Genomic DNA, 72,089 nt, shown 5'->3' with positions numbered 1-72,089 from the left:
GCTGTTCGCAGAAAAGACAAACACAGAATAGCACATCCAGAGAACAGAGTAGCACTTCTACCATAAAGTTTAGCACATCGCACATATATTGTAGCACGTACAGTTTGTTCTGTAGCGCATCAAAAACAAAAAATAAAATAAAAATTATTGTAACCGAATTAAAATTTTAGACTTATAGAAGTCCTCCAGAATCACCTGACATTTTATCTTTTTGTTTGTTTGCAGGGTTTTAACGGTTTCTTGCAGGTAGAGTGAGGAATTTTATTTTTACAAACAACAACAAAAAAAAAACAAAAAAAAAAATGATTTCTTTTGTTGACCTCCAAAACGAAAAATTTGCTTTGTTGACCATTTCCATTTTTCTAGATCAGCAAATCTTTCTTTAAAATTAAAAAGAACATCATGTTTTTGTGGAGCAACATCTCTACATAGGTTAGCAAATCACTGAATTGGAGGTTTAAAAAAAAGAACAATTGATTGCTCTGTCTCGAAAGTGGTAGGAATATGCTCTCCCCTTAACTGGGTGATCAAAAATCTAGACCACTCTTACTGCTTTCAGTTATTTCAAAGTATATACATCTTTTAGTAGGCCTGCCTTCCCGAGGAGTTGCAATCAACTCTTAAAGCCGTTTATGGCCAGTGTGAAGGGAACGACCTAAGTGGGGAACGAATTTGACGCCAAGAATTCCAATCCACTATAATCAAATGTGGAAAGTGATGAAAGTCCTTTTCAACGGTTGCGCGCAGTGATTAGCCTTCCCCCAGTATCCTCGAGATACGTAAAGCCTTTGTTCTAAAGGTTGGGAAGCCTCCTGAGGGAGTTTATCACTGACGGTCGAACGGGAAGCCTGATTACGAACCATAGAATTAGAAACTTTGAGCCGAGTCAGTAACCAAACATTGTAACATCATAGTGCAAGGGTGGGGAAGAATCCGCCCCCAAGATTACTCACCATATATCTCCCAAGATAACTACTCAATTGTGAAGCAATTCACTTTGGGTTAACTTCTGGCAAAAGGCAAAAAAATGGGCGCCCCCTAGGGGGTGACATGGCTGTTTGAGCTGACGGAGTATCGAGACTAGTGGGCTATGATGTTATTGATGACCCTTGAATAAAGAGTCTTTCTGAAGTGTCTTACTTGTATCCAAACTTGTTAAAACATTGGGGATTTGAACACATCCTCGCAAGAATATACACTTTCTGTTAGATTAAGCAAAATGATTGTACTTTGTGTGCCGTGCTTACATTTGTTATTTCAGAAAATCATCTATCACACTTGAAAATTTCTCAATAAAATTCAAAATCCACAAAACAATCTCCTAAACGGAAAAATCAGGGCAGTCTAGCGCATAAGAGCAACATCTTAGCGTGTAGAACACATCTATTAGCGCATCCAAACATCAAATTAGCGCGTACAGTTAAAACAGTAGCATTTCAATCCTGAGGTAAACCAGTCTACAATCATTTAGCGCATGCACAACACAGTCTAGCGCATCTCAGCTACTTCTTAGCGCGTGGGAATCAAAGATTATCGCATAAAACAAAACAGTTAGCGCGTCGCAAACCCAGTGTAGCACATAATTTTTCAAAAATTTGCAAACAGCAATTTTCAACAGTCCTATTTTAGCGCGTAGCAACCACATCCTAGCGCGTAGCATACATACATTAGCACATCTACTCAAACAACTAGCGCGTGTCAGGCCCAGTGTAGCGCGTAACTTTTTCAAAAAATTCAACAACAACTTTCAACAGACCTAACTTTAGCACGTGAAAGAAATAGCTTAGCGCTTAGAAATCATATTATAGCGCATATTCTCCAACAGTTAGCGCATTTGAAGCCCAGTCTAGCGCGTATATTTTTTACAGTCAAAACAAAATTTTTCCAAAAATCTAAATTTTAGCGCGTATCTTGGGTCAGATTGGCGCGTGTGGTCTTTCCTTTAGCGCATCAAAGCAATTAAGTAGCGCATCCAATCTCTGTTTTAGCGCGTGATCAAAAGCCGAAAAATAGAAAGTTGAAACTGAGAATTTTTGAAAATTTCAAAAACATTTTAAAAGACTTTTTCATCAAAAATTCATCTTTTTTCAAACCAGAGTGACAAAAACAAACCTTTGACAACTTTTCTCAAGTTAAATTTGTGTCAAACAAAGTTGTCAGAATCTGAAACGAATCGCACAATAGAGGACGTCTCTCCTATCATAATCCGGAAAATTTTCATCATCAGTCTCAATCAAATCCTTTAACATCTTACGGATTTTTATCTCACAAACACTTGTCTAGAAATTCTCCAATCGTCAAATCTAGTTTCCAGATCGGGAAGCTTTTATCCATATCATTTGACACGCTTTATCATGAAGGGATAGCCTTCATTCTGATAAAGTAAGATTTGAAATTTCCAAAACAAGAATCAACTAAATCCAAACCAATCAAAAGAAATCATTGATCACTCTTGTATGACTAATCCCCTTATTCTGAGAAGAAAGAACCTCTATCATAACATCACGTTGAAGAAACAACAACCTAGCTTTTCCAAATTCATCAAGCGAAATAAGTTTTTATATATCAATCGTCAACTCTTCAAATCTCATCGGGTATTTCTTCATCACGTCAAATGTTATATCCAAAAAAAATCTAGCGAATTTGACAAAGAACCCCTGAAAACAAGAGCATACTGTCAAAATTCTGCTTTTAATCAAAAGATAAACCGAGGTGGGAAAATCAATCCAGCATTCTTACCCGACGAGTGCATCACATATAACACATCTCGACCAGAACCACCAACACTTGAAACGACACATCGAAGAGGCTTTTGTTCCTTTCATCACTGAAAGCTTCTACTAAAATGCCTGTTACTCGCTCTCAACGAGACAAACAAAGCGAGGCACACGCAGAATCAAGTATGAATCGAAGATTATCAAATCCTTTTGAAGTTCCACCCGTAGAAGAACTTGAAATTACCGAAACCCTTCTTAGAGAATGTCAAGTAAATCCCGCCTTCCAAAAACTTGTCGAAAAGCTCATAGAAAATGACAAAGAAAAATATTTGTTGATGCTCACAAGCAAGGGCGTTAAACTTCCGGAAGATTTCGACCCAAATATTTTTCAAACCGAATCCCGGCAATATGCATCTCAAGAACAAAACCGAGAAGAAAAAACTCACATACCTGAACAACATAACTTTGAACAACACATTCCAGAACAATGCATACCAGAAATGCGTATACCTGAACTAGAAACACCAGAGCAACATATACCATTTACCACTCCCTTTCAGCTGAGAACCAATACAAGGCAAGAACTTTTTCCTCGGCAAGACAATGCACCCTTGATTGCTCTTACTCAACAAATGCAAATGTTACAAAGGCAAATACAGGATATGCAACAAGGGACAACAGTGCGGTACTCTTTAAACAAAATCTGTCCTTATCCATTTGACAGAAGCTTGAACATGGTGCCTTTTCCTCCAAACTCAGACGTTCCCAAATTTGATAAATATGATGGGAAAGGTGATCCTTGGGATCATGTTCAAGAATTTTGCACCATGAGTCTTGAATTTGCTCATGATGACACTTATCTAATGAGGTTGTTCCCAAGAAGCCTGGGAGGACAAACAATGGAATGGTTATCCAAGATTACACCACCTGTCAGATTATTTGACGAATTGGTTAACAAATTCATCACCCACTATTCTTACAACATCCAACATGCCATAACCATGCTAGATGTTTGCAACACCAAACAAAAGAACAATGAAACATTCATGTTGTTCCTTCAGTGTTGGCGACGCATGGTATCCAGATATCCTTGCGATATTCCTGAAAAGGAGAAAATGGAAATCTTCATTGATAACTTAAATGGCAAAATGAGTTACAGACTCAAACTTCAATGCATACCATCCTTTGCCAAATTGATTGAAAATGGCATTCAAGTAGAGGAAGCTTGTGTCAAAAAGGGAACACTCAAATTCTACAAGGAAGGAACAAATTCATCAAACTACAATAACCAAAACAACACCAACTTTGACAAATCTAGATTTTGGACTCGAAACAAAAATGAAAGCAACAATGAACCACATGATCCTAAATCGAAACAACCAGTGCTTGCATTATCTGGAAATCCTCAGAACACGAAAAATGCTAAAAATGCTACTCTGAGTGCTAATACGTATGCGCAAAACACTAATCAAGGACAAATCAACACCAACAACACCAACGATAATCGAGGCAAAAACATGAATCCAGGACCTAACAACAATCCACGCAACAATACAAACAATTTCCAAAAGTGTATCTTCACACCACTGGGACAATCACTAGAATCCACATTCAGAGAACTTTTGGCAAACAAGGTTCTTTCTTTACCACCACTCAACAATTATGAACCCCCAGTCAAACCACCTTGGTGGAATGATTCACACTATTGTGATTTCCATCGCAACAAGGGTCATAGAACAAACGAGTGCATGAGATTGAAACACATAATCCAGGACATGATTGATTGAGGTGACTTAACGGTAGATGGTCTCAAAACAAATAATGATCACGACACCTTCAAAAATCCTCTCCCAAATTACAACAAAGATGAAGCATCAACTTCAAATGATACACGCGGAGCTCGTATTAATCACATTTACTATAACACTATCAATCATATATCAGCTGAAGATCATCAAGTAAATGTCATCACCATCCGAGATCAGCGTGATCATGAATCTGTCAATGTAACAACCCGCACTCAGAAATATGTCTTGAAGGGACATACTGCACCTGCAACTACCACACCTAAAATCCAATATGACTTGGTTAACCAACTACGCAAGACTCCAGCTCAGATATCTATCCTGGAATTATTAAAACTATCACCCAAGCACAAAGACATATTGGAGCAAGCATTATTGGAAACAAATGTACCTCAAAATCTGGATACAGACAGATTTCAAGCCATGGTCGCCCATATGACAGAATCTCATATCCTCACCTTCTCAAAGCATGACAATACCTCATTGAGTCATCTGCATAATACCCCTCTCCATATTGAAGTCATTGTTTGCAAACACCGAGTCAAGAGAGTCCTAATAGATGGAGGAGCCGGCCTTAATATCTATACTTTAAAGCTTATCCATGCATTAGGCTTCTCAGAAGAATCTATTGATCCTTGCAAAAAGATTACCATAAAATCATATGATGATGAGGAACGGTCCTCTAAAGGTACAGTCATATTACCTATTCAAGTAGGCCCAGTACAAAAGGATACTATTTGTCAAGTCTTAGATATTGATCTAACCTACAATATTTTGTTAGGACGACCCTGGATACATGAAATGCAAGCAGTCCCTTCTACATATCACCAGTGTGTCAAGTTTCCTTATGATGGACAAGAAATCTCCATATCTACTGATCATAATCCATTTCAACATTGCAATGCAATGGGGGCAGCCCAAGACAGTTTGGTTCCTCATACTAGAGAAAAGCAGCAATCTTCAACATCAGATCCATATACAGCAAAATCCAACTCCTTAAGGGGAGACTTCAAGCAGAAAATGCAAATCAAAGACCAAGGCATGGGAGAATACTCTTTGGAGCCTTTATGTTTGGTAAAATTGCCCACCTCACCTAGATCGCATGGTTTGCCTACTACATCAACACAACTGGCTACTCAGCCCATCACTAAATTTGATGGTACTTTCATCTAATTGGGTACTCTAGCACATGAATCAAAAGACAAAGATATTCTTAGCTGGTTATACAAAGATGAAGAAGAAAATCATAGAGCAGCTGCTCTGGACATTGTGCTACCAACACACATGTATGGAAAAGGCTACTTAATCATGAAGCAAATGGGATATGATGGTAAAGGACCTATTGGCAAACGCAAAGAGGGAGTTACTAAACCTATCAATCTTCCTTCACAACCTAGCAGAAACAAACCAGGATTGGGCTCTAAACTCATGTTCCTATTAAAGCGACTGCCTCACCTACCTATCAAACCTCAATGGAAGGAAAAGAAGAAGTACAAAGAAGAATCTTGGCAGGAAGCACTTTTTGAATCAGCAGAAACTCTGCAAGGCACGGGAATGTCAAGATCAGAAGTTACATTAGGAAAAACTTCTAAGTCATAAGAAGGCCCTATCTGCAGCAGTAGCTCATATTCAAACACCAATATCTCAAGAACAAATCAGGACATCTTCAAATACTGTTATTCCTCCCCGAAGAAGCACAGTCTATGAACAAATCTAGCAAGTAGAAGATGGATCTGATACAGAATCAACACAAAATATCAAAATAGTATCTATCATCAAAGATTTGTTTTCACCGTACAACACACCTGTTTACAGCACAGATAGAATCTGGGATGATGCCTATGAGATAGATTCCAATGAATATGAATGGGGTACCTGCTCCAATGCTACTACTGATATCCTGGATGATACTGATTCTATATCCCTTTCTTAGGAAGAACATAACGCAGAGGATAGACCTCTTGAATTTGGACCACAACATATCTATGACACTCCGGAAAGTGAACAGAAACATTATGACCAAATCTATGTGGAAGACGATACCATCGAGGACCTCGACGCAATCCTAAATTTTTTTAAACCAAAAACCCAGCACGATGCAAATTCTATCCTAACACTTATGGTAGCCGAACTTGATCCACCCAACGATTCCTTACCACTTGTCTTTTCTGACCTCATCGACTGGGACGAACCTGAAACAAGTGATATACCTATTTTCCCAGATGATGCATCTATTGTCCATTACCTATGTACCGTAAATCCGGAAACAGGCTCTACCAGCGAACGAAATAATGATATCTGTCAATCAGGGAGTGCCAAGTCTCTCAGTCGCAAAAATGCATCAAATAACGAATCTAATGCTGAAAACCAGTCAATGGCAGCTCTAGATCATAAAAAAGTAAAAATAAAGGATGCATCAGAGGGTGAAAACCTTTTTAAGGCACCTAACGATGAGAGACTTGACACCCTTCCTGAGCACTTTCATGAGCGATTGCCCATATTGATTGAGCCTACTCAATCAATCAACATTGGTACCATAGAAGCAGCTAGAAATATACATCTTGCAGAATCTCTGACAGAGGCAGAAAGATCGGCATTCATCATCTTCTTTAAAGAACAGCAAATCAACTTTGCTTGGTCATATGCTGATATGCCTAGAGTAGATCCACACTTAATCATGCATCACTTGTCCATCTCTACCGGAGTTAAGCCAATCAAGCAAAAGCTACGAAAGATGAATCCACAGGTGGCACTCATGGTCAAAACTGAACTAAAAAAATTATTAGACGTCGGATTCATCCGACCCATTGACTATGCAGAGTGGATATCCAATATCGTTCCAGTATCAAAACTGGATGGTAGTATCAGAATATGCACTGACTTCAGAGACGTCAACAAAGCTTGTCCCAAAGATGACTTTCCTTTGCCAAGTATCGACCTAATTGTAGATCTCACAGCAGGCCATGCAATGCTCTCACTAATGGATGGTTTCTCAGGCTATAACCAAATCAAGATAGCTCCTGAAGATCAAGATAAAACAGCATTCACCTTTCCTTGAGGGACGTACTGTTGGAATGTCATGCCTTTTGGCTTAAAAAATGCGAGAGCCACTTATCAAAGAGCAATGACCACAATATTCCATGATATGATGCACACATTTATGGAAGACTATGTGGATGATTTACTAGCAAAATCCTTCACCAGAGCTGAACATCTCGGCATCCTAACAAAGATCTTTGATCGATTGCAAAAATTTCAAGTCCGACTCAACCCTAAGAAGTGTGTCTTCGGGGTTACATCAGGCAAGTTACTAGGCTACATAGTATCAGCTAAAGGTATTGAAGTTGATCCAGCAAAGGTACAAGCCATCATGGACATACCACCACCAAAGAATATTAGTCAACTTAGATCTCTACAAGGACAACTTCAATCAATCAGGCGATTCATCGCTCAACTAGCAGATAAAAGTCTACCATTTAACCACTTGCTACACAAAAATGTACCGTTCCGATGGGAGACTAAGTGTGCAAAATCTTTTTACCAAATTAAACAGTACCTGATGAATCCACCGGTTCTAGTACCACCAGTTGCCGGAAAGCCTCTTATACTATATATCTCAACAACAGATATTTCATTGGGGGCACTATTGGCACAAGAAGATCAACAGGGAAAGGAATGTGCCATATACTACATCAGTAGAACATTGAATGGCTATGAGCTCAACTATACATTCATTGAAAAAGCTTGCCTAACAGTAGTCTTTGCATCTCAGAAATTCCGACATTACATGCTAGCACACACCATAAAGCTAGTGGCAAAAATTGATCCTCTCAAATATCTACTCAGCAAAGCTGCTCTTACAGGCCGATTGGCTAAATGGGTCATGATTCTCAGTGAATTCGACATCCAATACACAGAAAGATGAGCCATCAAAGGACAAGCAATTGCAGATTAGTTGGCCGAAGCACCGCTACCAGGCAAACAAACCATGGAGGTTGAATTTCCAGACAGGGATGTACTCGCTCTTTCTAGTAAACACTGGACCCTATACTTTGACGGATCCTATACTCAACATGGTTCAGGTGCCGGCATTCTGTTCATCACTCCTGAAGGACACACTATGCCAAAATCATACAGACTTATGTTTCCATGCACAAATAATGTGGCTGAATATGAAGCACTGGTCATAGGCATCAAAATGGTCGTAGAATGGAAAATCACAGAGTTAAAAGTTTATGGAGACTCACAACTGGTCATTAATCAAATTAATAACAACTATCAGACAAAGGACGACAAGCTACTACCTTATAAACGAATGGTGGATGACTTCAAACAGTATTTTGTGCACATCACCTTCGAGCAAATACCAAGGTTGAACAACAAAGCAGCCGATGCAATGGCTACAATCGCTTCGCTACTACAAATTCTTGAGCAACAGAGTCGTTATGAGTTCCTGGTAGAGCAACTGTTCTCCCCCGCCTATGACCACTCCGAATCCCATGATATCTATGCCTTGACTGGTTCCGATTCTCCGCTATATGGACCGATATACGACTACCTTAAGCATAATATCTTACCCATTGACCAATCCCGTAACCAAAAACGTAACTTTATCCGACAAGCTGCCCATTACACCCTTACCGCTGATACTCTATATCGTCGAGGTCTCGATGGTACTCTTCTTCATTGTCTTGATCGTAATGATTTCGATTTGGCTTTACACAAGCTTCATGAAGGTATTTGTGGCACACATTCAAGTGGTCTCATCAAGTCTTTAATGCTTTGACCATGATTATCTCTTAATCATTTGCACAAAGGTTTATCCTTGGATTAACTCTTAATCCAGTGGGTAATCCTAATTTAGACTTGACCCTAGGCCTTTAGATAACCATGAGGTCTTCTCAGGCCTTTAATGCCTCCAACCTCTTCTTTCAACCTAATCCTATGTTGACACTTGTCACCATTTCATTGGTAAAAATTCTGCACATGGATCCCCAACTTTCAAACCTGGCCCTTGATTAAACCTTTCAATCCTGACCATCCATTGCCCTGTTTGTGCTATAAATAGAGCCCTCATTCCTCCATTCTTAACAATCATCTTTCAAATTTGAAGCATTACACTTATGCTCAAATTCTTTCAAGCTCTCATTTCATATATGCTCATCATTTAGCCTCTTTCAGAATAGAAATTAGTCTAAATATGCATGCTAGAGTACTTTATTTATCATCTTAGCTCAATCATAGACTAAATATAGTATGCTAGGATAGTATCCATACTAATCTTGTCATCTTATCATTTAGATTATTGCATTTTAGCATCATACATAGCTTCATATCTATTTCATACTAAATCAATCAAAAGCATCTCTCGTTCTCATATTTGCCATCCCTAAACCATTTTGCTCAGTGATCTGAGAGCAAAAACATTGGTTTGAGGGACATTGTGAGATAGGAAACCATGGGACCCTCTTTGGGAAGCTGAGTAACACTACGTTACTCCATAGCTTGCATCAAGAAGTCCTGTGTGTGTTTGTGGACTAGTATCATAACATAATTTTCATATATTTAGTTTTACTTGACCACTTTTCCCGCATACATTTCTGGCGCCCACCGTGGGGCTTTACCCCAAATAACAAATCATTTTTTCAAATTGATCACTTTTGCAGGTCTGCGGGAAACAGGAATCAGCGCGTCAAAAACATACAGTAGTGCATCCGCCTAACAGTCTAGCGCTTCTAGCCTACTATTTAGCGCGTGGGCTCTTTGTTTTAGCACGTGAAGTCCATCTCTTAGCGCATGAGTCTGTTTAACAAATTTTTCCTGTAGGTCTCGACGCGGGCAAAACATAGAGTAGCGCATCGAGCTGACAGATTAGCGCATCCAAACTCCATTTTAGCGCTTGTAATACATAATCCAGCGCTTTGAACTTAAACATTAGCGCATCAGATTTAAAATTTCCTTGTAAAGTTGTTCGCAGAAAAGACAAACACAGAATAGCGCATCCAGAGAACAGAGTAGCGCTTCTACCATAAAGTTTAGCGCATCGCACATATATTGTAGCGCGTACAGTTTGTTCTGTAGCGCATCAAAAAAAAAAAAAAAAAAAAAAAATTATTGTAACCGAATTAAAATTTTAGACTTATAGAAGTCCTCCAGAATCACCTGACATTTTATCTTTTTGTTTGTTTGCAGGGTTTTAATGGTTTCTTGCAGGTAGAGCGAGGAATTTTATTTTTACAAACAACAACAACAACAACGAAAAAAAGAAAAAAAAAAAAAAAAAAACAATTTCTTTTGTTGACCTCCAAAACGAAAAATTTATTTTGTTGACCATTTCCATTTTTCTAGATCAGCAAATCTTTCTTTAAAATTAAAAAGAACATCATGTTTTTGTGGAGCAACATCTCTACATAGGTTAGCAAATCACTGAATTGGAGGTTTAAAAAAAAGAACAATTGATTACTCTGTCTCGAAAGTGGTAGGAATATGCACCAGCACAGGAACTGGAGCCCTTTACAACATCATGGCCCTTTTGTCAGTGGGGACTAGACCTAGTTGGCAAAATTCATCCGTCCTCTTCAAATGGACACAAGTTCATTATAACAGCAACAGAATACTTTACAAAATGGATCGAAGCAGTTCCCATGACCACAGTGACCGGGAAACAAATTGCCTCTTTTATCCTAAATTATTTGATCTGCAGATATGGTATTCCAAGATCAATCGTCACAAATAATGGACGACCCTTCAAAAATCAAGATGTCCAAGAACTATGTGAAAAATTCAAAATCCAACATCAGTTTTCTACACCATACTACCCACAGGGAAATGGTCAAGAAGAAGCATCTAACAAGACAATCCTAAAAATCCTCAAGAAAACAGTGAATGATGCAGGCAAAGATTGGCATGTACAACTCAATCCAGCACTTTGGGCATACAGGACTAGCATTCGCACACCTACAGGAGCAACACTATATTCATTGGTATATGGATTAGAGGCTATTTTACCCTTAGAGGTAGAAATTCCATCTCTTAGAGTCTCTTTGAAAGGTTTAATCCCTGATGAAGAGTATCGAGTTAACTGACTGCAAGAACTGGAACTATTAGATGAAAGATGCCAACATGCTTATACTCATCTCAAAGCATATCAGCAATGCATGTGCAAGAGCTACAATCACAAGGTCATTCCTCGCAACTTCAAGGTTGGTGATCTAGTCCTCAAAGAAAATCCAAGAAATCAGCAAGATCAAGAAAAGAAAGGGAAATTTGAACCTAACTGGTTGGGTCCCTATGTCATCATATCAGTCTATGGATCAGGTGCCTATCAGCTAACAAATTCTGAAGGAGATGTGCTCGATGATCCAATTAACAGCATTCATCTAAAGAAGTACTATACTTAAGGTAGCCTAGTGCACGGAAAAAGCCAAAAACAAACAAAAAAATAAAAAAATCTAGAAAAAGCAAAAATACAAAGTACAATAAAAACAAACGGTGAAAACCTGGTAAACAAGTGCCCTTATGAAAGACTGGCTTCTCTATCTATATCCATGCCATTTTATCCATCAAAACACTATCGGCCATCGCTTGACACTTAGCATATCTCCATTCAGGACATACTTAGCGTAGTCACTATCCTGGGTTATCCATCTGTATCTATTCTCTTATCGCATACCACCGTGACTTGGAATCACTATATATATTCACAATCAAGAGGCACACTCAGCTAGGGGCATGTAAATCATATCAATCTTGCAAACATTCAAAGACATCAAGACTAGATGCAAAATTCGACAGCATGACATCCAACAAGCACACCTACGCTTCATCACAACAACCAAAACACAAACAATACACAAGAATCTCAAGGATGGATGATTTTCTGAAGTACTAAATGTTGCATTATAGCATCAATATCTTGATTATTTTATATTTTGAACTTTTTAAATTATTGGAATCTTCTCCTTATCTCATAAAAAGCTTCAAAGCTAGAGATCATGAGGAACTTCCAATATTTTCTTAGTCTTCTGTCTGGGAGGCGATCACTTGTACTGTGTGAATACATGCCTCGTGACGTGATCCATCGAATATCACTGAAGGCTTGATTCCACTTCACACATACAAAAGATCAAATCTTGTTTGTTTACGCAATAAGCACTCAGGTCGTCCTGGTTCAATTATACCTTGACGCTTGTGCTATCTTGCAAAATCAAATATCATGTAAATTTTTCTCAGGTCATTATGGTTCAATTATACCATTATGCTTGTATAAATTTTCAACATATCCAAAAATCAATAAAAGCTCCATGATGATATTTACAAAGAAAGCAAAAAAATGGTTATATCGGATGGCAAATACAGAATGAGAGATGCTCCAAAGATAATTAGTTGCATATCATTTTACAATTAGTGGCCTATCATTTTACAATTAGTTACATATCATTCTTATCTCATTCATTACATATCATTTTGCATCATTATTACATCATTTTTTTTTACATCATATCATATTACAATTAGTCGCATATTAAATCATACATCTCATTTTCAAGATACATCTCACAGCATATCAAAGCATACATCCTGCATCATACATTACATCATCTATGTAAACATTACATCATCATATGACAAAGAACTAGCACACATAAACATGCATCCATCTACACATCACATGATCAAAAATGGTGCCATCCATATATCTCAAAAATGATCCAAAATGTACAAAATATGTCAAAACTGTGTCCAGTACAAAGAGTACAATGCTAAAAAAAAAACAACAACAGAGACCATGTCTCTCAAGTATGACTATCTTCTAACGGAGATGGTCTAGCTCTAGATGCACCCGCCCCTGGATCTCCAGGAGGGTCCTGTCTCGCCAGCCCCGTCACTCCTCGGCTCTCAGATCGTGTACCAGTAGTTCAAGATCAACTCGATCTCGACTGTGCAAAGATCTCCACTCGTCGATCTTGAGGTACGGCTGCCTCATAATGCCGCCTATAATACTCAACCTCCTGTACTCTCCGTGTCAGCTCTCTCAGGGTGTCTCTCAATGGACCACCCGCCGCTGCTCTCTGTACACTCGCCAAGGCCTCCTTCGCTCGTCCTCGCTGCTTTATCTCAGTATCTCTCTCTGCGGTCAACTGCGAGATCTGTCGCTGATAGGTCAAAATCTGTGCCTGTAGCTGCTGAACGGTAATCTGTAGGGTCCGGATCTGTGCATCCTCCACATGACCTGGCACTCAAACCCACAGTGGTCCCTATGCTGGAGGAACCCCTCCCACTTGCCCTGTCCTCGGTACTGGAGGTGGGAGTATATCTACCCTCCTCCTCTGAGCTGGTCTCACCATCTCCTCCTCACCCCCCACTGCTGCCAAAACCTCCATCACTCTCCCCTCTCTCCCGGCTCTGATAGCCAATCCTCCTCTCCCCCTCTCAATCCTCCCCTGCCGTACCACTCTCTCCACACCTCTACCTCCCCGCCTCCCTCTAGCTCCTCTACCTCCTCCATCCTCTCCATCATCTCCATCATCCCCCCCGTCTCCCTCCTCCCCATCTGAATCAAACACTGGCCTCATTTCCTCTGGATCTGAGATCCTCGCCACTGCCCACGCAGTAAACAAACGGGCGAACTCCTCTGTCATCTCGGCATCCTGTATCTCTGGGGCATAGTCCCAGACCTACCCAGCTAACCTTGTAAACTCCTCTATTGCCACTGCACTGTTAATAGTCAGCCCCCAATCAGCCACATCCTGCTGCCTCCGTGCATAAAGGCAGGCTCCCTGAGGAATCCCCTACTGGCGCCCGAACTGCCGCAAAACTCGGGTCACCAAAAACTGCTCAATGATGAACTGGGTCCTCCCAATCAGATACCTCGTCATGAATACAAAAGGCATCTCTATCCCATCCTCTGCCCATACCTCGCAATCTGTATACGGTCTCCAGGTGACCATATCAATATCATCAAAAACCCTCCTCCAATGCTCTAGTTTGCCCAGCTTACGCTGGACAACTAGACCTCTATATCCATAGGCGTATGCTGCACCTACAGGCCTGTCTCTATCCGCCAATGGCCTCGCTGCTGGAATGTGCTCCCAGCACCATACCTGTAATAGGGTCACGCCAGCTGATAAACTGCCCTAACCTAGGTATACTATCTCATGAAGGCTCCTATAAAGATGGGCCAGCATCGCTGACCTCCATGAAAATCTCCGCCCCTGCGTCACCATCTGCTCCAAAACCAGCGCCCATCCCACTGAAAATCCCTTTGACCTGCGATCAGGACAAAGGAATCCCCCAATGAATCCTGCCAATACCGATGGTAGCGGTGCATAATCCAGATCCAAAAACTCCTGCCAGGGGATCTCATATCCACAGACAGTCTCATCATGAAATATGCGGCGCAGTGCCTCTGTGCCACCCTCCTCTGACTGCTTGTAGGGTAGCAGTGCCCCTACCACAGGAATGCGCAAAATCTGGTAGCAATCCTCTGGTGTCACTGTCATCTCTCCAGTGGCAAAATGAAAAGTGTTCGTGTCGCTATGCCACCTCTCTGCCAATGCTGTCAAAAGTCCCCGGTTCACAGTGAACCGAGGCATATCTAGAAGAGAGGACAATCCATATCTCTCTATAATGTCCAAGTCTACCTGTGACAATCTCGGTATCAGTGTCCATGGTCTCGGGAATCTCTCCCTCGACTGCACAATACCCAATCGCTCCTATCGACAAACAAAAACAAATCCAATATCAGTTTCCACATCAACACAAAGATATCAAAAATCAAACTTACATCAACAACATGAAACAATTTGCTCATCTACAATCAAAGTTCAAAATCATATCATTTCATATCAACTTGTAACACAACTCAAGTTCTTCAAAAACCATATCAAAACTTGTAAAACAACTCAAGTACCAAAATCACATAAACTTGTAAAACAACTCAAGTTTCCCACCCATATCAAAACTTGTAAAACAACTCAAGTTTCCAACCCATATCGGCTTGTAAAACAACTCAGGCTTTCCCACACATTGAACTTGAAACAGACTAACGCAAATACATCATATTTTGATCAAAACAATAGCTTGATATCTATACATAACTTGAAAAATTGCACATCAAAACAAGTTATACAAATACTCATCTTGGGTAAATTCATCAAAAACACGACAGGCACACAAAACACATTTTCAACTCAGCCAAAACTGCAAAAATTTTCTGATGCGCTAAAACAGATCTTCAATGCGCTAAAACACCCCCACGTGCTAGGCTATTTCTCCTACACGCTAATCTATCTATCCTATGCGCTAGACTCTATCTACGCGCTACTCTTTTCCTCCACTGCACTACCTAACCTGTCATATGCGCTAGACTCTGTCTACGCGCTAATATATCTCTCCTAAGCGCTACCCGTTTAGCCCTATGCGCTAGGTTATCCCTACGCGCTAAATCCCCTTCCCTAAGTGCTACCATTTTAGCCCTATGCGCTAGGTTATTCCTATGCGCTAAATCCCCTTTCCTATGCGAACCTCGGCGGCTCCTATGCGCTAGGTTACTCCTACGCGCTAATCTGTAAATGCGACGCGCTACCTGACACTGTACATGCGCTATTCTACGTGCACGCGCTAACCTAAAAATCCTATACGCTAACCAACATTTTCGGACGCGACCCCTAAAATTTAAGTTGATGCGCTGTTCTGCACTGCGTATGCGCTATAACAGACTTTAAACGCGCTAAAACGAAATATCCGAACTTTGAAAATTAAAAAACGCCTAAAAACAACAAAACAAAAAGTCAAAAAGAGGTCAAAAATGTTGACTTACTAGTGGTCCATGCACTACAAGCCTCCGGTACCTCCGAACGCGCTCGAAACGGTGTCTATGATAGGGAATCGACATTTTCTCTCCAGAGCAAATTCTCTTTCTTCACAATCAACAAAGCACAAATGAACCTAAATCAACCCCTAAATCCCTTTTATAGGAGGAAAATGAAATTAGGGTTAGCCAACTGACCCTGTAATAATGGTCGCGGTCTCCCCTATACCAAAACAGCTATAACTTATCAGGAGATGAATCAATTTACACACTTTTTACATACACGAAATCCTACACATCATACGAACTTCATCAAAATAAATCAAAAATTTTCAAAATTGATTCATCTCCCGAGGGGGCATCACACGTCAAATATCAAATCTGGGGCATCACACATCGAATCTGGGGCACGACTTGCAAATCATAAGAGCGACACAACAAAAATTGCATTTGATCATAAAATCACAAAAACACATCATTTTCTTTGAAATAACATGTGCACACACGTCACTTCAAAGAGGGGCAAAATGTAGACGTATAAAAATGACCATATTCCTAAATGAATATTTTATGTTCATTTCTCTATTTAATTAAATCCAATTTAATTAAATTATCCACATTCTTCTATTTTATTAAATAAATTACTCAATTTATTTAAATAAAATTCACTATATCCATTTAATGAATAAATCATTTTATTCAATTAAATCCCCCTATCCACTTTTAATTAAATTCAAATTTAATTAAATAGTTATCCCAAATTGAATAAATCTAATTTATTTAATTTTCCAAACTTCAACCAAATTGAATGAAATTATTTAATTCAATTAAATCCTATTATCCCTCCATCCACTTGCAAAATCCCAAACCCCTTCCTAATCCCTTCTAGAATCTTCTAAACGCTTCTAATTAACCTAACCCTCCCCTAAACTTTGTCACATCCCTAAGCAAAGGGAAGTCACTTCTCAAAAACCTTAAAGTCTTTGATAACCATTGAAGGTTTTCAACCTTTAACCACTAAAACCCTTAAAGTCTTTGAAAACCATTAAAGGCTTCCAATCTTCAACCACTTAATCCCCAAAGTCTCCAATAACCATTAATGGTTAATTCAAACCTTCCCACATGGTTAAAACATTTGTTTTGACTCAACCTCTATCCAACCCAAGGGTCTCATCAGGCCTTTAATGTTTTGACCATGATTATCTCTTAATCATTTGCACAAAGGTTTATTCTTGGATTAACTCTTAATCCAGTGGGTAATCCTAATTTAGACTTGACCCTTAGCCTTCAGATAACCATGAGGTCTTCTCAGGCCTTTAATGCCTCCAACCTCTTCTTTCAACCCAATCCTATGTTGACACTTGTCACCATTTCATTGGTACAAATTGTGCACATGGATCCCCAACTTTCAAACCTAGCCCTTGATTAAACCTTTCAATCCTGACCATCCATTGCCCTGTTTGTGCTATAAATAGAGCCCTCATTCCTCCATTCTTAACAATCATCTTTCAAATTTGAAGCATTACACTTATGCTCAAATTCTTTCAAGCTCTCATTTCATATATGCTCATCATTTAGCCTCTTTTAGAATAGAAATTAGTCTAAATATGCATGCTAGAGTACTTTATTTATCATCTTAGCTCAATCATAGACTAAATATAGTATGCTAGGATAGTATCCATACTAATCTTGTCATCTTATCATTTAGATTATTGCATTTTACCATCATACATAGCTTCATATCTATTTCATACTAAATCAATCAAAAGCATCTCTCATTCTCATATTTGCCATCCCTAAACCATTTTGCTCAGTGATCTGAGAGCAAAAACGTTGGTTTGAGGGACATTGTGAGATAGAGAACCATGGGACCCTCCTTGGGAAGCTGAGTAACACTACATTACTCCATAGCTTGCATCAAGAAGTCCTCTGTGTGTGTGTGGACTAGTATCATAACATAATTTTCATATATTTATTTTTACTTGACCACTTTTCCCGCATACAAGTCTCACTTTGTATTTTTCTAACCAATCGAAAATGACTGAAAGGATGTCTAATGATCTTCCCAAGAGGTCATCAACATAATATTCTATTGTTATGTGCATAATATCATGGAAAATAGTAGTCATGGATCATTGGTATGTAGCACCTGCATTCTTGAGCCCGAAGGGCATGACATTCCAATAGAAAGTTCCCCAGGGACAAGTAAACACTATTTTGTGCTGGTTCTCAAGTGCAATTTTTATTTGGTTATAGCCAAAAAATCCTTCCATCAAAGATAGCATCGCATGACCTATTGTGAGATCCACTATCAGGTTTATGTTTGGCAATGGAAAGTCATCCTTAAGAAAATCTTTCTTGATGTCTTTGAAATCTATACATACTAGCTTGCTGATTGAGATCCATTTAGGATAATCAATTGGTCATATGAATCCGACATCCAACAATTTTTCAAGCTCCACCTTTGCTAATAATGCCACTTGTGGATGCATCTTTCTTAATTTTTGTTTCACTGGCTTTGCTTCTGGCCTATCTATCAAATGATACATTACTAAATCCAAATTCAGTCCAGGCATATTAGCATATGACCATGCAAAAATTTGTCGCTCTGTGAAGAAACTTATGAACTTCGGTCTTTCTCTCTCTGTTAGAGATTGTACTAGGAATATGTTATGTGGAATCTCTTCTATACCGATGTTGGTTTTGACAGTATCCTCTACTAACATGGATGATTTTTCTTCGTATGATGTCGGGAGAATATTGAGACTTCCATCTTCGGGCACCTCAGAGAGGTTTTTACCCTCAGATACGTCCTTTGTTTTTACTTTTTTAGAGTCAGACAGTGCCACAATGTGGTTTTCATCGTAAAACCCATGATTTATTTTTATTTTTACATTTTTGCAACTGGAAGGCCAAACACCCTCACCAAAATATGCCACGTTGTTGAGTTCTATAGTGTATCTCGCCTTATGGTCCCCAAGTGGAATATCATCTCATATGCCTAAATAATCGATGAAGGCCTCAGCATTTTGGAATGTCAAATTGTACAGGTCCTTCATTGTGTCAATCAATGAGTTGGTGGTGAACAAGGGGAAGGCCTTCAATATTTTCAAAGTCAGCGGGAGTAAGGGTGAAGATACAGTTATATTCAAGTATATCAAGATAATTGTCGAGGTCATCGCTAGCACTCTCCTTATCTGTCTCGATCGTGAACGAGTCCAAATTATCATCACTAAAAGCACATTTAGGAATGGGTGTCCTCATTCTTCATGATTTTGACCTAGAACCTAGAAACAAAGACTGTGTGGGATCCTCAGGGGTTGTTTCTTGACCAACTCTAAATTTTCCATAAAATTCCTCTTCTTTTGTGGGTTTACCTAGTTCTCTGAATGTCTCGGTGAGTTCATAATCACTAGATGATTTTTCCAAACCCCATTCCCATTCATTAGAGTATGTGGAATAGTGGCTCTCTTGTTGATCTTTGGAAATCTTGATTTGCAATGCTTCTTCTGATTTTCAAGTGTTTACCCTAGAAGATGTCAAACCCAGCCCTTTCAAGCCCTAATTTTTTAATGTCAATTCTGGTTGTAAAGGTTGAGTGATACCTTCTTTTCTTAAGCCAAGAGGACTTTTACCATCATACCTAAACTTTTGTAGGATCTTGAATCCTTTGCCATATTTTTCACATGGTATCTTGATGTGATCTTGTGTATCATCTTCAGGGTCTCTGTAAAGCATTTTGTATAAGTCTTCTTCTTCCATTTCACCCCACTTTTGGAATATAGTAGGGTCCCATTTTAGCGTAATGATAGATACCCATTTAGAAGGATGTGGTCATCCATATTCTTTTGGTGAATTTATAACTTTCTGCAAGCACATGGTTTGTTTAAGAGTGTATTACCCCATGCCTTTATCCTGATATTTCCCTTTAAGCTCACCTTGCTTTGATGTTGAAGGTTTTAATAATTTAGGGTCAATATATGTTGATGATGGGATAGCCTCTCTATAAATTGGAATTATTGTCTCAACTTTTGGCCTCAAATTATTGCATTATATAAATGGATTAGGATCACCATTAAATGTTACTTCAACTCCATTATGAGGAAACTTAATGCATTAATGGTAAGGAGATGGGACTGCTCTCATCTCATGAATCCATGGACATCCTAGTAATATTTTGTATGTGAGATTGATGTCTAGGACATGACAAACCACATCCTTTGTAACCAGCCCTACTCTAAGAGGTAAAGTGAATGTGCCCTTGGATGAACGCTCTTCATCATCATATGCCTTGATGGTAATTTTGTTTGTAGCATTCTCAACTTTATCTGAATATCCCAATTGTATTATTGTGTTGAAAGTACATATATTGAGACCATCTCCTCCACCTATCAGGACTATTTTTATTCGATGTTTGTGTAGAAAGGCTTCAATGTGTAAAGGTGCATTATGCGGTTGGCTTACAGATGCGTCATCAGCTTCAGTGAATGTAAGATAATGTGGAACGAAAAGGTATCCCACCATGGTTTGAAACTGGTCCATGTTCAAATCAATGGGGATAAAGGTTACTCTCAAAGTTTTATCAAGGATGGCTTTATGTGCGGCGGATATGCGTAAAAGCTTAAGGATAGAGATAAGCATGGGTGTCTTCCCTAACTTTTCTACTAGGTCGTACTTAGGTTTGGTTGCTGAGGAAGTGTTATTTTTTGCTGGAGCACCTTGCAAGGTGATCTTACCTCGATGAGTTGTGACATTACATTCAGAGGTAGATTCAGAAGAAGTTCTAATGCCTTTAAGGACAACTATGGCTCTTTGAGTAGAACTTTCAGGCATTTTGTCCTTTATGATAATAGTAGAAACATAGTTGTCCATCGAAATGTGATTAACGATTGAATCATAGTTATGGGACACTTTGGTATAGTTGGCTTGCTCATTTGTGGGTTTGGATTTTCCCTTGTCATGTTTAGGCAATGGTTCCTTAAACATCTCATGTTCTTGATTGGATGTATGTCCTTCGATCTCAATATCACCTCTATCAATAAGATCTTGTATAATGTTCTTCAAGCGGTGAGAATTTCCTATTTTATGTCCCTTGCTCTTGTGATATTCACAGTACTCATCATCATTCCACCAATTTGGTTTAACTTTTGGTTCATATGGAGGATTGTCTGGAATTGTTATTACCTTGTTTGCCACTAGCTTCCTAAAAGCTGACTCATGTGGTTCTCCCAATGGGGTGTATTTCCTTTGTGGTTTTGAAGTTACTTGAATATTTACTTGATTGTTTGTAGAAGAACTTGATCTTGAAAGAATGATTTTTGGTCTCACTATGTTAGCATCAACAACACCATCATTTACTGTGTTCTTGTTCTTGTTCCAAAATCATGGCTTGTCCTTTCCTTTAAAATCTTCTTTATTTTCTTTGAATATCTTGATGATTACTTTCTCAATTAAGACCTTCTTTGTTGCTAAGCCTTTCTCAATGACATCCTTGAAAGTGGACAAACAAGCTTTTCTCAAGTCATAACCAAATTCTCTATTGACATTCTATGTAAATATCTCTACCATTTGTTTTTGTTTAATTTCACAAGAGCATCTGCTGGCTAAATTCCTCCATCTTTGTAAGAATGATGAAAATGACTCCCTATCCTTCTGTTTGGTATTGCACAAAGTGGTAAATGATATATCTATCTCTATGTTATATGAGAAATGTTGTATGAATACCTCTGCTAGATCACCCCATGACTTAATTCTAGGTGGAAGTTGGGAGAGCCATTCCATAGCTTGTTCACCTAAGATTTGTGAAAATAATCTCATCAAGTATGTTTCTTCTATTGCTACCTCAATCCAAGCTATGAAAAACTATCTTATATGTTCCTTAGGGTCCCCTTTGCCTCTGTATTTATCAAACTTTGGTGTTACGAAATGTGTAGGAAATGGAGGCATTGGAATGTTTCTATCAAATGGATAGGGACATATATCTCTCATTGTGTAAGCTGGTTTTGGTGTATTAATGTCCCCCATCTTCTTGTGTAAGTCCTTTATCTATTGTTCCAATTTTTTTTTGGGTGGAGACTGACTTCTTGAACCATATCCCATTCCTGAGCCACCGGGTGGAGGAGGAGGATACTGCATATATGGATGGTATTGATCGTAAACATTTTCATATGGAGGAGGTCTATAATGATATTATGTGTAGGGAGCACTTGATATAGGGTCATAAGGCATGTCATGAGTTTTATCTTGTGTATTGCCCCCAAATTTTGAGTATGCCTCTAGGTATCCAATTGTTTTTGAGGTTGGTCCTTAGCATTGGTATGCAATTGACTGTATTTATCCAGATAAGATTTCCATAAAGGTCTGCATAGACGGAGTTGTTTATGAGATGTTCTTTCATGAGTATCATAAGCTTGACCATGTGTATTGGGGTTCTCAGGTTTTTGAAACAAGGATGATGGTGACTCAGGCATGAAACGTGGTCCTCTGGTACCTCCACTATTAGGTCTCCTTTGATCCATGTTGAGTTGACTTTCTTAAGTAGATAGATTTTCCACTATTTGAGACATGTCAAAATAATAAGCTATTTTAGCTCCACTTTGTGCCATCACTTACAGGAAATATTGTATATCTCTCCTCATGATCTCTTCAACCAATCTATTAAAATGGGGATCCATGATAGTCTTACACTTCTGCCGAGTGTACTAAAATGTTGTCCACATTGTCATTTTATGCATCATTGTTGTTTGTATTATCCAGGTTCTCAACATTCTGGATGTTTCTATAGATATCCATGTGAGGCAATGTGGTATGATCAGAATTGAAAAAGATATCATTGTCATACTCATAGCCACTCATGTTTGTGTAGCGTCCTAAAATTGCGACACTTGCAATTTCGACCGCATTTGGGTCTTCACGATGGTGACGCAACACTGAACTTGAATGGAGACCCCGAAACTTGCTCACGACATCAAAAACTGCATTTTTCCAGCACCCTGGCCTGATCCTCCTTGCACCTTGCTGTCCCGGGAGGTGGGACCAGAGCGTCCAGCGCCCTGGTCCTTCAGGACCAGGGCGCCCAGTGCCCTGGTCCCTGGCCCTATTTTGGGCCTGGTCTCCTATGGGACTTCGGGTCTTTTTGTTTGCAATTTGGAAAATAACATTTCCTGGTCGGCCTAAGGTCGGGAAAATCAGTCTTTTAACCCTAATTGGCAAGTATATAAACTACTTTTCCTCTCTCATTTTGGGGAGGATAAAAAAAGGTGAAAACGATATTCAAACATTCAAGCATTCAAGCATTCAAGCATTTCTTCAAGCAATTGATCATTCTAAGCCTCCATTCAAGGCTAAGTGTTGCATTCAAGACAAGGATTCAACCATTGAAGAGGAGATCACTTACAACACATTACATGCTACAACATGCAAACATACAACATACAACAACATCTATACCTTCGCATATAAGGATACAAACATCCTTACAACAAGGTATTAGTACTTGTTTTACATTACATTTACAGCATTTCTCATTTCTTGGTTAATTCCAAAACTGGGGTTTGACCTAAGGGAAAACCCCTAATCCCTAACCCCCCAATCATCTTCGCTTTTCTGTGTGTAGGTTGCAGGTACGCGACTGAAATTGAAGATCTGGAATCCTTGTGCGGAGACGAACAAATCCCCCTTCGTTTCGCAGATTTTTCAGAGGACCGTGTGCACGCCGGGCGCCATCGTCCTGTCAACTTTTGCTCAAATTTGCAGGACAGCGCCGTATCAACATTTTACAGCTAATTCCAGGTCCGCAGCTTCATCCTATATCCCTAACTCAGTTTATAAGCGAATCTTTCTCACTTTTTATGCATTCCTAGCTTAATTCTTCTATCAACATTCTTTACAAAAGAGGGTAGCCTTGCTGTCTTAACCCTTGAAACTCATTTAGAATCCAATCTCGCATTGTGTGGGATTGGATCTTGTGGGTTTCAACCCCTCTTTTGAATGTAAAGTCTCCTAAGTGAAAACTATCAACCCTAGTGACTCTCCCTTCTCTCTCCTTGGAGTTGGGGAGGGGAGGACGACTAGGGTTCGATTTTTCCGCTTTACATTTTGGTGAACCCGACGTGAACATCCTTTCTGATTATTCATAATTAGATCTGAAAATTGGATTCTTTGATTACATTTCCATGTTTGATCTTTGGCAAAATTTTAGAGGTTAATTGCATAAAAACCCTAAATTTTCTTTTTAAGTAATTAAACTTGTGAAATGTTTAATTGTTGATGCTTGTTTCAGATCTGCCCTTCTATTACAAATTATCAATTCATATTTGTGCTTTAATTTTGAAAATTAAGTGGTTAAGTGTCAAAACCCTAATTTTTGAAACCCTCTTGATTCAACCTTTGTCCGACAATTTCACTGATCAAAACATTTCCAAATCAGCTGTAACTTTGGATTCCGCAATAAAATCATAATATCTTTCATCCCTGAAAATTTGGAAAAAAGTTGCGAGGACCGTGTGCACTCCGAGCGCCATCGTCCCCGACATTTTTTCTGAAATTTCGGGAGCTAGATCTTACTGTATTTTCCTACTAAAATCCAGAATTTTGGCTGATTTTATCAATTATAACATCTTCAAAATTACAGTCAAAGTTGGTCTAGCGATTGCTTGGATTGTGGCTTCTAATCATTCAAAAATTGTTGAAATTGAAATTTGTGTCAAAATTGTGTTTTCTACAGTCCTAAAATCTGAAAAGTGTGTTATCATTCATTCGAAATTTCAATGCTTTATTCAAATTTTTGCAATTTGTGACTTTTGAAATTAAGTGCTTAATTACAACAACTTTGATTTCCGCTTTCAAAATTGAATTTTGCGTGAAATTGAGTCAACTTTCAAATTTCAAAACTTGCATTGCTTTTGGTATTCCCTCTAAAATCATAAAATTCAAAATTTCAGTTTCCCTCTCTTTTTCAAAATTCAAATTTTGCATTTTTTGACAATCTTGGTAGGGTTCAATTTTGAGATTGCAACTTTAATTTGGCCTATCTACAGATCGTAAAATCACTCAATTTTTTCATGTTAGCTGTAAAATCATCATAACTTTCATCCCTGCAAATTTCGAAAAAAGTTGCGAGGACCGTGTGCACCCCAAGCGCCACGGTCCCGAACATTTTTTCTGAAATTTCGGGAGATTGTCCTGATTGTATTTAACAGCTTAAATCTGGAAGATTGGCTGGCTTTACTAAAATTTGCTACCTCTAAAATTCAAAATCTTCTCTCTCTCTCTAGTGCATGAGTTTTACAACAATAAGCCCTACTTATACTATTCCCGTTAGACGAAGCCGTAGAATTAAGTCCTTCCGAGGTTTAATTACTGAGGAGATGGAACCTAATTTGAATGGCCTTTTTAACAAGGACATGGGTAATTCCTCTAATCCTCTTAATGATGAAGAAGCTCTCCATGAGGTTTCTGTAGAACAACTTTCAAAATTGGATAACCAATTTGATGATTTTTGACAATGGATGTCTCAAGAATACCCTGATAGTCAAGCTCTTCCTTTAATTGAGGGTCTAAAACGTATGCTTCAAAGTGATAAGAATGGAATTGATATTTTGCGTGGTATTGCACACATTGTGGATTCAAATGTGATGCCTATGAAAAGTTGTGCCAAAACTTTAGGTTATACACAACCTCCTACTCAAGACAATCATTCTATTCCTTTGACAACTCCTATTGGTAATATACCTACTTTTACATCAAACATAATGACTACTTCAACACAAGACATTCCCCCTATGATCACCAGTCATGGGGGCAATCCCTCTTCTTCAATTAACCCTCTTCCTTCATTCAATCCAACTTCTTCATTCATTCCTTCAATGAGTGTTCCTATTATATCACCACAAATGAACATGACACAAGGGGGCAATTCATTTAACCCTTCCATTCCTCCTTGTAGTATTCCTCCTGTCCAATCATCTCCTATGACTAACTATCATAGTGTCCCACCACCATACTCTCTACCTTCTTTCAATAACATAACACATCCATCACAATCTAACATGTCTAATATGAACTCTTCAACTGAAGCGACCATTAACAATCTTGCACAAACTGTCTCTTCTTTACAGCAACAAATTGCCTCTATGAATCAATCTAAGTTTAGTGTGCCCACATTTGATGTTGTGAGCCCACTTTCTCTTGATATTGTTCGAGCTATTCCCCCTAAAGATGTTGAAATTCCGCATTTGGAGCTTTATAATGGTAAGGGTGATCCTCTAACACATGTTAAGACCTTTCAAACAATATGTACTGATTTTGCTTATGACCAAAGGTTGCTTGCAAAACTGTTTACTAGAACATTAAGAGACAAAGCCCTACAATGGTATTGCTCGTTGCCTTCCTATTCTATTACTTCTTTCGAACAACTTGCAAATGCTTTCATTCAACAATTTCAAAACAATATAAGTCCTAAAGTTACTTTGATTGATTTAATGCATTGTAAACAATGTGTTAAAGAAAAAGTGACTGATTTCATTGGTAGATATAAGCATTTGTATGCTCAAATTTCTTTTCCAATGCCTGACAATGATATTCAAAGAATCTTTATTTCTAATTTACAAAAAGACATTAGAGAAAAACTCCTATTTTCTGAGTTTACTTCTTTCCAACAGTTGTGCGCAACTCTTCACAATTATCAACTGACTGTGAGTCAAATGGAACAATCACATCCTATGACTCCGAGTGATAAGGGTGATAGTAGTCAACAACCATTTGGGAAGTTTAAACCAAACAGAGAGTCCATTAAATTCAATGAAAACATCATCAACAACAATGTGAATGCAGCATCAGGTGTGTCTCCTATTTCTAAGTTTTTCAAGAAAGAAAGAAAGTTTACTCCCTTGAATGAATCATTGCATAGTATTATGAATAAGTTATTGGAACAAAATGTGCTTACTCTTCCTCCTATAAGGCAAATTGATCCTGCAAAGATTAATTCACCCTATTTTGATAATAAATCTTTTTGTCAATTTCATCGTCAACCTGGGCATGATACTGAAAAATGTTTTTCTTTAAAGGGTAAAATTCAAGATTTGATTGATAATAATACTATCTCTATTTCTGGTGTGAATGATAAAGGCAACAAATCTGTAGCTCTTCCTAACCAAAATCTTCAGATTTTTACTGATCCATTGCCTTCTCATACCTCTAATGCGATTGATACTACTGATTCCTCTGTCTCACCTGATGATCTCATGTCTATGACTCTGAATGTGATTAACTTTGTGGAGCAACAGAAAATCCCTAAAGAACCTTCCATCACATTTGATTCCAGTGAAACTATCAGGGCACCTGATGGTCCTTTATATATAGTTGCAAAAGTCAAGAACACACCTTGCCGTGGAGTGCTTATTGATCCTTCTTGTATGGTTAATGTCATTACTGAAGAATTTCTTTTTACTTTGCAATTGAATCAAGTGATCTATGATGAAACAAATGTGGTTGTGAAACTATTTGATGCATTTTCTTCTCCTGCAATTGGTTCTATTACATTACCTATTGAAGTTCATAACAAATCCCTTGATGTGGACTTTGCTATTATTCCATCATCCGAACAATTTCGTGTGAAGCTTGGCTATCCTTGGCTATCTTCCATCAAAGCTATTGCTTCTCCTATTCAGAAGTGTTTGAAATTTCCCCATAATGGTGAAGTTGTTACTGTCAATCATAGTCTCTTTAAACCGGCTGAAAGAACTTCTAGCGTTCCTATTGATTACTTTTGGCCTAAACAATTCCAATCTCTTCCACCGCGAAGTGATCATCTTTTCAAATCTTATCAAAAGTGGAAAAAAGATATGATCCTATCTCTAAGTGAACCTAGAACACCCAGACTTGATATTCCTATCGTTCTTGAGAAGGAAGTTCTTCCTTTGAAAGATAAAACTAATGTCTTTCCTCAAGAAGATTCCCAACCCATCCCTATGGATGTGACTATGTCTATGTCTGATAAACTTTCTAAGAGTAGACCTATACCTCCTCATCATGATGGACTTGGTCTCCTTCCTAAACAAAATATTCCTCCCTTATATGGAGCAGTTCCTCCTCCTTCCTCTTATGGAGAGAAGAGACCTTCCTCTTCTCCTATTGTTCAACCTAAGAGACCACAACCTAAACACCCAAGTGATAAGGATGAGAACATTCCTCCTCCTCAATCTTCGCAACTTCCTACTAAGACTAGACGAAATCATTCTGCACGTGAACGCCGACGAAAGCGTCGTCTTAGAGCTCAGGCAGCTGCTTTTCAAACTTTGCAATCCCCAAAAACACGTTTAACAAGCATTATTCCATTTTCTCCTCAGCCGACGATTGAGCCGAAATCTCCTAAACATAAGATGCATGATGGTCTTGATCCTGTGCGAGTTAAAGATCCTATTTTTATAAATCTTGATGATGATATAGATGAAAATGTTATTCATGATGAAAATGCTACTTCTCCTCTTCATTCTGATAGTGAATATGAACTTGTTGATGTTGATAACCATTTATCTAACGAATTTTCTAAAGCACTTATCCTAGCTCCTAGACAAGAACACCGTGGCTTGGGATATGAACATAGCCCTTGTTTGGATCTTGTGATAGCTCCATCTGCTGTGTTGGATGTTCCTCCTCTAGCGTGTTCCCTACCTTCCCGAAACATTGATCAGCAAGATCGGGGGGTAGATGACGTGCTAGACTAGTTTCATTAGCATAGCAGATTCTCTCCCCCTCTCTTTTGTTACTTCTTCTATATGTTATTCTCATTCTTCTATTTGTTGTCCTTAGTGTTGTCTACTTGAGGACGATGCAAAGCATTGGGATCTCTCGATCTCTCTCATGTTGACTCAAAAGACACATGTGTTCCCTTCTTCTAGGTGACCTTCCTTGATTGGGGAATGAAGAACAATTATGCGTATATACATATGATATACATGAATTATCATATAGCATACTGACCCCAAGGAAAGCGAAGTCACCTCGTGCTTTGTGTTTTGTGTCTATTATCCTTGGGCTTATCTCACACTTGGGGGCTAAATCCTTGTGATAACGTGCTCCTCTCCTTTCTCACCTCTTATATGTATCACTACCTTAAAGCAATCACCCCCGGTGAGGCGTGTGCGATCGCTTTAACGTAGGGGGGCATACATCCCGTTCATATCTTTTCAAGATACTTGAAAATTTTTTGACAAATTTAGCTTTGCCTTGAAAATTTTGGATATCTTTCTTGCATGACTCATAGTGAGGGAATCTTACTACTGACAGTCATGGTTCTCCCTCGTGATCTTCCCTTTTACTTTGTCAATCGAAGTTGTAAGATCTTTAGTCCACTGGGGGCTTGGTGTATCTTGCCTCCTTGACGTGGTGAAAGTTTTTCAATGTTGTTTCCTTGTACTTTACCGGAAGTATGAGCGTACGCTTATACTCCCGCTAAAGTGGGGGCTAAATGTAGCGTCCTAAAATTGCAACACTTGCAATTTTGACCGCATTTGGGTCTTCACGATGGCGATGCAACACTGAACCTGAATGAAGACCCCGAAACTTGCTCACAACATCAAAAACTGCATTTTTCCAGCACCCTGGCCTGATCCTCCTTGCACCCTGCTGTCCTGGGAGGTGGGACCAGAGCGCCCAGCACCCTGGTCCTTCAGGACCAGGGCGCCCAGTGCCCTGGTCCCCCAGGACCATGGCGCCCAGCGCCCTGGTCCCTGGCCCTATTTTGGGCCCGGTCTCCTATGGGACTTCGGGTCTTTTTGTTTGCAATTTGGAAAATAACATTTCCTGGTCGGCCTAAGGTTGGGAAAATCAGTCTTTTAACCCTAATTGGCAAATATATAAACTACTTTTCCTCTCTCATTTTGGGGAGGATAAAAAAAGGTGAAAACGATATTCAAACATTCAAGCATTCAAGCATTCAAGCATTCCTTCAAGCAATTGATCATTCTAAGTCTCCATTCAAGGCTAAGTGTTGCATTCAAGACAAGGATTCAACCATTGAAGAGGAGATCACTTACAACACATTACATGCTACAACATACAAACATACAACATACAACAACATCTATACCTTCGCATATAAGGATACAAACATCCTTACAACAAGGTATTAGTACTTGTTTTACATTACATTTACAGCATTTCTCATTTCTTGGTTAATTCCAAAACCGGGGTTTGACCTAAGGGCAAACCCCTAATCCCTAACCCCCCAATCGTCTTCGCTTTTCTGTGTGTAGGTTGCAGGTACGCAGCTGAAATTGAAGATGTGGAATCCTTGTGCGGAGACGAACAGATCCCCCTTCGTTTCGCATATTTTTTGGAGGACCGTGTGCACGCCGGGCGCCATCGTCCCATCAACTTTTGCTCAAATTTGCAGGACAGCGCCGTATCGACATTTTACAGCTAATTCCAGGTCCGCAGCTTCATCCTATATCCCTAACTCAGTTTATAAGCAAATCTTTCTCACTTTTTATGCATTCCTAGCTTAATTCTTCTATCAACATTCTTTACAAAAGAGGGTAGCCTTGTTGTCTTAACCCTTGAAACTCATTTAGAATCCAATCTCGCATTGTGTGGGATTGGATCTTGTGGGTTTCAACCCCTCTTTTGAATGTAAAGTCTCCTAAGTGAAAACTATCAACCCTAGTGACTCTCCCTTCTCTCTCCTTGGAGTTGGGGAGGGGAGGATGACTAGGGTTCGATTTTTCCGCTTTACAGTTTGCAGACTCTTGAGCCTCTTTAGCTTCTCTCCTAGATTTTTGGGAATGAGTTTCAACCATGAACTAGGTCTTGACCAAGATGTGTGAGACTAGATGAAAATGGAAATAGTATGGAAGACCAAGAGTTGGATGGAATGTAAATGAATCTGAGGTGTACTTGCAATGTCCAAAGTGTTAGGATGACCGGTGAACAACTGAGAGGGGGGGGGTGAATTAGTTGTTAACAGGTTATATCAATTAATCCACTTAATAACCTTTAACCTGATCACATAAACATTAAGTACCAGAATAGAAGAAACAAATATTGGTAAACAATACAACTTAACAATAAAACAAATAATAAACACAATGCAACCATACCACATAACACCATGATTTGTACATGGAAAACCTGGAAAGGGAAAAACCATGGTGGGAAGCCTACCCATAGTCAGATGATACTTCTGCAGAAAGTATGTGATACAATGAGGGGCATGCACATGCAGGAAGACACACTGCTTAGAGCATACTACTCATTACAAAAGAGTCTCACTAACTATAGAGAGGTAATAATCATCTCAAGATAAATGGACAACAATCTAGAATAATGAACTGCCAGAGATAGCATCTACCATGCCTGATTATAGTCCCGGTTAAGCTCAATACCGGATGCCTTTGACCTCTTCCTCAATCCCAATTCTATCACCTATGATCGACCAAATCTCCTTCACATATGATATTACATTTCAAGACCACGACACTTATTCTTCAATGAGATTTTACATCATTTATACCAACCCTAAGGCCTAAACCAATTAGGTCGGCCACCTAAAAGACATTACAATAAGATAATTACATACATCCATATTACAATGATATGCCATGTCGGCTTGAGACCAAAACAACAATAACCAATCCATAAATCATCTTGATAAAGTGTAGAGAACATGTTAGCATGATATCAGTCCATAACCTAGATAGGTACTGGACCTAATATGGGTCCACCACACCAAAGCAATGTCTTCAATTAGTTGAGGAACAATCAAAGAATATCTTAAGCATCCCAAAATTCATCTACCCTGTCAAGATTTCTTAGTAAAAGCTATGTTGGTTAAACCTTAAACCCATGCCGGTAAGGGTTTATAAGAGTGTATTATAGCATCTGATTACCAAGTCAATACCAACTGACCAAAACATACTCCAGAAGCATGTAACACATAAAATCAATCATACTCCATAGATCCAAACATGCCTAAAGTGTCCAACATTTAGTCTCTTTTGTCGGTAACCAAAACCTGTCTACTGATAACCAACCATAACAGCTAGTGTTGACATCAATGACAAAACATCAATGCAACAAATAATCAATTCATCTATATTGCCAACACAAAGTGTAAGACCAAGTATGTATGTAGTAGAGTAGGTGTGACTTCCAAAGAGATGATAGATCTCTTGATGAGGTAAGTTGACCTAGACTCCAAGTAAGACCAAATGAGACCCAAAGGTGATAGACCTTGATGAGGGACCACTTAGAAAAATGTTGTTGTATGTATTGTGTTGACAAAAAAAGATGAGGACAAGCAAGTGACCTTTTGACTCAAGTTTAGACAAATGTGAATGTAATGCAAGATGTAAAGCAATGATGAACTTTGTGAGACCCAAAAATAGGCTGAATGCTAGATGAAAACCCAGAGAAATAACATAGGAAGCTCAAGAATTCTGAAACTGATTGCTCTTGTTTGCTGGACTGTAAAAAAAAAAATTCAATACTGAACACAGACATGTCTGTATACTTCACAAATACGGTTACCCAACACAGATGTGATTAAGCACTGCATAGACGTAATTATGAGATTTTGTGAATGCAGTTTGCTTATGATAACACAAACGCATTTCTAAGATTTTGTGAATGTGGTTTGCTTATGATAACACAAATGTGTTTCTATCCTACACAGACATGGTTAAAGCACACAGAAGTGTTTCTATTAGACACAGACACATTTCTAGAATCTGAGTGCAATTTTTCAATTTGTGAAGTTTTTTGTTGTGACCAAATCTGAATTTTTGACTATTTTTCATGACAAGAGGACACAATGTTGATGAGGACTCTATGTTTGCAAGTGTTTGGACTCAAAATGACTCAAAAGAAAGTGTGTTGTTTGATGTTAAAAAAAATTGCATACACTTGAAAACACAAAAGACACAATGTTTTTATGTTTGGTCTTGAATGCTTGAATGTTTAAAAGAAGACAAGCACAATTCCTATGGTTGGCCAGGACAATAGTTGTTGATCCCACATGGTTTCCCCCGAGGCTACGCTATTCAAAGTGGATACTTAGATGCTTGACCCCATTGGCTCCACCCTCAGAACTCACTTCTCTGGGGCAGCCAAGCACCAGTCCCAATGAAAAATCCTCGTGGCAAACTTTGTATCTCTACTAAGAATCATATGTGTGTGGGTCGCTCCAGAGGTCTGACCTCCTGTCCCAACAACTAGAAGGATTTTGGATTTCTAAAATAAAAATGTGCTATTAAGGGTATCCACTCATGTGGCCATATATGCGACACTTTTAGCTCTGTAAATATAGAAGGCTCTCAGCTGGAAGGGGTTACGCCCTACTATTGATCAAATAAATTTGATCAAACAAGTTTATGGGGAGACATAGTGTTGGTATGAACTAATCAACACACGTTACCCATGGCTTTCACTATGGATACAATTATTTATAGTAGTTCAGAAGAGGTGGTTTTTCCTCGCTACCACTTGGGTTGTTCCCTCCTTACTAGTAGTCCTAATGACCACACAAGGAGGCAGGCCCTCTAAAGATAAACACAAAAGAGCCTATTTTCCAGGACACAAAAGACAGAGGTTCAATTTTTGTGCACCAATTGAAGTGTTTTCTAATCGATTAAAACAAGGCACATAATGAAAATCAAAAGAAAACCCTTGCCAAGATCCTGCAACAAATATTTGTTAGTAATTTGGGTTGTTTCAAATTATTACCCCTTCATGCAAGCAACAAGTTAGGTAAATTTTATATCCAAAAGACTTTGTGAAATAGGGGCCTTCGACATTGTGATTCACTTCAAAGACAAGTTGCAGCAATTTGTTAGCTAGATCAAAAGATAATAGCTCGAATAAACCAGATCTGAAATAAAAAATGATGAAATGAAACCTCGAATGACGGAAAAAAAATCAAAACTACAAAACCAAACACAGATGCAAATATATTCTACATAGACATGTCTCAGCCACATAGATGTGACTATAAACCCCATAGACGTTGTCCTCGAACAAAGGTGCGATTAGGAGACACAGAAGTGGTTAAAATTATCAAAAACATGGTTCGGCAACACAAACACAATGGAAAAACAAAAATGTCGTTCTAGAAGATGCAAACATGAAATGTCGAAATGTTATCAGAAAATGTTAGATCTGCAACTTCAAAAACACAAAATCTGCAACAAAAGATGTTAAATGCAAAAGGGACAAGGGTCCCACCAAGTGTGCCAAAATGTTTATGGTGAAAAGTGGAAACAACAATATTGAAAGACTAAAATAGATTCAACCACAAAACCCAAGCCTAACAACAACAAAGATCCACCATAACATATAAAGATTACCTAAGACAAATCAAAATCAACAAAATCACAAAGATTATACCATCATATGTCCACTAGGGTTTGAATCTTCTAGATGGAAGCCGAGTCCAGTTTTATCATTTGTAGACTTAGTTTGTAACTTGATAGGTTCAATGATTCATTCTTGGCACTTTCCCAAAGGACCGGTATCTGAATATCCCATACGTTGAATCATCTTATAACCTGGACCATATTGGTCAGGGGAAATATCACTGTGTTGCCCTTCTTTAGTTTCACTCTCTTCTTTGAAAAGCCATTTGAGAATTGTCGCCTCTTCTATTTCATCTGCAAGGGAAGTAGAGGACTGTACAAAAATACCATCATAGATGATGTTTGTATTTAAAGTTTGTGGCTTCATAGCTTCTGACGGTTTTCCACACTATTTTGGTTATGATGGAAGAGACATCAATGAGAGTATAGGTTCAGTCTTGTATCCATCCATACTAGTACCTGGGATTTTTCAATTTTTGTTCTAATTATTTCATCAAAGTTTCTAAACTTTCAGTTATAGAGGCTGCTCTATTATGAGGAACAAGGGTATCAGCACAGTACTTTAAAGCATTATAGGTTTAGGTTGTATCCGTAAGAACACTGACTTCAACCCCATTGTAGGGAAATTTCAAACATTGATGATAAGTAGACGACATTGCTTGCATTTTGTGAATCCACGGTCTACCTAACAAGATGTTGTAGGAGAGAGGAAGATAAAGCACCTGACAAATAACATCTTGTTCTATAGGTCCCACCCTGATCAGCAATAGTAGCAGACCCTTAGATCTTCTTTCTTCTTCATCATAAGCTTTGATTGTTATTTTTTGTGTTGGGTCAATGATATTATCAGAAAATTCCAACTGTATTAGTAAATTATAGGTACAAATATTCAACCCAGTGCCTCCATCTATCAAAACGTGCTTGACTCGGTGCTTATGGATCATAGCTTCAATATGGAATGGCTGGTTATGCGGATAATTCAGTGAATTGTCATCTTCTTTAGAAAAAGACACGTAGTGAGGTGAAGTAAGGTGACCCACCATAGATTGAAACTGACCCAAATCTAAGTCTTTAGGGATGTTAGTAGAAAGTAAATATTTTTCTAGAATCTCTCTATGAGAAGAAGAGATTTTAAGTAGTTCAAGAATGGAGATTTGAGCAGTAGTTCACTTTAATTTTTCAACAATGCTAATATAACCAAAAGAAGATGATGAAGCCAACTGTTTTGATTTAGCAGTGATCGTATCTGGTTGTTTGTTTGAAGAAGTTGGTAGGTTTGATGTTGTCAATGTATTTGATGATGTTTGATCAGGAGAGGAAGACCTAGCTTCTTTGAGAGTAACCTTCTTTTGAGCACGGGTTACGACAATTGTAGTTTGCATTTTATTTTGTTTATCTTTGACTATGATCACATTGCAATATTCAGATTGGGAAGATTCAATCATGTTGATCACATTGTCATTGTTGGCATAGGTGTAATTGACTTTGGCACCTCCCTTGGATTTTGAGGAATCACCCTATTCATAAGTAGGTAAAGGATCTTTGAAGGCTTTGAGATCAGCATTAGTCATATGGTTTCCACCAACAACTTTTCCAGCATCGATGAGGTCTTGAATCTTGTGTTTGAGTTTCATGAAGTTATTTGTTGTAAGACCCTTGTTTTGATGGTATTCACATTACTCGTTTTCCCTCCACCGTTTAGGTTTGACCTCAAGATCATATGGCTTAGAGTTATCAAGCAATGTGATCAGTTTGTTTGCTAGTAGATTTTTAAAAGCTAACTCATAGGATTCACCCAAAGGAGTAAAATCACGCTTAGGTTTTGAAACCCAAGGTTTCTCTTTAAACCACTCTTTCAATTTCTTAGGTGGGTTTTCAGTAGCACTTTTAGCTACTTTGAGGGCTTGTGTTCCACTAGTCAGGTTCAATACTACAGGTTTTGATTTTGTCTTGACATTATCAACCACTCCATCATTAACAACATTTCTATTATTATCTTTCTCGTACTTCCAGTATTTGTTCTTTTCTTTGAACTAAAGCCTTGATGTGTTTCTTTATAAAGTGATATATCTCCTTTCCTTACAAGCACGTCTTCCATCTTGAGAGAACTATCCACCATTTTGTTGAATGAAGGGTATACTTGCATTTAAATATTATATTTCAACTTAGGAGTCAGATTATTGACAAAGATGTCCATTTTCTCAGAATCGGGAATGGGTCGTGAATACCTAGAGAACCTCTTTCTCCAATGCTGAAGGAAAGTAAGAAAAGGTTCTCCCATCTTCTGTTTGGTATTAAAAATCTCAATCATTGTGACCAGATGGTGAATGTTATAGGAGTATTATTGTAGAAACAATTCAACCAATTCTTCAAAATACTTAATTCCTATAGGCAAGCTTGAAAACCATTCTATAGTTTGTCCTCCTAAACGTCTTGGAAAGAGGCGCATGAGATAAGTTTGTTCATGCATGAACTCCATACATAGGGCACAAAATTCTTGGACATGGTCCTAGGGATCTGAGTTTCCATCATATTTATCGAACTTAGGAATTTTAGTATTGGAAGGAAACAGAGGCATGTAAAGACTCTTGTCAAATGGAAACGGACAAATCATATCCAAGGAATATTTCATAAGACTTGTCTTTGTCTTTCATTTCCTTAATCTTAGTTTGTATTTCTTGTAATTGTTTTGTCACCAATGCTAGTGGAGTATCGTCTTCTTTAGTGATAAGACTTTCAACATTGTAATCAGGGGGGAGTTTAGCTCCTTGCCTGCCCAATTCTAGAAAGTATTCTTCTTTGTCTCAGGCCATGATATTCTTCATCATCTTTTTGAAGTCTTTATCTTTTTGACATTTTTCTATTGTTTCTTCTCTGGGTTTGGAAACTTCAAAATCACTGGAAGAGGAATCACTGTCATTAGCCTGGACACTAAGGTCATCACGAGCTTTATGTTTATTAGCCTCTTTTTCTTGTCTTCCTTTAGACATATTGGAAGATAAGGATTGATCCAAAAATTGTTTGTTTGAAGATGAAGGTTTGTCTGAATTTTGTTGTTCAAAAGATTCGTCAAAAATTGGTTGCTCTTGGTAAAAAGGATTAGTTTGCAATGTTACTTTCTCTTCCTTTTTCTTGTTCTTGTTCTTAGAAGAGCTCTTGGTTTGAACAGGCATTTACAACCAACGTGACCATGTCAAGATTAATGATAGTCCCAAAGATATTGAGAGGGGGGGGTGAATCAGTATCTAACTGGTTAACAAAATATTTAACCTTATTAAGTATTTTGCATTCCAAAATAGTGTACCGGTAAATAAGATTTAATGCAGTAAACAGGAACAACAAAGACAACATAGAAAACACATCATAACACAAGATGTTTAATGAGGAAACCCAGTGTGGGAAAAACCTCAGTGGGATTTGTGACCCACAATATTCACTCACTGGCCAATGAATAAATATTACTTACAATGAGGGGCCTGCACATGTAGGAAGGCCAACTGCCTAGAGCTCACTGCTCAAACTAGAAAATAGAAGTCTCACTGACTTACAAAATGGATTATAAAAATCCAATACAATGTACTTCTTCAAATCATCATCAACTATTCCAAGTTTAGTACCAGTTTAAGTTCATACTATAACCATAAACCTTATACAAAATCTGTCCTTATTATTCGCTCATTCCTATCTCATCTCCTATTCCTTCTCTTCTCTTCTCTACATCAAAATAATTTACAAGATCTCATACATATATGAGTCTATTACAATACGCCATGTTGGCTTTACAAAAATATATTTACAATTAAATAAACAAAAGTTTATTCCTATCTATTGGAGTGCCAGTATGCATTGTTGTCGTTGTCGGTGAAGTGTCTATTGATGTCGATGCCTTCCAGTGGTTTACTAGATGAATGTCACAAGGTTACCTGAAGGTTTCCAAAAGGTTTCCTGAAGGTTTCCACAAGGTTACCTGAAGGTTTCCACAAGGTTTCCATCAATGAAAACACCTTCAATTCTCATTAGAGTGTATAATGCCAACAGACTGAGAGTCAGATGTGATGCAGATGTCAAGATTAAATCAAAGCTAGTTACACGTTTTAGTGTAGTGATTAAGAAAGGTGAATAAGACCCAATTTGGTTTCAGGAATGATCTATCTTGTGTAAGACATGATCTAAGGTACCTAAGTTGATTAAGTTTGATAAGCGATTGATTGAACTAGTTGGGAGACGATCAACAAAGTCGTCCAACACAATGGAAGGGGTACACTTTCAAGGTTGTTTATGCTCAAGATTATGATGACCAAATTTATGCTCACTGTAGACTGATTAGACAAGTATGACAGATCTGCAAAGGATGTAAAAAGATAGACTTTTGGACTGATAGAATCAGAGGATTGTATGACCAAATATGACAACCCGAATGACAGTTTAGTGAGTCCTAGATGACAAAAATAGTTTCTCGTACGAGTTGTTGTTAAAACTCACATGATAGTTTAATGCTTAACAGAAGACAAATTTTCACAGACCAAGATGACTCATACAATAGATTTCATAAGCTCAGACAACAATATTTAGAGATTAGAACGACAATTTAAATAAGCCAGAATGACAAACTAGAAGACTCAGATGGTAATGCAGATAACTCGTATGATGAATTAGGAAGATCATACGACAATTATGCTTAGAGACAAATTTTTGACAAGGAGACTGAGTTTTTCGACCACTGGATTTTGATTTTTTTGGTGTTTTTGAGTTTTTTTTTTTTAGATTTTTAGTTTTAGCCTTGGACAAAAAACATAGCAAACATGTAAGGTTCAAAGTGATGTCAAACACATCACACCAATTCTAAGGAAGTTGGCTGAGAGAGAAAACATTTGCTTGCAGACTCAAGTACACACCCAATAGCTAATCAAAATATGATCGTTGAGTCTCACACAATGGATTCTCAATACCGTATTAGCCGACTCCAAATGCTAATGGGGGCACAAAATGACAAGTATCTTGGGACAGTTACTATCTCTCTTGCACAAAGATTATCCCCCTTTCGGAGGTGAATTGGGTAGCTGCTATTTTAAAGTTTGTAGTAAGGATTTCCATTCAAAATTACCCCTTGAAGTCGGGCAAGCGCGATTAAGGCCTATAGCCCGACAAGGTACTGAAACAAGTTGTAGTCATGCAAGTGTGATTGACACTACAAGGCCCTACAAAATGCCTGATATGAGAGATCTCAAAAGAGAAATCTCAAATAATCCTGTCCTTAGAGACTTTAATCCCAAAAGGCCTATTTATTATAGTGAGTTGGAATGCTTGGGTTTAGTTGTACTCACTTGGGTCAGTCTCACAAGGTGATTGCTTTTTTCCCACTATGATAGGCCTGCTAAAAGGTACACAAATCTCAAACTTAGAAAAAGATTCAAGGGTTTGGATTTCTAATTGTCTTTGTAGACAAGAGCATACTTTCCTACCTCTTAGATTCTTCTTCAAACACAAAAGATAGATTTTGTTCATTAACCAAATAGCAATTTAAGTGCCTAAAAATGAATTAAAGAATACATGATATTTGGTCGATTCTCCTTAGGCAACCTAAAAAACCAACATATCAGTAGTCATGTTGTTTTCGATTCTTTGACATGCGTGAGTTTGATTTGATAAATTCTTCGACAAGCGCTCTACAAAAAATGAGTTAGGCTGTGAAAATCTCAGGCACACAGAAGACAATTCAAGGTTAGCATTAGTGAAATTCAAATCCAAGTCAAGAAAACACTAAAAAGATATTGTTTATAGAATGAGCAACTCAAAAATTCGTACAACAATTCTTATAGAATAGAACAAGTACTCTCATAGAGACAAATGAGTACACCCCAAAAGAAGAGAACAAAGCAGAAACTTGTACAATGGTTCCCACAGAGCCAAACGAGTATTCTGAGAACTCGTCCTGTAATGCACAAAAACTCGTATGACCTTTTGTAGAGGTTGTCTAAAAAAAATAAGGATTTTGCAAGGCCTAAAATTGAATTCTTGTGCCCCATGGTGGGTGCCAAAAATGTGTGTGTGAAAAGTTGACTTGTATCTGTATCTGTATCTGAAAAACACAACACTTCAATTAAGTCATTAGATGCATGGTTAGTAAATCAATAATCAACAATGAATAATAAAAACCATTACAAAGCAACCTATTGCCTTCCAGTAGATGTGAGTTTAGTTTTTCTCTCAGATTTCTATATGCAACACCAATGACTAGACGACACCTAAATGAAGGATTTAATCTATATGTGTATAAAATTGAGCTAAATGGATGCAAGATTAAGCTAGACATGCATGATTAATCTAACATGATTTTAAGCAATATGAATGAACATTAAATATGCAATAACTAATATGTAATATATTCAATGCACAAATCTCAATAAGCCTAGAGCAAAAACAACATAGTAACAATAATTTCCAGGTTCTTTTTATGAGAGATGAGGGCCTAAATTTATAGAAAATCCAAAGAGAGACCAATGGTCAAGATCTATCAATAATGAGCGACAGAGATTCTCCAAGAGGAAGCACAATCCAGGTGAATTGATGTATTGATTGGCTCCTTTTCTCATCTTTAAAGGAAATTGAACTAATTTTAAGATAAAATCAGAAAACTGACTTATTTCATATTTTATTCAATTTTGATATTTAATTGATTTAATTCATTTTATTGCTTTTCTGAGATTTTTCAATTTAATTCCATTTTGATTTATTTTCTCAATTTTATTTTTTTTTCAAATTAATTATTTTTTTCCAAATTAATTCCATTTTGATGATTTAATGGCAAATTGATTTATTAATTAAATATACTAGGATATTTAATTAAATAAATAGGATAATTGATTAAAATAGTTTACCTGGAATAATTAACTAATTAAATGATTATTTAATTAATATTGAGTGATTTATTTGCCATGTGACATTGATGACTAAGAATTAATTAATTAGGTGCTCATGATTGATTTAATTTGCCTTTGGTTAGGATCTTGGTGATGTAGTCAAGATTAGGGGCCTATGGTTTAGATGATAATTTTTAGGGTATTACAAAAGGAACATTTTAAAAAGTAGGAACATTTTTCTATTTGATAGTTGAAGGTTTTAGTTGAGGTCTTTTAGGTTTAACAAGAGGAGAAGTGTGCCTCTTTTCTCCATAAGAGGAAGGAGGTGGAACTGCACCATATAAAGGAGGAATGTTAGGTGTAGGAAGAAGACCAGGTCCATCATGAGGAGGACGTACAAGTCTAACCTTAGGAGGAATATTGTTGTTCTTTTTAGGAGAAGGCATAGTCACATCCATAGGGATAGATTGAAGATCTTCCTTGGGAGGGATATTAGTTCTATCCGTGAGGGGAAGAACTTCATCTTCAAGTATGAAAGGAATGTCAAGTGTTGGGGGTCTAGGTTGACTTAAGAATAAGATCATATCTTTCTTCCATTTTTGATAAGATTGAAAAAGAGAATCACTCCTTGATGGAAGAGATTGAAATTTCTTAGGCCAAAAGAAATCAATAGGAATGCCAAGGCTTCTTTCAGATGGTCTAAATTATTGGTATTTTGGTATGGTTTTGTCATTGATGTCAACACCTACTGAAACACTAGCACTTTGGAGATCCAGTAGCATTCACCGGCAAGCAAGTAACTATTGCATAGTTACTGGTATATGGTTCACCAGTAGGATAAAATGATCACTGGCACTTGGAATGATATGGAAGACACTTGGTAATGTCAAAGACATTGTGTGGACACTTTATTTTGAAGAATTAATCATTGGTATATTCATATTTGCATATTTGCTTTTATCTGCAAATAGGTCCAGGGTTACCTAGGGTTACACCGATAGGTTTATCTTTTCTAGATCAGCATGGCACACTATGGAGATGATTTATTATTGTTGTAAATGCATTAAGCCGACATGTTTAATCGGTTATTGCATCGGATATTATATTGTTTGTAAAATATTTTTATTGTAATATCTTGTAGAGCCAACCTACTAAATTGGTCTTAGGTTATGGTATAAATGTAAGATCTTATTTATAAGATCGAATGTGGAATGCGAAAAAGAATTGTGAGAAGGTATATGCGAGATTAAGCAGAGCTATACATGAAGACATCATTTGAAGGTGAAGCTAGGTTTTTGTAAAAGCATATCAGCATTACACCGATACTGAGTCTAGCATATAAAGATTCTATTTTGTGCAGTACATTCTTATTGGATTTAACCATCCAACTGTAGTCAGTGTGACTCCCTTTTGTGATTGAGCAGTGAGCTCTAGGCTATTGGCCTTTCTGCATGTGTAGACCCCATTTATGTATACTTACTATCTGTAGTAGTATCATCTGATTGTGGGTAAGGTTTCCCACTATGCTTTTTCCCTTTTCAGGGTTTCCACGTACAAAAATTGGTGTTATGTGTTGTGGATGACTTTATGTTTATGTTTCATGCATTAATCTTTACCGGTATAGCAATTAACTGTTAACACTATCTACCGGCATACTTAACTAGTTTTTCGGTATTAAGCATTAAGTTGGTTAAGTTGTTTTTGGTTTGAATTTATTTGACAACTGATTCACCCCCCCCCCCTCTCAGTTGTCTCTGGGACCAAACAATTGGTATCAGAGCCTAGTCCTCTTTTGCAGAAGTTTAACAACTTGAGGAGATCCAATATCTACTAATTATTTCAGGAAGGACAGTCCTAAACTTGATGGAACCAACTATGGGATATGGAAGATCAAGATGGAGGCACATCTGAATTGCATTGGTAAAGACATCTAGGAAGTTACAAAGAATGGCTATACTATTGTTGTAGCTGGTCAGACCGCTCCAACTACCTTAGCTAAAGATGAGGAGAATGATTGCAAAGCAAGAGAAGCACTTTTGAGTGCTTTATCAGATCAACAAATCATGGGATTATCAGATAGGTCTACTGCTAAAGCTATTTGGGATCATTTGGAAACACTGAATGAAGGAGATTCTACAGTCAAGATTGCAAAACTTAAAAGCTTCCGAGTCAGGTATGAACATCTGAAAATGGAAGAAGATGAAAGGATTTCTGATTTTATGGAAAGTGTAAATAAAATTGTTTTGGGTATTAAATGTTGTGGCGGAACCTTAAGTGAGGATGAAATTGTTTCAAAAATCTTAAGAGGATTGCCACCAGCATATAAAATGAAGGTTTCTGCTATAAATGAGTTGAGAACAATGCCTAATACATCAATAACTAGGGATACATTGATTGGAAAACTTTCAGCTTTTGAAATTGAGGAATTTGGTCTTGTTGCTACTATAAAGACAGATTTGGCCTTTAGAGCATCAACATCATCTACTCCAGCATTTGATAAATCAGATTGGAAAGCCTTTTATGCAAGAGAACTTGAAGAAACTAGGAAGGAGATTGAAGAACTTGAAGTACTATTTGCAAGGAAAATGCCAAAAGGTCTAGTTGGAAGTAAGTATGAAGGTAAAGCACCCTTTAAATGTTTTAACTACAATAAGATTGGTCATATGGCTTCGAGATGCCCTGATAGACATGCTAGACTAAGAGAAGAAGCTAGAAGAACATACAAGCCTAATCCTGAATATCAGAGATACAGATTTAAGAAGAACAAAGACAAATCTTGTTACATTGTTAATGAAGGTGTAACTGATGATTCTGATGAGGATCCAACAGACAATGGATGGGTTTTTGTTGCTATAACAGAAGATCAACCGACACCTACTGCTCAACCAGTAGAACAAGCCCTAGCAGCTAAAGTTGAAGTAAAGGATGAATGGATCACTGACTCAGGATGCTCACACAATATGACAGGAGACAAAGGTAAATTCTTGAACTTTCAAGAATAAAATGGAGGTTCAGTAAGATTTGGAGATGACAAAGCCTGTTCAATCAAAGGTAAGGGTTCAATATCTCTTGATGGTAAGCATAACACTAACAATGTTTACTATGTTGAAGGATTAAAGCATAATCTTTTGAGTGTTGGTCAATTGGTTGAGAAAGGATTTTAGTTACAATTTAAAAATGGAAAATGCAAAATCGTGAACAAAACTGGTTTAGAAATTACAACCGATAATTAGACTAGAGGTAATATCTTTCATTTGAATAATAGTGAAAAGGCAAGCTTGATTGCAAATATAGATGAAAGTTGGTTATGGCATAAGAGACTCTGTCATGTAAACTTTGATTGCATGGTGAAGATCAGTACTTCTAAGGTAGTTAGAGATCTACCTAAAATTGTCAAACCTCAGAATACAATTTGTAAGGAATGTCAATTTGGAAAATAAGTTAGAGCTAGTTTCAAAAGTATTCTAGAAAAATCCAATAATGCTCTTGATTTGATTCACACTGATTTATGTGGTCTAGCTAGAACTAAAAGCTTACAAGGTGATAGATATTTCATGCTAATCATTGAAGACTATTCTAGAATGTGTTGGGTTACTTTTCTCAGAGAAAAATCAAAAGCACTTAGAAAGTTTAAACTATTCAAAGAAATGGTTTAAAATGAAACCGGTAAGAAAATCAAATGTTTAAGATCAGATCAAGGAGGAGAATTCACATCTAAGGACTTTTATACATTCTGTGAAATGAATGGAATCAGAAGACAGCTATCAGCACCTCGGACACCACAGCAGAATGGAGTTGTTGAAAGGAAAAACAAAACTATCTTGGATGCAACAAGAAGTATGTTATCTGAAGAAAATTTACCACATGTGTATCGGAGAGAAGCAGTCAGCACAACGGTCTATACATTCAACAAAGTTCACATCAAAGGTGAAACTGGTAAGACCCCTCATGAACTATGGTTTGGTAATACTCCTATTCTTAAGTATTTTAGAATTTTTGGAAGTAAATGTTATATTAGAAGAGATGAGTATATTGACAAATTTGATCCTAGAAGTGATGAAGGAATATTTCTTGGTTATTCATCTAAGAGAAAGGCATATAGATGTTTTATCAAGAGATTGCAGAAAATTGTTGAGAGTACAAATGTAAAGATTGATGAACAATTCAGAGGAACTTCAAGGTATATAGACTCTGAACCAGCAACAAAAATTGTGACAAAAGAACCTACACTAGATCCACGGGTACAAAATGAAGATCCAGTTACCCCGGTACCATCAGAGGATTCCACAGTAATTAAAGAACAATACCAAACTAAGACACCCCAATATGTAAGATTGAATCATTCTGAAGATCAGATAATTGGAAACAAATTTAAAGGAGTTATGACAAGAGGAAGATTGGCAAATGAAGAGGTATGTCTTATTTCTCAAATTGAACCATCATCTGTTAATGAGGCATGTGAAGATAAATTTTGGATTAGAGCTATGGAAGAGGAATTAGGACAAATTGAAAAAAATAACACTTGGACATTAGTTCCCCGGCCTAAAGATAAAAATGTAATTGGAACCAAATGGGTATTTAGAAACAAACTTAATGAAGATGGTAAGGTTGTCAGAAATAAAGCAAGACTAATGTGTAAGGGATATTCTCAGAAAGAAGGAGTTGATTACAATGAAACCTTTGCACTGGTAGCTAGAATTGAGGCAGTCAGATTATTCTTGGCCTTTGCAGCTCACAAGAACTACAAAGTTTATCAAATGGATATTAAATGTGCATTCTTGAATGGATATCTTGAACAGAAAATCTATATTGAACAACCTGATGGCTTTTCTTTGACAGATGACAATGATATGGTTTGCAGTTTAAGAAAAGCTCTATATGGATTGAAACAAGCCCCAAGAGCTTGGTATGCAAGGTTGGATAAGTATATTTTAAAGATTGGTTTTACTAAAGGAAATGCAGACAACAATTTATATTACAAAATAACTAATGATGACATCTTGATTATAGAAGTATTCGTTGATGATATAATCTTTGGAGGAGAAGATGGATTATGTAAGGAATTTTCTATTAAAATGCAGCAAGAATTTGAAATGTCTATGATTGGAGAAATAAAATTCTTTTTACGATTGCAAATTTCACAGACTGACAAAGCTATATTTTTGAGTCAATCCAAGTACTTAAAAGAGTTACTAAAGAAATTTGGGATGGAGAACTCTAAACTGATAAGCACACCTATGAATACAAATGAAAAATTATCTCAAAGGGATGAATCTACACCTGTTAATGCAACTAGATACAAATCTATGATAGGAGGTTTACTGTATTTGACACAAACCAGACCTGATATTATGAGTGTAGTATGTATTGTTTCTAGAATTCAAAGTAATCATAGAAAAAATAATGAATCGGCAGTAAAAAGGATTTTCTGGTACTTACAAGGCACTGCAAATCTTGGATTATGGTATCCTAGAAATGAAAATTTTGATCTATGTGCATACACAGATGCAAATTGGGTAGGAGATGTGGATGATAGAAAAAGAACCACCAGGGGAGCATTCTTTCTTGGAAAGAGATTAATTTCTTGGTTGAGTAAGAAACAGAGTTGTACATCTTGATCAACAGCAGAATCAAAATATGTTGCAGCAGCAACTAACTATACACAGGTACTATGGCTTAAACAAATGTTGAAAGACATAAAGGTAAAATGAAAGGAACCTATTACTATATATTGTGATAACACTGCATCAATTGATATATCTAAGAATCCGATATTACATTATAAAACAAAACATGTTTCTATCAAACTGAATTTTCTAAGGGAAAAAGTTGAAGAAAAGGAGATAAAACTGGTTTATGTGAATACTAAAGAACAGCTTGCAGATATTTTCACAAAACCTTTGCCTAAGGAGACTTTTGAATATCTCAGAGATCAGCTTGGAATCATACCACCACCGGTAGAGACTTAGACAGTTGATGATTGTCATCAATTGGTAGAATTAAAAGACAAATCTTTTACTCTGATCTTTGATGAGGAAGCTACTTCTTAGGGGGAGTAGTTGGTATATTGAATTGATTGGTATTTTGTATATGAACTTGATTTTTGTAACTTTGGCATTTGATGTCAAAGGGGGAGAGATATCTATGGAAAAACAAATTATCTTTTAAAAGAAACACATGTTGCTCCCAGGGGGAGAGATTGTTGTTTGAGAGAGACTATTACTCTCTATATTCTGGTTATGATCTTTTTGGAGAGATTGTTGGTTTTTGGTATTTGGCATTTCTGTTCTGGCACTTTGATGGTTTTTCCATATTGTGTTGCCATCAATGCCAAAGGGGGAGATTGTTGGTATGTTGGTATGTTTTTGTCATTGATGTCAACAGCTATTGAAATACTAGCACTTTGGAGATCTAGCAGCATTCACCGGCAAGCAAGTGACTATTGCATAGTTACTGGTATATGGTTCACCAGCAGGATATAATGATCACCGACACTTGGAATGATATGGAAGACACTTGGTAATGTCGAAGACATCATGTGGACACTTTGTTTTGAAGAATTAATCATTGGTATATTCATATTTGCATATTTGCTTTTACCGACAAATAGGTCCAGGGTTACACCGATAGGTTTATCTTTTCCAGATCAGCATGGCACGCTATGGAGATGATTTATTATTGTTGTAAATGCATTAAGCCGACATGATTAATCGGTTATTGCATCGGATATTATATTGTTTGTAAAATGTTTTTATTATAATATCTTGTAGAGCCGACCTACTAAAATTGGTCTTAGGTTATGGTATAAATGTAAGATCTTATTTGTAAGATCGAATGTGGAATACGAAAAAGAATTGTGAGAAGGTATATGTGAGATTAAGAATAGCTATACACAAAGACATCATTTGAAGGTGAAGCTAGGTTTTTGTAAAAGCATATCAGCATTACACTGGTACTGAATCCAACATATGAAGATGCTATTTTGTGCAGTACATTCTTATTGGATTTAACCATCCAACTGTAGTCAATGTGACTCCCTTTTGTGATTGAGCAGTGAGCTCTATGTTGTTGGCCTTTTTGCATGTGCAGACCCCATTTATGTACACTTACTATCTGTAGTAGTATCATCTGATTGTGGGTAAGGTTTCCCATCGTGGTTTTTCCCCTTATAGGGTTTCCACATACAAACATTGGTGTTATGTGTTGTGGATGACCTAACATAAATAAGTTATGGTTCACAGCTATGATTTTTCCATTGTGAGGAAATTTCAAATACTTATGGATTGGAGAAGCAATAGCCTTCATGGAAGGTAGCCAAGGATAGCCCAACTTCACATGGAATTTCTCGGAAGAGGGTATGATAACAAAGTTAACATCCATGGATTTAGTATGAACTTCAACAGGAAGGGTGATAGAGCCAATGGTAGGGCAAGGGAATCCATAAAATAACTTCACAACTACATTAGAGGCATCATATATTGGTTTATGCAATCACAAAGTGAAAAGATACTCCTTAGTGATGATATTAACCACGCAAGAGGGATCAAAAAGAGCGCCATGGCAAGTTATATCCTTAACCTTCACAACTATGTATAAAGGGCCATCGGGTGCTCTAATGGTCTCACTAGGGTCAAATGTAATACAAGAATCTTTAGGCGTATCTTTTTTTTCGACCATATTTACGAAGTTCGGAGCCATAGAAGTGAATTCCTCAGAGGAGAAAGAAGTATACTTAGTCTCAATCACGTTAGAGGTATGAGAAAGAAAAGGATCAGTAAAAAATTTAAGATTTCGATTAGGAGGAGCTACTGATTTATTCCTATTATCATTCACACCTGCCACAGATATAGTATTGTTATCAATCAAATCTTGAATTTTGCTTTTCAATGTGAAACATTTCTCAGTATCATGACTAGGCTGATGATGAAATCGACAAAAGGAATTGTTATCAAAATAAGGGGATTCTAGTTTAGAAGGGTCAATTTGTTTTATAGGAGGAAGTTTGATAATATTTTTTTGCAACAACTTAGACATAATACTATGTAAAGATTCATTCAAAGGAGTAAATTGTCTTTCTCTTTTGAAACATTTAGAAATAGAAGGCACACCTGTTGTAGCATTCACATTGTTGTTGTTGATTGTATCATTGAAATTGATCAAGTTTTTGCTGGTTTGAACTTCGCAAATAGTTGTTGAACACTCTTCCCCTTATCACTTGGAGCCATAGGAGTATATTGCTCCATTTGACTCACAACCAGTTGATATTGTGGAGTGTTGGGCACAAATGCGGAAAGGAAGTAAACTTAGACAAAAGAAGCTTTTCCCTGATATCTTTTTGCAAATTAGAAATGAAAATTCATTGAATACCATTATCAGGTACATGAAAAGAAATTTGAGCACACAAATGCTTATATCTATCAATGAAATCAATCACTTTTTCTTTAACACCTTGTTTACATTGCATTAAATCAGTCAATGTGATTTTAGGACGAATGTGATTTTGAAATTGTTGGATGAAAGAATTTTCTAGTTGTTGAAAAGAAGTGATGGAATAAGAAGGAAAAGAGAAATACCATTGTAAAGCCTTATCTCTTAATGTTCATATAAACAGTTTTGCAAGCAATCTTTGATCATAAGAAAAATTAGTACACAATATTTGAAATGTTTTAACATGTGTGAGAGGATAACCCTTTCTATTATATAGAGTTCCAATTGAGGGACCTCAACATACTTCGGTAGCATGACTTTAACAATATCAAGAGAAAGTGGGGTCACAACATCAAATGTGGGCACACTAAACTTGGATTGACTCCTGGAAGAAATTTCTTGTTGTAAGGAAGACACGATTTGAGCAAGATTGTTAATGGTTACTTCAATAGAAGAATTGATGTTAGACATGGTTGATTGAGAGTGTGGTGTGATGTTATTGAAGGAAGGAATGGATTGAGAATAAGGTGGTGGGACATTATGATAAGTAGGCATAGGTGATGATTGCATAGGAAACGAGACACTTAAAGGAGGAACAAATTTGTTGAATGAATTTCCCCCTTGTGTCACATTGATTGGTTGAGGGATAATAGGAATACTTATGGAAGACATCAGTAAAGATGGAGGATTAAATGAAGAAGAGGGATTGCCCCTATGACCAATGACATTTTGAGTTGATGTAGCCATGATGTTTGAATTGAAAGTAGGAATACTAGCCATTGAAGTGGTCAAAGGAATAAAAGTATTGATTTGATTTGAAGGTTGTGAATAACCTAAGTTCTTAGCACAACTCTTGATAGGTATGACATTAGAATCAACAATATGAGCAATGCCACACAATATATCAATTCCATTCTTATCACTTTGAATCATGTGTTTAAGGCCTTCAATTAATGGAAGAGCTTCACTATTAGGGTATTCTTGGGACATCCATTGTTGAAAGTTATCAAATTGATTGTCCAATTTTAAAAGTTGATCTATGGAAACTCTAGTCAAAGCTTCTTCATGTTCATCATGAGATTCCTCAATTGGATAGATAGGGACATCATTAGGATGGGAAGAATTAGCATTATCCTCATTAAAGAAATCACTCAAATTATGTTGCATCTCCTCGGTAATTAAACCATGGGAAGTCTTAATTCTAATGCTTTGTCTAATGGGGATATTATAGGTAGGACTAATAGTGGTAAAACTCATGCACTAGAGGGAAAATTGAAATTTTGAATTTTGAATTTTGAACAAAGCTTACAAAATTGAGTAATGCAAAATTTAAGAAAATAATGATTAAACAATTTGAACTTTGTTGGAGGAAGATACTGAAACAATTTCCAAAATAATAAATCAAAGGAAATTGGAATTTTAAAATTAGGGCCAAGGGGATACCACTTAATTTTTTTTTTAAAAAGAATTTTTAAAATCAGGGTGAATTATAATTAACCTCTTAATTTAAAAAATTCTCTTAAAATTTGAAATGTTGAATTTTGGAGATATTTTTTAATTTTAGAGGTATCAAAAATCAACAAAAGCAAACAATCCTCTGGATTGGGTCTATTAAATACAGTCATAACAGTCTCCCAAAATTTCAGGAAAAAAGTTGAGGACCATGGCAAAAATGCACACAGTCTGGCCAACTTTTTAAAAAAAATTCAAGGATGAGTATTATGATGATTTTAAAGCTAATCCCAAAAAATTGGTGGATTTTATGATTTCTAGATAGGCGAAATTAAGGTTCAAATGTGAATTGTTGGCCATTTGGTGGAATTGATAATATGTTGCATTGATGTTTTGTCATTGATGTCAACACTAGCTGTTTGGATGCTTTACCGACACCCTTCTGGTCCTGGTAGGTTAAGTGGTTTCTAGTTAACTTGGATCCGGTATGATCCGAGAGGCTCTAGTATAGTTAGGTGATGGAATTGGATTATTCATGATACTTATACTCATATTTGGTTAGTTGGTTTTGGTCTGGTGATTGGATGCTACCCTGCTTGCTTAGAAGATTGGTTTCTGGTTTTGGCGAGGGTTTCACTGGCAAAGCTTTTGATGAATATCTTTGATTAATTGCATAAGTGGTGTTGGTGAAGCTTCTGATGGAGTTTCAGGATGTTGTTGGTGATCGTGTTTGAGACTTGGTGTTTGGAGATCATTGCTGAAGCATATGGACCTATACTTGGTCCCAGTTGATCTAGGTTATGAATTGACTTTAATGTAACATGTGGATATGACCTATTGATGTATTTTTGAGATGTCGTATGTGTCGATATTACTTGTTTGGTCTAAGGCTGACATGGTTTGTAATTATGTAATCGGTTTATTGTTTGGTGGCCGACCTGATTCTTTATGGTTGAGGGTTTGTATAAATAGATGTAAGATCTCAATGTAGATCATCATGGTTAATGTAATAGGTCAATGTAAATGAATGTAATGTTAGAATAATGTAATATCATTCAGGCATAAGAGTTGGTCGATCATTGGAGATCAAATTGGGTTTATGTAATAGGATTTAGTCCTCTGGTATTGAGATTAATCAAAACTGTACTTAGGCATAGGAGATGCTATCTTTTGTAGTTCAACACTCTTCTGGATTGTAGTCTGGATTTCTATGTAGTCAGTGATGCTCCTTTTGTGATGAGCAGTATGCTCTAGGTTGTTGGTTATCCTGCAAGTGCAGGCCCCTTCATTATAATTCACATACTTACTGCAAAAGTATTATCTGACTATGGGTAGCCTTCCCACCATGGTTTTTCCCTTTACCAGGTTTTCCACTTACAAATCTTGGTGCTATGTGGATGGCTTTTATTCTGTGATTACTGTTTATTCTTAATTGGTTTAACTGTTATTCTGGTATTATTGTTTGGGTTCTAGTATTAAAGTTTTAATTGTTGAATGTTCTTGTAATCTAAGACAACTGATTCACCCCCCCCCCCCACTCTTAGTTGTCTTTTAATTATCTGAATTGTTTAACAAAAATAGGACCCTATTGGGGTTTTAAAGAAGAAAGAGATCTGGACTGTAAATTTGAAAAGGGTCAAACCTAAAGGGGAGGGACACCTTGGAAAATGTTTAGAAATCTGAATTGGAATGAAATTTATTGAAATTTGTAAAAAAATCCAATTAATTTTGAAAATTAGGGTATTATGACCTAACCACTTAATTTTTAAAATTTTGAATTTTGAAAAATGAGGGAAATTGAAAATTGGAATTGTAGAATAGAAGATAAGTCTGAAAACAATCACAAATCTAAAAATTAAATGGAAATTCAATTTTTGCACAGTTTCAAGATGATTTTTAAAAATTAGGGTTTGACAATTAACCTCTTAATTTTGTGAATTTGATTTGCAAATTGAACAAGACAATGAAGAAATTGAATTTGACAAACAAAGCAATTTTCAGATCTAAGACAATAACAAGCAATTTTTACAACAAACAAGTTCGATTTCAATTTTTAAAATTAGGGTTTTGAATGAATTAACCACTAAGTTTGCATAAAAATTAAACTTGTAAATGAAAAATATGCAATGATTCTCAGAATAAAGCATGTAAGATGTTGGGTTCACCAAAATGTAATGTTGAAAAAGGTGAATGATGGAAAGATCTAGATGAAAGCTTTTCTTCCCTCCGAGGAGAGATGAATGTTTCACTTCGGATTTCCCTTCAAACACTTTTCACACATTACAATAGAAGGGGGGGGATGGGGAAATGCACTAGATTCAACCTCTAGAAAAGGAGATTGAATTATGAGTGATATAAGAATGGTAAGTTAATCTCCTCTTCTGGAATGAGATTTGAATTGACTAAATTGTGTACTTATAACCAAGTGAAAAAGCGACAAAGATCTGATTATAACTCGAGATAGAAGCGTAGGATGAAGTTGTGCACCTAAATCTGGCAATAATCTATCGAGATGAAGCCACTCAATGAATTTGAGAAAAAGTTGCCCAGACCGTGGTGGGATTGTACATGGTCCTTAAAAAAATCCACAAAATGAAAAGGGTTTTTCTGCCTCTGCAATTGGAGTCCAAATCTGAAAGTGCAGCTATGCACCTACAACCTACACATAGAAAAGAGAGGAAAAGGGGTTGGGATTGGGGGTTTGCCTTTAGGTCAAACTCTAGTTTTGGAATTAACCAAATGATGAAAGAAAGTACTTGCAAGTAAATGTAAATGAAAGACTGAAATGTAAATCACCTCAAGGGAGGTTGTGATAGAAATGCTGATAGAATTGTTTGTATGAAGTTGAATGTTGGAATGAATATCCTCTTCAATGGTTGAATCTTTGGCTTGAATGCAACACCTAGCCTTGAAAGGAGACTTAAGAATGCTCAATGCTGGAAAATAATGCTTGAATTCTCTTGAATGCTTGAATGTGTGATCTCATGTATCTATGTTATGCCAAAATAGAAGGGGAAATGTGACTTTTATACTTGTCAATTAGGATTAACTGACTGATTTTTCGTCACAGGACAACACTAGGGGAGTTTTCCCGCTCAATGCACAACCACCAAAGCACAATTGAAAAGGGGCCTGCCCCAAAATGGGGCACGGACAGGGGCACCACGCCTTTATCCTGCCCTTTTTTCCAGGACAGGATGTAGTTCGAGTAGTGCAGAGGGCAAGAAAGATGTAGTCTTCACGTGCTAAGCAAGTCTCTGGTCTCCAATCAGGCCTATGGATTCGATTCACATGCGCAAGGACCCTAATATGGTTGAAAATTGCAAGGGTCGCAATTTTATGATGCTATAGGAACAACCAGAAGATTTTTTGTTACATGATGATGAAACCTTTGTGTGCCAGTTGAAGAAATCACTATATGGTTTGAAGCAAGCTCCAAGAGCATGGTACTCAAGGTTAGATAATTATCTAAAGGAGAAAGGGTTTAGAAAAGGAAGTGCAGACAACAATTTGTATGTTAAAGCATAAGGAAACCACATGATTATTTTGGTTGTGTATGTGGATGACATCATTTTTGGAGGTAACAAGGACACCCTATGCAAGGACTTTGCTGATCAAATGAAAATAGAATTTGAGATGTCCATGCTTGGAGAGTTGTCTTACTTTCTTGGTTTGTAGATTTCAGAAGAAGGTAAAGGGATATTTATCTCTCAAACAAAGTATGCTAAAGACATGTTGAAGAAGTTCCAAATGGAAGATAGCAAACTGATAAGTACTCCCATGGTTACCCAATGCAAGTTGAGCAAGGATGATGAATCACCGATAGTGGATCAAACATTGTATAGATCCATGATTGGCAATTTGTTATATCTTACTGCTTCTAGACCGGATATAGTGTAGGTAGTATGCATGGTGGCTAGATTTCAAGTTGCACCCAAATAGTCACATGTGAATGTATTCGGGAGGATATTCTGGTATCTACAAGGGGAACTTGATTATGGATTATGGCACCTCAAGAAAGGGGATTTTATCTTACATGCCTGCATTGATGTTGATTGGGCAGGTTGCATTGATGACTGGAAGGGCACAAGTGGTGGTGCATTCTTCCTAGGTAACCGGTCGGTCTCATGGCATAGCAAGAAGCGAGATTTAGTTTCTCTATCATCTGCTAAGGCATAATATATTATTGTTGCCACATGTTGTTCTCAGGTGCTATGGATGAAGAAAACCCTCAAGGATATTCAGGCAGATATGTCTGACCCCATTTCCATCCAATGTGACAATTCAAGTGCAATTAACATATCAAAGAACTCGGTTATGCACTCAAGGACAAAGCATATTGCCATCAAATATCATTTTCTCTGGGAGAAGGTGCCAAATTAGGAAGTTAAGGTAGAGTATGTCCTTATAGGTGAACAAGTGGTTGATATCTTCACCAAGCCTCTATCGGTAAGCACTTTTGAGTATTTGAGACACAAGTTAGGATTTGTGTCTGTTAGGTCTCGGAGACAACTAGGAGGGGGGATGAATCAGTTGTCTCCGAGACCTAACAATTGGTATCAGAGCCTAGTCCTCTTTTTGCAGAAGTTTAATAGCTTGAGGAGATCCAATGTCTTCTAACTATTTCAGGAAGGATGGTCTGAAACTTGATGGAACTAACTATGGCATATGGAAGATCAGGATGGAGACACATTTGAATTGCATTGGAAAGGACATATGGGATGTTACAAAGAATGGTTATACTGCTCCTACTCAAGGTCAACCTAATCCACCAAACTTGGCTAAAGATGAGGAAAATGATTGCAAAGCAAGAGAAGCACTTTTGAGCGCATTATCAGATCAGCAAGTCATGGGATTGTAAGATAGATCTACTGCTAAAGCTATTTGGGACAAATTGGAAACATTAAATGAAGGAGATTCCACAGTCAAAATTACAAAACTTGAATGTTTCCAGGTCAAGTATGAAAATCTGAAAATGGAAGAAGATGAAAGAATTTGTTGTTTTATGGAAAGAGTAAATGAACTTGTTTTGGGTATACAATGTTGTGGAGGAACCTTAAGTGAAGATGAGATTGTTTCTAAAGTTTTAAGAGCTTTGCCACTGGCATGTAGAATGAAATTTACTTCTGTAAATGTATCGAGAATAATGCCCAATGCATCAATATCTAGAGACACTTTGGTTGGAAAACTTTTAGCTTTTGAACTTGAGGAATTTGGCCCTGTTGCTACTATTAAGATAGATCTATCTTTCAAGGCATCATCATTAACTGCATCATCATCATCATCATTTGATAAATCTGATTGGAAATCCTTTTATGCAAGAGAACTTGAAGATATCAGGAAGGAGAATGAAGAACTGGAAGAGCTTGAAGCACTATTTGCAAGGAAAATGCCTAAAGGTCTAGTTGGAAGTAAGTATGAAGGTAAAGCACCCTTTAAATGTTTTAACTGTAATAAGATTGGTCATATGGCTTCTAGATGTCCTGAAAGACATGCAAGACTAAGAGAAGAAGCTAAAAGAACATATAAACCTAACCCTGATTATCAAAGATACAAGTTTAAGAAGAATAGAGACAAATCTTGTTATTATGCTAATGAAGGAGTCACTGATGATTCTGATGAGGATCTGACAGACAATGGATGGGATTTTGTTGCTATAACAAAAGATCAACTGACACCTACTATTCAATCGGTAGAGCAGGCCCTGGAAGTTAAAGTTGAAGATAAGTATGAATGGATTATTGATTCAAGATGTTCACATCACATGACTAGTGATAAGAGTAAATTCTTAACCTTTCAGGATTACAATGGAGGTCTAGTAAGATTTGGAGATGATAAAGCTTGTATGATCAAAGGAAAAGGAACTATATCTTTTGATGGTATGCACAATACTTATAATGTTTACTATGTTGAAGGTTTGAAGCATAATAGTGTTGGTCAATTAGTTGAGAAAGGATTTCAGTTACAATTCAAGAATGGTAAATGCAAAATCTTAAATAGAACTAGTTTGGAAATTGCAACCGGTAATTAGACTAGAGGTAATATCTTTCATTTGAACAAAAATGAGAAAGCATGTTTGATTGCACATATTGATGAAAGTTGGTTATGGCATAAGAGACTTTGTCATGTAAATTTTGATTGCATTGTGAAAATCAGTACAACTAAGGAAGTAAGAGATTTACCTAAGATTGTTAAACCTCACAATCCGATATGTAAGGAATGTCAATTTGGAAAGCAAGTTAGAGGTACTTTCAAGAGTATTCCAGAGAAATCTAACAATGTTCTTGATTTAATTCATACTAATTTATGTGGTCTAGTAAGAACTAGAAGTTGATGAATACTAAGAGTGGGGATGAATTAGTATACCAAAAAATACTAAACTCAAACTCTCAAATAGTTTAGCAGATAACTGGTACAATAGATTCAGTACTAAACCAATTAAGATAAATGCAAACCAAATAGAAAACAGAGTAGTCACCCACAAGAGAACAATCACCATAACATAAGATATTTGATGTGGAAACCCAAATGGGAAAGACCACGATGAGCAGAAAATCACAAGTAACTATCTGCAGAATAAAAACCAGACCAGTTAAGGTCATACAATGTTCTTCACCAAAACAGATCCAAGGTTATGAACCACCTTGTTAGAGGATTTACAAAGGCTTTTCTGGGCCTACTCAGTTAAGGGTTTCTGACTTGTCGAAGATGTGAGTAATCAACAAGTGAGTGATCTAGATACTAGCACAGTATGCTTGGTTAGATCCTTGATAGCTCATTGTTAATGCATTTCAACATTACTTCAGTCTTCAGTATCTCCACACTCTAACTCTTCACACAGACTTAATCTTCTCTACAATGATCACACATAACCTTCTCATACATCATACATCTCTCATCCATACAAACCCTAGACATGATTTCCTTATAATGGAAACTGATTTCATGTCGGTCCAATAGGATTAAACTACAAGTTCTTAGGTTCAGTGTATCTAGACACATTTGGTAACACAGCACAAAATCACCGCCAAAGTGTCGGTGTATGATAAATCATCATAGAAATACCAATTTCTAACTCATCACAGAGTAATATCAGTTCATACAATATACTGATTACTGGTTGTCAAAAATGAAGACTAGAAAATGTTAACTACCACTTTGTTCCTTCATACCACTTGAGATCCTCGAACCGCTTGAGGTCTTTATACTGCTTGGGTTCTCCATACTACTTGAGGTCTTCATACCGCTTGGGTCTTCGGTCAATTTGTGACCGATAAACATCTTCTGCAAAACACCAATAGTCTAAAGACTATAATACATAATACCAGTTGGAACAATTACTGGTTGAGCATAACTCATACAACAAGAAAGTGTGTGTCTATCACAAAGAAAGTGTGTGTCCATCAATGACAATCAAAACATCATCAAAATGCCAACAATGTCCCCCTTTGGCATTGATGGCAACACTTAGGAAAATTTTGACATGTAAGTGTTTTTACAACAAAAATATGTCATAATCAAAATAACTCCCCCTAGGCATATACCCTATCCCTTTTGCAGAAATTACAATATATACTACTCCCCAAAGTGGTAACAGGAAAGTATACATGAAATGGTAACATTCACCAAAATTTTAAATACTACTCCCCCTTTGCCAACAATGACAAAGTAATGCAGAATAACCCCTGATTCCTTATTTATAAAAATAGAGTAATTGTTTATGACAATAAGGAATAAAACTTATCAAAAACAAATTTAAAATCCTGCATAAAAGTTTTCATGGCCAATGTCCATGACTCAAGCAATGAGGTAGCAACCTCACTTTTCGTCTGCATTTGGAATACCAGTTCTTCCATAGCATCAATGGTACTCATCTCTTGAGTGACTGTGATGGCTTCCAGATTGAGAAAACATTTCTGAAGAATCTGCAGTCTGGGCAATAAGACCAGTTGAAGCTCCTGCAAATCTTTAGTCCAGTTGCAAATTTCTGAATCCACCCTGGCAGTCTGTAGCTAATAGTGATGAATTGTTTGCCTATATGTGGTGAATGAATCATATGGTATCTTGAAGTTGCTTATATATGCCTATAACTCTGATTGGAGTTTGTCTTTTTGGGTAAGCACATCGTCACAAAATAGATGGGGTTGGCAGATTTTACTCAATAGTAATTTTCCCTCATCCATACCACCCCTGATATCCTTCTGCTGCTTCAGAAGTTGTGACTAGAGCTTATTCAGTTTCTTGACTAAGGTAGTGTTGATCTCCTTTTCATGTTGGTAGTGGTTGCAGCAACATCTTCCAAGCATTGTCCTTGGTCCTCTACTACGATACAAAGGAGTTTTATCTTCGACAGAGAGGAATCGGTACTGGGGAGGTTAGTATTGAGAATCAGACTGGTAAGGGTGTCAACTGCAGTTTGTATGACATCCCTTTCCTTCTTCCTCCGCAACTCTTCTAGTCTTTCTTGTTCTAGTTTGATGCCTCATAGTAGCTCAGATTCATCTATTGATTGAAGTTCAATAGGACTGGTGGTATCAATCGATTTGGCTTGACCACCGGCTGCCTTGGGAGTCTCTGCTTGTTTGGTTTTCTTTGCTTCCTTCTCCTCTACTGCTCTTTTCTTTTCTCCTTCCTTCTTCTTTTTCTCCTCTTCTTATTTCTTCTTCAGTTCTTCCTTCTTCTTGTCTTCTTCCTACTTTTTATTTTCTTCCTCCTTTTTCTCCTCTTCTTTTCTCTTCTCCTCTTCTTTTTTTTTCTCTTCCTCTTTCCTCTTGTCTTCCTCTTTCTTTTTCTCTTCCTCTTTTCTTTTGTCTTCCTCTTCCTTTCTATCTTCCTCTTTCCTCTTATCTTCCTCTTTCTTTTCTTTTTCTGCTTCCTGTTTCTTCATTTGTTCTTTGTCCTGCTTCTCTTTTTCAGCTTTTTCCTTGTCCTGTTTCTCTTTCTTTGCTTTTTCTTTGTCCTATTTCTCCTTCTCTGTGTCCGAAGTGACATCCTCAGCATCTAATGCATCCACATCAATGGGATCATTTTGCTCTATCACTCTTTCCCCTTCACTATCAAATGCTTCATCCGGTTTGCCTGATGTTAGATCAGGTGCTTGTTCAGCCTTCAGATTGGCCTCAAACACTTGGTGTAACCGGACAACAACTTTGGCATGTAAATGTGTGTCCTTCTCTACTTCAGAAGCTATGCCTTCTAGCAGCCTGAGTCTTCTCCTTCTCATGAAGAAGAGACCTTTGTTCTTATCCATTATCGCAAATAATTTTGAATTTGAAGCATCAGGAAAATATTGTGCAAAACTTTTCTCCCTGTTCTCTTGTTCTTTCTCAATGGCAATGCATCAATTATTATCCAAAGAATTGTACAAAGAATTAGGTGTAACCAATCTAATTTATGATGGTGACCAGTCATTAACACATAAATATTTAATGATTTCCTGCTCTACTTCTTCTTTCTCATTATCAGTTAAATCATCAAAATACTCTTTTAAATCATCAAGCACTTTCCTCTTAATATTCTTAATAGTCCTCTGACAATGTGTCATCGGTTTATAAGAAGAGATGTCTATATTTACTGGTGCTAACGTTGCAGGTGCATTACCGATAGATTTTTCCTTCTTTCTTTATTGCCTGGTCTTCTTTGGCTGTACTTCTAGTTTCCTCTGACTCCGGTGAGTTGTTTTTGGTTTTTTGCTTCCTCTCAAAGACTTGAGCAGGAACAACCTTTGGTTTCTTCTTAGCAGGTGACCGCTTGGTCACTTTTGGACTAGCAGAGGTAACCAGTGCAGATAGTGATGACACTGCTTTATCCTTTATCTATTTTGGTTCTTCAACCGGTGTTACCCTCTCCAAGTAGGTGCTTATTCTCTTTTTCTTCGCATCTAATGGTGAGGCAAGCAGGGTAGAGGCATACCTAATCAACATATCATACATCACTTCATACCCCATTGGTTCAACTGCTTCCTTTCTCAGTTCCATTGCTTCCATTATGTAGTCATCAATCCTTATTGTGAAGCAGATGTCATCTTCATATTTCTTCATAATATCACCAGATATCCTCATTCTCTGGCTCATTTTCCACTTGAATTCATCAAAATATTTATTAAGAACCTCAGGATATCCAGTTCCCACTACTTGAAGACTTTCCCTAATTTGCTTGGAAATCGGTTGGTCAATAGACCATTGAACATCACCTACTCCAAGGAAATAGCCTTGAAAGTAGAAGAATAGGCCAACCAAAAGTTGTCCAAACCTGAACCTTAGAGCATTGTTCTGTTTGATGGACTTCAGGTTCAATAGTAGTTTCTTCTACAAATAGGTACATAATTCAAATGTAGTCCCTTCCTTGATCATTCGGTAAGTGACATTTACCACAACAGTAGGGACAGAGTTCATTCTCCTAGCATAGAATACCTGGTAACTAATCACCATGCAGGCATACTTCACCAGATCATCTTTGATGGTGTTGACGGTCATCACCCATTGGTCGCTCAGAGAATCGGTGAGCTTAGTTATTTCAATCTTGGTGACCCTCCTTAGAGCTGGTACCTCTCCAACATTACAAAAACCGGTGACGACATGAATTGCCTTCGGTGTGATGTCATCTGTGCGCTCGAGGTACATCTTATCACCATGTACTCTGCTAAGGATGATGCAGATGTGTTCTTCTATGAACTCTTCCAGAAAATACACCGCATTATACAGTTTCATCTTCTCTAGGATGCTATATTCAGGTTTGATTTTCTTGTCATCCCCACAGAACAAACCTAGATGGGAATGAATCACTAGCGATCTTAGATCTTCCAATTTACAATCAATATATCATGAAATGTCTTCCTCAACTATAACTCCAGCAGGTATCTGGGATAGGGCATTGTATTTCATCTTCTTTTGAATAAATTCAGCTGAATCTACAGGTGCACTAGAACTAGAGTGCGATGCAGATGCCATGATAAGAAAGAAATTCAAGAAATACCTTCATAATCCGAAATTTAGGGTTTACCAATGTCTCTCACAATACACCACTTTAGTGTTCTTCACTAATAGATTAAAAAGGGTCGTTGGATTCCTCTATAAGATTTTTGAATTTGCTTTGAATCGCCAGACGAATCACTCTTTATCACTCTGCTCTTGAAATTTTCTTTTCTTAAAAATAGATAAGTGAAAATGGCATCAAAAATCCCTTTTAAGCAAACTTTCACCTACCACAATAAATGCATCACCATTAGGGCACAAACCTTAATTTTGCCTTTTACCACTTCAAGTCTTTTTCTGATTGATAGGTAATGTATACCGGTTAAGGTCTTTACCGATATAAACCAAGGGTTCAAATATTTCACTGATATGCTTCTCCTAAGATTTTCTGAAGCTTAGTTTGTCGGTTCAGAGACTTCCACACTAGGTACAGAAACCGGTTCATCTTGTGACACTTCTTCAGGTTTCTTTTTCCAAGTTTTATTCATTCCTAATTGAACGGTTTCAACATCAATCTTCCCTTTTGGAGTGATTGGTATATCATCCAATAGGTTCTTTCTCATTCTGCAAGTTCTGGTAGTGTGTCATGGTTTGTTGTGATGATAGCATACCATTCCAGGTGTTCCCCATGGTCCATTGTTCATACTACCATTCTTCCTTCTGCATGTTGCAGCAGTGTGACCACTACCATGACAGATCAAACAAGTTTCTCTCCAACTGGTTGCTGCTTGATAACCACCTGACCGATGGTCATAAGTATTGTACCGGTTGGGATTCCGATTCACAAAGGGTTTTGGGATAGCTCCTTGAGTCCTTGGAGGATATCTCCCAGTGTTGTGCAAAATAGACCTGCATTAAAATACTTTATGCCCAAACTTGTTGCATGCATAACAATTTCCATTGAATCTATTGGATCTAGGCTTATTGTTTAGAAAATAAGGAAAACTGTTGTAGGCCTTGCTTCTACACACATTAGCAGTATGTCCTTTTTTGAGACAATTAAAGAAAATAGGTTTAAACTTTTGCTTACCTTTATGCTTGGATGTTGGTTGCTTCTTTGATGCTTCAGCTTTTGTTCTAGAGGTCTCTCCTTCCTCATACCTAGAGAAACCAAGTCCAATGGTATTCTTTACCGGTTTTGCCGACTCTAGCTTTTGCTCTAGCTTAGCAGTACTTTGATTGAATTTGGCAAGTATCTCCTTTGACTCCGTAAGTTCCTTGGAAATAGCAGCATTAGATTCCATCAAGGTTGCATTCTCAGAAATAGCCATGTTTAGTTCACCTTACATTTCTTCAAATTCCACTTTACTCTCTTGGAGATGAGTGATAAGGGTACTGATTTATTGCTTCAACTTGGAAATCTCATGATCTTTGTCTTTTACCAAATCTTCAACTTTCCTTTTGTTCTCAAGCTCTTGACACATTCTAATAGTCAGTCCTTCCAACTCCTTTCTTAGGTTGGCTTTAGATTCATTCAGTTTTTCAACTTCTTCAACTAGGGCATCAATATCTGCTTCATTAGAAGAGTTATTTTCAGTAAGTTCCATCAGTTTCTCAGCATGCTCTCTTCTTCTAGCCAAAGAGGCTTTATACTTGACTTTGAGTTTATCATAGGCTCTCTTTGTCTGAGTGAGACGATGAGTAAGTTCCCTCACAGTGTATTCCCCCATATCTCCTTCCAAGTGGTTAGACTTATAGAAAGGTTTTCTCTGATACCAATTGATGAATACTAAGAGGGGGGGGGTGAATTAGTATACCCAAAAATGCTAAAATCAAACTCTTAAACATTTTAGCAGATAACCGGTACAACAGATTCAATAATAAACCAGTTAAGATAAATGCAAAGCAAATAGAAAACAGAGCATTCACCCACAAGAGAAAAATCACCATAACATAAGATATTTGATGTGGAAACCCAAATGGGAAAAACCACGGTGAGCAGAAACTCACAAGTAACTATCTGCAGAATAGAAACCAGACTGGTTAAGGTCATACAATGTTCTTCACCAGAACAGATCCTGTTAGGAATCTAGATCTCTGTTAGGAGATAAGTCCTATTAAAGACTACCTTGTTAAAGGATTTCAGATCCACAGTTGTGAACCACCTTGTTAGAGGATTTACAAAGGCTTTTTTGGGCCTACCCGGTTAAGGGTTTCAGATTTGTCAAAGATGTGAGTAATCAACAAGTGAGTGATCTAGATACTAGCATAGTATGCTTGGTTAGATCCTTGATAGCTCATTGTTAATGCATTTCAGCATTACTTCAGTCTTCAGTATCTCCACACTCTAACTCTTCACACAGACTTAATCTTCTTTGCAATGATCGCACATAACCTTCTCATACATCATACATCTCTCATCCATACAAACCCTAGACATGATGTCCTTATAAAGGAAACTGATTTCATGTCGGTCCAATGGGATTAAACTACAAGTTCCTAGGTTCAGTGTATCTAGACACATTTAGTAACACGACACAAAATCACCGCCAAAGTGTTGGTGGATGATAACTCATCACAGAAATACCAGTTGGTAACTCATCACAGAGTAATACCGGTTTATACAATATATCGATTACCGGTTGTCAAAAATGAAGACTGGAAAATGTTAACTACCGCTTTGTTCCTTCATACCACTTGAGATCCTTGAACCACTTGAGGTCTTCATACCACTTGGGTTCTCCATACCGCTTGAGGTCTTCATACCACTTGGGTCTTCAGTCAATTTGTGACCCGTAAACATCTTCTGCAAAACATCGATAGTCTAAAAACTATAATACATAATACCGGTTGGAACAATTACCGGTTGAGCATAACTCATACAACAAGAAAGTGTGTGTCCATCAATGACAATCAAAACATCATCAAAATGCTAATAGAAGTATACAAGGAGATAGGTATTTTATGCTAATCATTGATGATTATTCTAGAATGTGTTGGGTTACTTTTCTCAGGGAGAAATCTGAAGCATTTGGGAAATTCAAACTATTCAAGATGATGGTAGAGAATGAAACCAGCAAGAAAATCAAATGTTTGAGATCAGATCAAGGAGGTGAATTCACATCTAAGGAATTTAATACATTCTGTGAAGTGAATGGGATCAAAAGATAGCTATCAACACCCAAGACACCCAACAAAATGGAGTTGTTGAAAGGAAAAATAGAACTATCATCGATGCAGCCAGAAGTATGATATTAAAAGGAAATCTACCTCATATATACTGGAGAGAAGTGGTCAATACAGCAGTTTATACATGCAATAGAGTTCACATCAAAGGTTAAACTGGTAAGACCCCTCATGAACTATGGTTTGGCAATACTCCTACTCTTAAATATTTCAGAATATTTGGAAGTAAATGATATATTAGAAGAGATGAGTATATTGGTAAATTTGATCCTAGAAGTGATGAAGGAATATTTCTTGGTTATTCATCTAAGAGCAAGGCGTATAGATGTTTTAACAAGAGATTGCAGAAAATTGTTGAGAGTGCAAATGTGAAGATTGATGAACAGTTTATAGGAAATTCAAGGTACATGGACTCTGAATTGGCAATAGAGATAATCAAAAATGAATCTACTATGACTACACCAGTACAAAATGGTGATCTAGTTGCACTAGCATCATCTGAGGATTCAACAGTGACTAAAGAACAACAGCAAGTAAAAACACCCTAGTATGTAAGATTGACCACTCTAAAGATCGGATAATTGGAAACAAATTTCAAGGAGTTGTGACTAGAAGAAGATTGGAAAATGAAGACGTATGTCTTATTTCTCAAATTGAACCTACCTCAATTAATGAGGCATGTGAATAAATATTGGATTAAAGCTATGAAAGATGAATTGGAACAAATTGAAAGGAATAACACTTGGTCTTTAGTTCCTTGGCCTAAAGACAAAAATATTTTCAGAAATAAACTTAATGAAGATGGTAAGGTAATCAGAAACAAAGAAAGATTAGTGTGTAAGGGATATTCACAGAAAGAAGGAATTGATTACAATGAAACCTTTGCACTGGTAGCTAGAATTGAGGCAGTCAGACTTTTATTGGATTTTGCAGCACACAAGAACTATAAAGTATATCAAATGGATGTTAAATTTGCATTTCTGAATGGAGATCTTGAAGAATAAGTTTATATTGAACAACCTGATGGATTTTCTTTGATAGAAGACAAAGATATGGTTTGCAGGCTAAGGAAAGCTTTATATGGACTAAAACAAGCTCCTAGAGCTTGGTATGCTAGATTGGACAAATATATTTTGAAGCTTGGATACACTAAAGGTAGTGCTGATAGAAATCTCTACTACAAAGTGACTATTGATTACATCTTGGTTATTGAAGTTTTTGTTGATGATATAATCTTTGGAGGAGAAGATGGATTTTGTAAAGACTTTTCTAACAAAATGCAGCACGAATTTGAAATGTTTATGATTGGGGAGATAAAATTCTTTTTAGGATTGCAGATTTCATAGACTAATAAAAGTATATTGCTATGTCAATCTAAGTACTTAAAGGAATTACTAAAGAAATTTGGCATGGAAAACTCTAAACTGGTAAGCACACTGATGACTACAACTGATAAATTATGTTTGAAGGATGAATCAACACCTATCAATCCAACTAGATACAAGTCTATGATAGGAGGTTTACTATATTTGACACAAACAAGACCTGATATTATGAATTCAGTATGTATTGTTTCAAGATTTTAGAGTAATCCTAAAGAAAATCATGAATCAGCAGTAAAAAGGATTTTTCACTACCTACAAGGCACTACAAATCTTGGTTTATGGTATCCTAGAGATGAAAATTTTGAGTTATGTGCATACATAGATGCTAATTGGGTAGGAGATGTGGATGATAGAAAAAGCACCACTAGTGGAGCATTTTTTCTTGGTAGCAAACTAATTTCATGGTTGAGCAAGAAACAGAGTTGTACATAACATAATCAGAATATGTTGCAGCAGCAACTAATTGTACACAAGTATTATGGATCAAACAAATGTTGAAGGACATAAAGGTAAAATGCAAGGAATCTATAACTATTTACTATGATAATATGGCAGCAATTGATATATCTAAGAACCCGATATTTCACTCAAAGACTAAACATGTTTCTATCAAATTCAATTTTCTAAAAGAGAATGTTGAAGCAAAAGAAGAGAAATTGGTTTATGTAAATACTAAAGAGAAAATTGCAAATATTTTTACAAAGCCTTTGCCTAAAGAGACTTTTGAATATCTCAGAGAACAACTTGGAGTTCTACCCCCCCCTGTAGAGACTTAGACAGTTGATTTTTGTCATCAACTGACATAATTAATAGAGAAATCTTTTTTCCTGCTTTGATGAGGAGAGCTACTTCTCAGGGGGAGTAGTTGGTATGTTGTAATGAGTTGGAATTTTGTATTTGAATCTGGTTTTTGTATTGCTTTGGCATTTGATGTCAAAGGGGGAGAGATATTATGGAAAAATATTTTGGGGAGAGATATTATGGAAAAACATTTTGGGGAGAGATATCTTTTGAGAGAGATTATTCCTAGGGGAGAGACATTAAGTATTATATATTTTGATTTCTGGTTAACCAAAACTTAATTCTTAATGTCAGTAAACCAAATTTTATGCTTGTAGACAATTTTATCAGTTAATTGCAGTACCCGTAAAGATTAATGCATGAAACAGAAAGACAATAACATCCACAACACATAACACAAATATTTGTACGTGGAAACCCTGTAAGGGGAAAAACCATGGTGGGAAGCCTTACCCACAATCAAATGATACTACTGCAGATAGTATGTGTGTACAATACAGATTCTGCACATGCAGAAAGGCCAGCTGCCTAGAGCTCACTGCTCAATCACAAAATGGGAGTCACACTAACTACAATTGGATGGTTAAATCCAATGATAATTTACTGCTTAAAATAACATCTTCATATGCTAGATTCAGTACCGGTTAAGTTCTGATTGTCTTCACAAAAACATTTCTTGAACCTTCAAATGATGTCTGCATGTATAGCTCTGCTTATTTTCGCATATATCCTATTACAATCCTTTTTCCTTGTCGCATCTCAATCTCATAAATGAGATCTTACATTTATACCATAACCTAAGACCAATTGAATAGGTCATCTCACTAAAAGATATTACAATAAAATCAATTACAAATAAATCAATAAGCAATGCATCATGTCGGCTCAATGCATTTACAATGGTAATAAATCATCTCCATAACATGTCATGTTGATCTGGAATAGATATGCTTGCTGGTGCATAACTTGGACCTATTTGTCGGTAAAAACAAATATGCAAACCCAAATAGATCAATAACCAAATCACCAAAACCAAGTGATAAAATAATGTCTTTGACATAACCAGATAGTCTCCAAGTCATTCCAAGTGCCAGTGAACAATATAACATGTCGGTGAACCAAATACAGGTGACTGTACATAAGTCACTGCCTTGCCGGTGAACATAACCAAAGATCTCCAAGGGCTGGTAAGTGTTGACAAGTGTTGAAATCAATGAAAAAACCATATCAACATATCCAAAATACCAACAGTGTCACTTGCTTCATGCACTTAAATGTGTATGGAGATCTATGGTTCAGGGGGAGTTCATTGCCATACCTTTTGACTCTTGAACTAGTTGATGATCAAAGGGGGAGATTTGACTAAGGGGGAGATAATTACATGTTGAGTTTGTACCCTTTGTCATGGATGTCAAAGGGGGAGAATGAACCGGTTGTAGAAATGCAGATTATGTTGACATCAATGCTAAAGGGGGAGATTGTTGGCATTGTATTGTCATTGATGTCAACTGGTAAGTATAGCATGTCACCAATATGGATGGTTACCAGTATGCAAGGTGAATGAAGGATGTAAGAGGGAGATGGATGTTCACTAGTAAGTAAACATGACCACCAGTAAGTAATCAAAAGACAATAGAGAAGAGTGTAATCCATTGGTTGGCATGATTATCAGGATGTGCATAATACTGGTATGAAGGTAGATATAATATCATCGGTAAATAGACCTAGTGGATGAATTAGTGTGTTGGATGATAAGTTAGGTTGACCCTCCGAAAAAGTAGAGGAAAGAAGGCATGAAGGATAAACGGTAAGGGGTAAGTGCACAAAGATGGTGGTCAAAAAGGGGGGTATAAGTGGACACTTTTTTTTTTTCTGAAAATGGTTGAACCTGAACTTGGAGGTAAAATTCGAAAGTCATCCACTTAAGATATGAAGATAATCAAAGAACAAATATTTTAGTACTCTGAATCTGGTTTCCAAACTACTAAATTTTTTCAAAATTGGATAATATTAAGGGGGTCAAATCCTCCGCACACGAAAAATAGACCCTAATTTTTTTTTAAAAACATAACATAGTGTCTGACGTGCCCATCAAAAAAGTCATAGTTAGATTTAGTATTTTGACAAATCCTTTGGCAGAAAGATAGTTAAGAGTTAGAACTAGAAGATGTTTATTGTTTTGTAATTTTTTGTTGAGTATTTTTTTTTATGATTTTTCCAATCGAGTGCATCCTGAAAATTAGGTACCTGTTTGTGCGCGAAGCATAAGTTGCACTAAACAAATTGAAAATATAATTATTATTTTTTAAATTGTAACGAATCAAGTGCACTACAATAATATATAATTTTTTTAAAATTTGGATAAGTATATCAAAAGTTATTAAAAACATGGTGCACCTATGTCTGTGAGAACTATGGAGACACTAGTAAAAGAAATTCAATAATAATATGTTATTGTTGTTCAAGTTTTAAAAAAATTATATGGTTAGAATGCTCAGAAGATGGGTGAAAATATGGTGGCAATTTTAGAAATACCCACTTGATGAAGTGTAAACCTGATGATTACAAAGTCGAGAAACCAAGTTGATAAAATAAAACACGTCAAGAAGGAGGGAAATGGAGGGAAATGGAGGGAAATCAAAATTTCAAACCGTAGCTTTGTCATCTAGGCCTATTTCCAACCCTAAATAGTCAAAAGCGCGTATGGGGTCCTTATGGTATAAAAAGCGTGTACAGGATACTTATGGTGTAAGAAGCATGTACGCTCTATCTTAACTATAAACAATGCGTATGCGCTATGTTTACTATAAACAGTACATACATGCTATGTTTGTTTAAATTTTGAGAGTGTGTATAATATGATATTGTATATATAATGTGTATATACATATAATATATAATATTTATATGTTAATATATATATATATATATGTATATAATAATATATAATATATTAAGTATATATATACAAACATATAAGTGTATTGTCTCCCCCTCTCAAGAACATACAAGGTGTCTCTCTCTCTCTCTCTCTCTCTCTCTCTCTCTCTCTCTCTCTCTCTCTCTCTCTCTTCTTCTCTCCCTCCCTCCCTCCATACCCCACTACAACTGTGTTTGCACTTCTATAGAAGTGAATTTTTTTCTTATCAGCAACTTCCTCTTTGATTTTTATCATGTACGCTCTCTTAAGAAAATTGACTGATGGATTTGTGTGTATATATTGAATAGGAGGAGGAAGGGTCTGAAATTGAACCACAACTGCATTACTATGACAAACAAGGAAACCTACAGCAATATTCTTCTCGAATGTGTTTTTAATGAGCTGAGCAGATGTGGAAAATAGTGTCAACAAAGAAAAATGATGAGTTAGACTACCTACAATATGTTTTTCATAAGGAAACAACTGGTAGGAAGAGAAAGAGGGAGAGTAACACAGATGATGTCACAGAGAATGATAAATGTGGGTATGTGAGAGTTCCCATGTTGTTACATAATGCCTATCATCTAAAGAAATTGAAGTTTGTTGTAAGCATGTCAGTGGTAGTATATGATGATCATCACTTGTCAAAAGGCCTGGAAGGGTACATACCCATGAAAGAAATAAAGTGTGTAATTCCTACAGTCACAATCAAGATCAGTCCTATAGCCTTGCAAATTTAAGAGCATCATATATTTTAGAAAGGAAATACTCTTAGGGTTAGGTCAAGCTCTTACACTTGCTTTTTAGTGAAGCCTCGTTGTTTGTTCACCTAGAGTCTCTCTTATGTTAGCAATGGTCTAACTTAGCTATATCAAAACTAAACTACCAATGTTCTATTGTATGATGTTCTATTCATAACTTTAAATAATATTGTAGCGTCGTAAATTGTACGCACTTGCTAGGGTGGTACAATTTCACACCTAGTTTAGCACCCGCCTTGGCGCATTTTGCATTTTGCATTGCATTTCCCCTTTAGCACTTAATTAATTAAATTAATTAGGTCTAAGGTTCTATTTTATCATCTCCCATATCATAAAGTTGGGCCCTTTTCATTAAAGTCCTATTTTGAACTTGGGGGCTTGATTTCGGGGGTCAAAACATCTCAAAATCACCTGTGACTTCGGGATTCTCTCTAAAATCATCATATCCGACGGCCCTGAAAATTTGGTGAAAAGTTGTCGGGACCATGGCGCCCAGAGTGCACATGGTCCCGGACATTTTTCCCAAAATTTTAGGAGCACGATCTAATCATAAAATAAAGCTTAACCCCAAGAAATTGGCAGGATATTCAATCTCTAGGTCGGCCAAAAGTTGAAATTAAGACCTAGGGTTTCATACATAAGAGCTCTCTTTCTTCATTTGAAAGGATCAGAATTTTGTTTTCAGGGGACCTTCTATGCA

This window comes from Cryptomeria japonica, chromosome 4, assembly GCF_030272615.1.
Source record: "Cryptomeria japonica chromosome 4, Sugi_1.0, whole genome shotgun sequence".
NCBI lineage: Eukaryota > Viridiplantae > Streptophyta > Pinopsida > Cupressales > Cupressaceae > Cryptomeria > Cryptomeria japonica.
The sequence above is the reverse complement of the archived record's forward strand: the minus strand, read 5'-3'. Positions refer to the sequence as shown.